This window comes from Calonectris borealis, chromosome 3 (genome assembly GCF_964195595.1).
Source record: "Calonectris borealis chromosome 3, bCalBor7.hap1.2, whole genome shotgun sequence".
Taxonomy (NCBI): domain Eukaryota; kingdom Metazoa; phylum Chordata; class Aves; order Procellariiformes; family Procellariidae; genus Calonectris; species Calonectris borealis.
In genome coordinates, this window is record NC_134314.1 from 34,256,508 (window position 1) to 34,317,455 (window position 60,948).

General features: G+C 41.7%; 1 long non-coding RNA gene across 1 annotated transcript; it reads right to left on the bottom strand.

The window, feature by feature from the left end:
• Positions 1-18,978: 18,978 nt before the first annotated feature.
• On the bottom strand, positions 18,979-51,100 carry LOC142080234 (uncharacterized). The gene is made up of 2 exons (XR_012672904.1): positions 50,989-51,100; positions 18,979-21,554 (listed from the first exon to the last, which is right to left on the bottom strand). It is a non-coding gene; the product is annotated as an uncharacterized LOC142080234 (long non-coding RNA).
• Positions 51,101-60,948: the final 9,848 nt, after the last annotated feature.

Consider the following 60,948-nt stretch of genomic DNA (forward strand, 5'->3'; position numbering starts at 1 on the left):
CAGAAGGCCTGCGTGGATGAACAAGGAGCTCCTGGACAAACTCAAACACAAAAAGGAAGCCTACAGAGGGAGGAAGCAAGGACAGGTAGCCTGGGAGGAAGACAGAGAAATTATCCGAGCAGCCAGGGATCAGGTTAGGAAAGCTAAAGCCCTGATAGAATTAAATCTGGCCAGGGACATCAAGGGCAACAAGAAAAGCTTCTATAGGTACATCAGGGATAAAAGGAAGACCAGGGAAAATGAGGGCCCTCTCTGGAAGGAACAGGAGACCTGGTTACCCAGGATATGGAGATGGCTGAAGTACTCAATGACTTTTTTGCCTCAGTCTTCACCGGCAACTGCTCAAGCCTCACTGCCCAAGTCGCAGAAGGCAAAGGCAGGGACTGGGAGAATGAAGAGCCGCCCACTGTAGAAGATGATCAGGTTCGAGACCATCTAAGAAACCTGAAGGTGCACAAGTCCATGGGACCTGATGAGATCCATCCGCGGGGCCTGAGGGAAGTGGCAGCTAAAGTTGCTAAGCCACGATCCATCGTATTTGAGAAGTTGTGGCAGTAAGGCTAAGTTCCCATTGACAGGAAAAGGGGAAACATAACGCCCATTTTTAAAAAGAAAACAAAGGAGAACCCGGGAAACTACAGGCCAGTCAGTCTCACCTCTGTGCCTGGAAAGATAATGGAGCAGATCCTCCTGGAAGCTATGCTAAGGCACATGGAGGACAAGGAGGTGATTCGAGACAGCCAGCATGGCTTCACCAAGGGCAAGTCCTGCCTGACCAACCTAGTGACCTTCTATGATGGAGTGACTACATCAGCAGACATGAAAAGAGCTACAGAGGTCATCTATCTGGACCTCTGTAAGGCCTTTGACACGGTCCCCCACAACATCCTTCTCTCTAAACTGGAGAGATATGGATTTGATGGGTGGACTGTCCGGTGGATGAGGAATTGGTTGGATGTTTGCATCCAGAGGGTAGTGGTCAATGGCTCAACGTCCAGATGGAGATCAGTGACCCCGCAGGGATCCGTATTGGGACCAGTACCGTTTAATCTCTTCATCAATGACATAGACAGTGGGATTGAGTGCACCCTCAGCAAGTTTGCAGATGACACCAAGCTGAGTGGTGTGGTTGACTTGCCTGAGGGATGGGATGCCATCCAGAGGGACCTGGACAAGCTCGAGAAGTGGGCCCATGTGAACCTCAGGAGGTTCAACAAGGCCAAGTGTAGGGTCCTGCACCTGGGTGGGGGCAACCCCCAGTATCAATACAGGCTGGGGGATGAAGGGATTGAGAGCAGCTCTGCCGAGAAGGACTTGGGGGTACTGATGGATGAAAAGCTGGACATGAGCCAGCAACGTGTGCTCGCAGCCCAGAAGGCCAACCGTATCCTGGGCTGCATCAAAAGAAGCGTGGCCAGCAGGTCGAGGGAGGTGATTCTGCCCCTCTACTCTGCTCTGGTGAGACCCCACCTGGAGTACTGCATCCAGCTCTGGAGTCCTCAGCACCAGAAAGACATGGACTTGTTGGAGTGGGTCCAGAGGAGGACCACAAAAATGATCAGGGGGATGGAACGCCTATCCTATGAAGAAAAGCTGAGAGAGTTGGCGTTGTTCAGCCTGGAGAAGAGAAGGCTTCGGGGAGACCTTATTGCAGCCTTTCAGTACTTAAAGGGGGCTTATAAGAAAGATGGGGACAAACTTTTTAGTAGGGTCTGTAGCGGTAGGACAAAGGGTAATGGTTTTAAACTAAAAGAGGGTGATTTAGACTAGATAGAAGGGAGAAATTTCTTACAACGAGGGTGGTGAGACACTGGACCCGGTTGCCCAGAGAGGTGGTAGATGCCCTATCCCTGCGAACACTCAAGATCAGGTTGGACGGGGCTCTGAGCAACCTGATCTAGTTGCAGATGTCCCTGCTGATTGCAGCAGGATTGGACTAGATGACCTTTAAAGGTCCCTTTCAATGCAAACTATTCTATGATTCTATAATACCACTGAGACACTGGACTATCTGAGATGTCCAGGCAGGGCTGGCAGATATGACACGAGACTTTTGTGAGACCGGCATCCTTTTGGAGCAGTAGCTGGGAACCAGGAGGACGGCATGAGGGCATCTTGGCTAGCACTGGACAACTAACCATGTCTACCTGAGAGCTGGGTGTGTGACTTACCTGTAAAGCAAAGGCAGACATAGTCAGAAGACCCTGGAGATTGATTCAGCTTGACCCACAAAAGACACTGTTGCAACCAGAACACCCACACAAGGTTGATAGGTAGGACATGGGATTTAACTGAAACTCACAGCCTTCTGGAGCAGCAGCTGGAGGCCTGGCAGGATATCTAGTAAATAACTGGACACCTGTGCTTAGGGATCTGAACTGAGCCCATAGATTCTTGTTGCTTCTCTGGGCTGTTACTGGAAAGTCAAAGCATTTTACAAGAAATTAAACTAAAACCTGTATCAGCTTTCACCCACCTGTTTCCAAGAAATGGCAGAATTTAGTCTTCTATTTTTTTCTTCTATAAAGACTTTATAGACATCAGAGGTGGTCTTCAGTGTAGTTACGTCAACACAGGGCTGGCTGGTGTGACGCTGCAGTCATGAGATACCACTGCCCCTTTGGACCAGAAGCAAGAAGCCAGACAGGCCTAGAGCAGCAGGTGCCTATGCGGGACAACCAAACCACATTTATCTCATGGGCAAGATGCACATAGTTTTAATATTTGTTTTAAAGACATAAGGCTTACATCGCTTTCATCTTGAAAATGAAGATAAAACAATATACATTTAGTTTTAGGGCAGTAGGTATTCACGGAAGGCTTCAGTTTTCTACCTTCTTTCAGCACGATCACAATTGTAATACAAACAAAATTATGGGAATTCAAACCCAATTTCTTTCCAACAATGAAAGGAATAAGGCTTCCTTTATTCAAACCAGTATACCAACCTCCTGCACTCATACAGAAAGGAAACTTTTTTCTATGCTATAAGTAATGTTAAATCAAACTGCAGATTTAAGAAAAGAATTCAGAGTAAAAAACAACACTACAGACTACTGGTAAGGAGTTTCATCTTAACCAACAGAGCCCAAGAAAAATGAATCACAGAAACTCTCTCATCTTGAGAAATTTATGCATCCTATAATCCCCAAAGGGAACAATCGCATCTGATAAAAATCTTTAGACCAAAATTAGAAAGTAACAATAAAGCTGACAGAACTGCCTGAAATACATATTTTAGCAGAGAGTTATTAGAAAGTCAGCATAAACTGCCTCTTAATCATACTCATCGTGTATCTACTGGCAATAAATCCAGGCAACCCTAGTTTTATATACCTCTGTAGACTTTATTTTATTGCTTACTTGCTTAGTAAATTTAAACTACGTATATTGGCAATGTGTCTAGGGTGTCACCTGGAAAAGGTAAATTTCTATCACTCATTATGAGCCTACTTTAAAATATGCAGTGCTTGGAGCCAAAGGCATGAGTTTGCAAAGCTCAAATTATTGGTCAAACCATGAAAAAGATCCATCTTCAGAATATTTTTTAGTCTTGGTGCAGTCATCTCAGTAACTCTGCCTTGAAGTGCACTCAGAAGTTTTAACCAGTGGTAGTCAAGATCTTAGAGAGGAAGCAGTGATAAACCTCCAATCCTCATCATTTCCACTTTTCATTTGAACAGAGTATCTATGAATCTGAGCTAATCAGAAGATCTATACATACTACCAGGTAATGACTTAGCAATGTGTGTAAAAATTATAGTGAACAAATCAAATAGGCAGTGAAGTGTCATTGAGCTAAGAGCTAATTTCTGTCAAATTCTAGCCATGACATCTTTGTTAACTTCTGCATGACTTTTCCAGGAGAGGGTGCCCACTAAAAAGCTTACTGCAGGATACCATTTGGTACACAAATTCTAAGTAAGAGGCTTTGCAGATATATTTAGTATATTAAACTTTTCAGTTACTAGCAATTCAAACAAATGCTTTAGAAGTCAGAATCTCTAAATCCCATAATCTCCTGGATCTTCCAGTTCTCCCAGGAAAAGACAGATAAACCTGGACTTCTTCCCAGTCTCACTTGCTAAAGAATGAATTAATATTGCCAGAGCAGGATGTGGGGAAACATGCAACACTTTCCAGCAGGCACCATGAAGACCCATGTCAAATGTCACAAGAGTTTCCAAGCTATTTCACAGTGTTTTAACAAGCAAAAGGAAAAATTAATTCAGTGTTTAAAAATTAAACATTCAAGTTCTCATTGTAATTAGTATTAAAACAGGATGGAGAATTTACGTAAAGTCTGACAATAGGCTTTTACATGCCAGTAAAAGTAAATTGTTTTAAAAAGACAGTTATTATTTCAAATGTTCAAAAACTTCTGACAAGGGACTAATCCATAATATTGGATTACTGGTCTTAGTAAAATGGACACTATTGTCTCCAAAAGCCTAAATTATTGTGAAATCTCAGAGGCATTATGTTGTCTGCTTTCAACTACATTTAACACTGCTTTATTATTTAAAAATACAACTTTGAAAGTAAGATGACAAGAACTAAATTTATTTGTCCTAAAGGGAGAAGAGTTAAAGGAAACAGCTAGATAACTATATAAATATTCACAGAAAAAATTAATGAAAGGAAGAAAAATATTTCCACTGGGGATTAGTTGTAATAGTGTAAAGGGCTAAAGCTGAAAAAAAATCAGTTTAAGCTCTGCTATCAGGAAAAAGTGGTTTTGAAGACGCTATGGTGGGCTGGACAGAAAGGAAACTTTGTGACTGCTTTTCAAGTGCATCAATTGATCCCCTTCCTTTCCTTCCTCCTAGGCAAGTAGAGGTGTTTTTCAGCCATTTCAGGCCTAATTTATTGGGTTTTGCTATGTGATTCTCAAAGTGAAAAGAAAAACGAAAGAGTTGGCACTTGTACCTTTTCACAGTCACTAAAACGATTTGAATTGTTGAAAGATTACAGGATTAGAAACTCTCAGAAGCTTCTCTCCTCCAATTCCACCCACTTCATGGATACCATTAACCAATGGAGAGGACATCTTGGCTTGTAGATAATCTGCAGGAAGTTATGCAGACAGATGAGGAAGATAATGAAAACACTCTGGTACCTACCAATGTACTTGGGCAGTGCAGGACTCTATGAACCTGCATGAGAGAAGGAATACAGTATCCTGCACATGAGAGGTGTTAGGGTACCACTGAGGAGGAGGTTTCGAGAAAACAAACACTGGACATGACTATCAACTCAGTCCCGAGGTGGTGGGGAGGTATATCATCAGATGGCATGATATTCTAAAGAATTATGCCTTAGTTTATAAGAAACATCTGCAGTTAAGTCCTCAGGGTATTTCTGTGCATTTTGTGAGATGAACAGGACTGTGCCTGCATATATGGCTGAAAATTAATAATTGGGTCATTCTCTCATAAAAACAACACAAGAAAATCTGTTGTTCTGTTATTAACCTCACAAAAAGCAATGTCATTCCCTTCCCCAACACATCTGCCACAAGAGTATACTGCCCCCTCCTTCCCCCTTCCACCAACAGGTTAGCATTTATGGATAAGTAATGCTGAAAAAGATGTCCTGGAATGAACTGCAAGCAAAAAAGCTTGGTTTCTCCGGTTAGACAAAGCTACAACATCCATTGACCTCCCTCCAAAATGTAAGAAGAGATCAGTACTGCCCTGTAAAAAACAGGGTGAGAGGCCCTGTGCACTTCTCATTGAAATGAATGAAAAAATTCTCAGACTTATGAAGGAAAACAAAAAACAGTTCACGTTTGCTGGAAAGAAATAAAACCTATATACATAAAAAAAGTAAAAATACATTAAGCTACAGAATAGTCACGGAGCTTTGAAGCATGCCAAACTGTTTCTGACATGGAAAAATTAATGTATCTGGTTTTGTCTGAATACTATACTACTAGAAGGCCCATGGAAAAAACAGAAAATACTGTTTACATAACTGTTCGATTTTTTCCCTCTTTTCTGAGAGTATCCTGATTTCAGGTTGCGAAGGTTTAAGTGAGAACAGAAGGAAAAGAGAAAGGGAAGGAGAAAGGGAAGGAGAAAGGGAAGGAGAAAGGGAAGGAGAAAGGGAAGGAGAAAGGGAAGGAGAAAGGAAAGGAGAAAGGAAAGGAGAAAGGAAGACAAAACTCCATGAAAACATTTCTTCTACCTTGCATCTTTTGGCATAATTTTGTTAAATTGATGTTAGCTCTTATGTAGACACTGTCCTCCTTTAAGTCTGGCTTCAGCTGTGGTCAGATGCCTGCTGCAGCACAGCTGGCACAGACTTTGTTGTTGTTGTTGGCATTGCTTGGGTTTTTTGGGTTGTTTTTTTGGTTTTTTTTGGGGTGTTTGTTTGTTGTTGGTGTTGGGGTTTTTTTTTTTGGGTGGGGGGTGTCTTTTTTTTTTTTAAATTTGTTAGGGTAACCCCCTGGCACCAGTGGCCTGGCAGCACACTTCTGGGAATGCCTTATCTTTGCACAGGCATCCAGATCTGTCGTAAATACCACTGAAGGCTGCTTGAAAGAGGAAGCCTTATAAAATCTGCTGTGCCGGCTGAGTGGCTGGCAGTGGTAACCTCCAGCAGCAGATTGGTAACAACCTACAAGTGGGCAAGCTGGATCTCAGCATCAGAGCAATTTCTATGCTGATTTGGATGACCAGAGTCCCTGTGTCCAAACAGAGGTCTGTATTAGTTTCAGAAATCAGACTTGGAGCCTCATGCAATTAATTAGTCAAGCTCCTGTACATGGACAGAGATCAAATCCACAGTGCGTGTCTGGGGATTTTATGCTCCTCTTCTCCTGCTTCCTTAACTAATCCAAGCATGATTTTTTGCTTGGGTTTTTTGTTTGTTTCTTAAAGAACTTGTGCTTGCCAGTAAGCAGAGATGAAGACTGTGCAGCAAATTGTTGCCTGTTCACAGGATGCAAAAGCAGGGCTCATTCAATAAAAAGTGAAATTAAACCCCAGTTCTGTTTCTCCATCTATGTTATTTAATAAAATATTTGTTATGAACTGTGACCTCTGTCAAAGGAGGAATAAAAATATCTTTCTTAATGGAGATAGCCAAAACACAGTTATATGGTGGTTGAGGTAAAGCAATAAACATATATTAAAGCAGTAAATCAGTTTGTATTAAAAATTCATCCCAGCTCTCTGTTCTGCCTTTTGTAACAGCTAGATCCCAACTGCACACTGAAATCAGTGCGCATTTTACGTATTCTCTGAAGACTTTGGAGGCCAAAAATCTAAGCATCACCAAGCTTCCTTCATAAGAATATGCTTTTTTGGGGCATGCTTGGAAACTCATTAGAACTAGCAGGAATTGACTAATTTCCATGGACTTTGGTTCAGGCCAAGACTACCGTGGCCAGGTTGCAACACCATACGACTTGGCTTCCAACACAATCTTACAGTAAGTACCAGCAACAAGGATTTGCATCTAAACCCACACAGATTTCTGTGGCACATGATGAGAATCGCTCCCACAGGAAGACACTACTTCCAAGTTGCGTTATCAAGAAATATTCCCTGTCTTTGGCATAATTGTTCAGTAATATGCATTTTGTGTATGGAATAAAACAGAAATGCTGACAGGCCAGCTTTTATGGCTGCTGACACAAACTTTCTGAGCATAGCTGTGTAAGATCTGCTGACACAAACCTTCTCCTTGAGAACAGCTGCAATTGCCTGCTGCTTTGGGGAGGGGATGGGGGGGTTTCTTTTCTTTCTTTTTCTGCCTCCTGCAGAGAACTCCAAAGTGCTGGCTGTGCTGTTAGGGCTGAAGTATCTACCAATGCCTGGTTATGCTACAGATGCGAACATATAAAAGACAAAGTCAGTTCCCCTTCTGACTTCATTCTCCATTTGTCTTTCAGATTATTTAATAATCCCACACTTAGCAGTATTTGGATAAAATGGGCAGTTATCGAAAGTGCTCCAGTTAAAGCTGAATACAGCATTATGCCTATTCTTCTAAACTGATAAGCACTTGGGATAGGCAAAATTCCCACAAAGAGTCAGATGTAAGGCACCATTTACTCGAAGGTTAGTGACCACATTCACAGAAGACAAGTGCAGCTAGAGGGTAAGGCATCAGCTTCTCGGGCTCTGCATTTCAGGGCACAGCTAGCATATAAGTGTTTTAAAAGATACGCAAGGAGCCTCCCAGCTCCCTGTACAGCACAGATAATTAAGAGCGTCTCCCCTTCATCAACAAAGTGCTTAAGGATATGCTTAAAAGTTTTTTGCTGATTTAGGGCCTCAGTAACTTGTCTGCAAGGATTTGAATGCCCACAACTCCCCCTTAAAAGGAAAAGACCATTTGGGTCTTGGAGGAATTGATGTGCATTGCAAAGTCGTTCCTAACAGCTGCCACAATAGAAACCTCATTGCTTTATTTAGATATCCTACAGCAATTACTGCCAAGTCGTGTCTGGGTTGATACAGTAGGCATTTTGAAATTCCAGATACTCCTGAGTTGCGAATGCTCATTTTATTGATTCTATAGTTGCCTCAACATAGTGCAAGGTTAATCTGACTTTTTAACCACCCTGTTACTTACGAGTGTCTCAAGCTCACAGATTTTGGCAGCAGAGCTGGCCATACTCAGTGCGAAGGCTTAAAGTGCACCACTCGCCAGAACAGTTTGATTGTTTATCCTGAGCAAAAGCTTGGAGCTCCTGAAAGAGCAACTAAAAAAAAGTCAAATTAACACCTTTGCACAATCACAAGTTACAATTAAAAAAAAAAAATCGGTACTTGTGCTGTTAAGATGCAATAAGACCAGGGTGCTAAGCCTGCATCAACCATGCTTTCCCACTGGTTGCAACAGAAGTTGTATGTCAGCAGACATCAGGCACAAACTCAGAATTGGCTTTTTTTTTTTTCCTGTTCATGTCATAAAGATGATTAGAATAACGTAATATCTGTCCAGTGAAACCCCCTGTGTTGCAGACAGAAATCAACACAGCCACATTGCTCAACTCAGTTGGATGCAGAGACAAAACCTGGCATACGGATGAAATACTGCAGTGACAGACAAGCCAGTACACTGGGCTTTCTTGTAATGCAAATTAACAAGCCTTGCCTGTTCCTGATCTTTTCTTGTAAGAACCGTAGAAAGTGAAGCCATCCACAGCTCCCCAGCATACTGACTTTATTGCCTAATTATATACCAAAATTTTGATAGAAAAATTTACCTTAAATTTCAGCAAAATGAAAACGTGAAATAAACTATCCCCCAAAGCTCCAGGGTTTAGAGATGTCTGCAGCCTGTCTTCAAATGAAAGACTTCCCTTTCCTGCACCAAAGGAATGATTTGGAGTCTCATACCATCCTTAAAAAGCCATCTAAGATCGTATAATGTTATCATCTTGTCCTTTGCTGTCTTTCCTCAAAGATTTCCTCTAGAATATAGTGGGACAGAGAAGAAGGTACTCGTGGGGTGACAAAAAAAATTGAAAAGAGCTAGCAAGATGCAAACATAGCTGGCCTCTGTCAACTGTGCAGCTTGGAGCTGGAGGTCTGTCTGAAAATGCTAACAAGAGTTTTGTGCTTCCGCTAGGTTGAAGGTCTTACCTCTCCCCACCCCCAAAACAGGGGACATGACAGGCAAAAAGAAATACAATAATGTTTCTGAAACCTGCAGACTGACTGGCAGTGAGACTGAGGTACCCAGATGCTGGCACATTTTACAAAAGCAAGTCCTGTCCTTTCTGCAAGCTGTTGTAAACATCTCTGCCTCAAAACCTTCCAAAAATAGGCGAAATCTGCTATAATTCATGAACTAGCTAGCTGCAAAAATATTTCAGACTGCCTTAACTATCTATTGCCTAAATCCTAAACGAGCAGGGAGGCAAAGCAGAGTGCAGCATTCACCTTGAATTAAAGCAGAAAAATCGCTTTTCCTGACCCAAAACAGAAAACGGCAGTCAGAAAACAGGAGTTACTAAGTCAGGCTATGTGCTCACTCATTAAGACTCGACCTTTATTACTAGATCATTACCTCAAATTATTCCCAGTTTCTCCCCGAGGCAGTTATCTCATGTGTTTGAGCGGCAGGCCGTGTCCCTCGGCAAAGCAAGGCGGCGCGGCCGGGTGGCAGCAGGCCAGGCCAGCCCGGGGGGCAGGCGGGCCCGACAGCCTCGTACCGCGTTAGTCCAGCCAACGGGCCCCGCAGAAGACCGAGGAAATAATTTTATTTCTTTTAATTCTGTGGGTAGGGATTTTAGATTGTTTTTTGGCTGGACGGAGAATAGAGTGCTAAGGGAGAATAGCAAATTTGCTATTTCGTTTGTACAAACCAGCAGCAGCGCTGAAGACGGTTTTATTATTATTATTTTTTAATGTTTCGGAGGCAGCAGGGGCAGCCCCCCGTGCCTGTCAGCCCCACAGTCTCCAGCGACAAAAAAATCCCCAAACATAAATCCACATTATCAAACTTATTTTCTACTCGCAGCCCTGCCTCTGGTCCCCTCGCACCAGCCACCACGGGGACCAGCAGGAGTTCAGGCAGCTCCCATTTTGTACCCCAGCACTTGATGAACCTTATGGACACTGCAGAGCTACCTCCAAAATGCTCCTCCAGAGAAGGACAACATTTAAAGGAGACCTTCCAAAATCGCTTGTTGATAGAAGACAAGTTCTTAGAGTAGCTTGATGTGATGCAGGTGGTTTGGGTAACATATTTGAATCCCTGGCTGCTTTATGTGTTGCTTTTTGTTCAGGATGCCTAAGAAGATAATTTTGTGATGCCTTAACTCTCCCTCTCAGAATCAGGCTGTATTCCCTACTGTCCCTGGCATCTTCCTTTGATGGTGCAGGGGTTTTGGCTATGGGTGACCAGAGCAAAAGCCTTCCCCTTTGTCATGGTTTAACCCGGCAGGCAGCCAAACACCATGCAGCTGCTTGCTCACTCCCCCCTCCCCCCCCCTCCACAGTGGGACAGGGAGAGTATTGGAAGGGTAAGAGTGAGAAAAACTCATGGGTTGAGATAAAGACAGTTTAATAGAACAGAAAAGGAAGGGGGAGGGGGAGGAATAATGATAGAATATACAAAATGAGTGATGCACAATGCAATTGCTCACCATCCGCGCTGACCGATAACCAAGTAGCGATCGCTACTTCCTGGACCACGCCTCTTATTTATATACTGAGCATGACGTCATATGGTATGGAACACCCCGTTGGCCAGCTGGGCCAGCTGTCCCGGCTATGCTCCCGCCCAGCCTCTGAAGAGTCCTTGATAGCAGGGTACTTAGCAACAATTAAAAACATCAGTGTGTTATCAACATTTTTCTCATACTAAATCCAAAACACAGCACTAGGATGAAATTTAACTCCACCCCAGCCGAAACCAGGACACCCTTTCAGAGGAACATGACACCACAGACCAGGCTCTTTGCAAGATGACCTTGCCCTCTCCAAACTGTGCGGTAGCAATAGCTGGTTGTCACTGGACTGATGTGAGAGGACCAGTCCTTCCTTCACCAAGGGAGAAGTCCATGCAATAGGACTTAGAATAGCTATAGATGGTCTCTTCCAGACAATTAAAAGTTCTGTTTCTGCCAGCTGGACACAAGACTGTTTCAAGCTGAAGATCTATCAAGTCCCATCTTCAAAAAAGGTTCACTGTGCTCTCCTGGTACAGTACTTCCAGTTTCTCTCTCACGAGCCCACACTGGCAGAGCAGTCTCACATTTTGCTGCCTTTTGATTATATACACACACATTGCCCACCTTTTGCATTTTATGCCCTCTTGTGCAGGATTTCATGCCATCTCCTCTCCTGTGAAATCAGCTGCTGAGGCTTTACATTAAGTAGCAAGCTCTGTCCTTACCCAGGTTTGCTCTTCTCTTTGTTTCCCAAGACTCCTCTCTACTCAAGTCGTCCTCAGGTTGCTTCTGCTAAGCCTTTCTGCAGCCCTGTTTCTAGGTCTCTCTCTGCTGGCAACCGTACCGACTTTAGCCCCTCTTGAACTTTACAGGGCAGCTACTTTCTTCTCAGCTCAGTTTCTCTCAGTCCCTTAGCTACAAAATGCAAGATGTGGGAGACAGATCATCTGAGAGTCGGTACTCAATTCCTCTTAGTGGGATCAGGCAAGCTCCATGGAGCAGACAGGCAAGCAAGAGGGACATGGAGCAGGAGCTGCCTGTGAAAGGCAAGGCACAATCTCAGAAGGGTATAGCCGTGTCTGCTGAATATTGATCTCCACAGGACTGTCAGCATCAGCAGGGATTAAGCTGGACCTTTTGGCCTTTTGAAAAATTCTCCTCTACTTTCTTCTCTGTGCATGATCAGCTCTTGATTGATTCTTTTTCCTCCACCTCCCTTCCCCACAAGAAAATTGTATCCCAAACACAACTGGATGCTTCTGTACTTAAGAAATGAGAGATTAAGATGACTTAATTTGGAAAATAAGCCACTCTCAAGCAGGTTATACGTCAAGATCTTCAGAATATAAAACAACTGTCTTTTCCATGAACAAACAGTGGCGTAAAGCTGGCCTAAATATGGGAACACAGGAAGTTGGGGGGCACACATGCAGGTTGGGGCACTGTTTCAGTTTTGTTAAAGTTGTCAAGATTTCAAAACTTGCTTTCATTTTTTAATTGAGCAGAAGAGAGATGCGTGTTTCAGTCTCCTGCATCCCTCTTGAGTCCCAGTGTCTGTGCTGCAGGTTTGCCCTCACTGTTCTTGCACAAGTCACAGTCTGGATCCAAGCACCTTTCTCAAAAGTTCATTCAAAGTAAAGAATATTTCCATAAAAAAGTTTTGTTTTCAACAAATTGTCAAGAACTTGTCTATGCCTAAAAATTGTCTATTATTATTAAAGCAGGGTATGCATTCCAAATGCAATGGATGATTTAAAAATCAAATTATTTTTGGAAGCTCCTGTTCTATTCACAGAAGCATCAGGGAGAGCTGTTCAGAACAAGTCTGTGTGTAGGCAAGTCCCAGGAGCCAGGTAACAAAAAAAGCATTGTTCCTGCTTGAAAAAGTGAAGCTTTCTCCCCCTTCCCTTATCTTTTGGTGTCTCAGTTCAAATTCTCTTCAGAAGAGCAGACATTAAAAAACACCTTACACTGCTAAGCCACGTGAACTAGCCCTACTGGTGACAACCATGTGCATTTGTCCTTCTTTCAGGTTAATCTCAAGAGAAATGAAACGGGACAGGCCTGTGAAGTTTCTTGAAAGTTCAGCAGGGCAGTAGCAGGGGAAGGGTCCAAGGACACAGAGGTCCAGCCTACTGCCCCTGCTAGGATCCTGCTCTTTACAAGCCTCAGAGCATACAGTGTCCGTGACTCACTCTCTCACATCCCCGCAGAACTAGAGGATGGTACTAAACGAGCAATATTAAAAAGCCTGTGAAGGCCTCACCAGAAATCTTTGCACAGCGTAGGAACCTTGACCCAAATGGACTGAAGCAAAATTCTTACTTCCCCCTGTTCACTAGATACAAATACAGCTTACAGAGAAAGGAATGGAGGGGAGTAAAACCAGCCTACCATCCTAACGATTCCAGCAACATCAAATAGACCAGAAGAACGGCATGATCTACTAAAAAAAAAAAAACCACCAACCAAAAAAACAACAGACCAAACCACCCACAGCAATCAAGAAATCATTGTGAACTTTTACGCACCTGAAATCCACATATATTTTTCTAACTGCTCACACTGGGCAATGATGACAGCATCAACTACCTTTCCTCTCATTTCAGGTTAAAATGTGAAATAGAAATTGCATTTTTGTTAAAATACTCAAAATAAGTCTTGCTTTTAAAATTAAGTGACAGACCACAATCTGAAGCAGGAACTTCTATATTCCTTTATAGGCAATTACCTTACTTGCTGTAAACAATGCATTTGCCATATGTTCAGACATCATTCCAGCCTGCAAAAATACTCAAAGAAACCAAATACAGGTATACATATTTTCAAGCCCTAACCAACATTTTTCATTTTCCCACCTCCGCATTTCCACAAATTTGTTCTATTGTACATATAAAAATCTTACATTTGCCCCTGAAAGACCTTAAATCAACTAAGTTCAAGTCTTTGAGCCGGACCTCTTTCTTTTTCTGCCAAGAATCTGGAGTTTCTTTTCTGGCTGCCAATAATTATTCCGTTCCTGTAGACAAAGACGTAAATCCGTGCTGTTCTCCATTTAGATTTGTCTTTAAAAATTTCATGGGGACTTCAGGGGAAAACTTTCCATTCGGTTTGTCTCTGGAGTTTCCTGAACTGACAGTTCAGACATCAATTTGTCTTTAATATTCTTCATTTTTGATCCTTCTTCTCCCCGCCTTGGAAAAGCTTAGCAGTTCATAGAAAAATCTTACCAGATATTTTCCATTGAACTTCTTTTGTCCTCCGAGTTTCAGTCCTGCTCCCTTCCTATCCTAACCAAGCCATACTACACAGTGAGTTCACATAGCTCTAACCAGATCTCCGAGCTAAAGAGCAGCAAAGCCTCACTGAAGAGCATTTGGGCTAACACACACACATCTCTGCAGGAGAGAAAAACATTAAGTATAGGTGAAAACACACTGTCAGAATAAAGTTTGTCCCTGGAAGTATTAGAAAATAGATCTTTGTTAGCAGTAGAGCTTGTGTCCCAAGCTGTAGTATCACCAAGCACCCCTCAGTTTGGGTACTTGCTGAGACTTTTAGAGCATGCAAACTTCAGCAAGGCTGATCACAAAAGGCAGCTGACACTTTTCACTTTTAACAGGGAAAGTAGGTGATAAATACTCTAAGGAGAGCCCTTTCCTGGGGTCGGAGGGGAGGCACTGCAATGGTCATCAGAAGGGCTAGGATCTTCAGAAGTCAACATGACAGACTTCTAGCCATGAACAGGAGTGGCTGTGGGATTTTTCATGAGCGTCAGGACTTTTCAGTGAAGCGCAGACAAGTTTGGTCACTCCTGTTTTTGCAAACCTATACGCTGTGACACACACCTACTCTGAGTGGCAACAGAGACAACTGGTTTTGTCACTTTTGATTTCAAAGGCTGTATGCTACGCACCATTACCCCAAGGCAATAAAACATGATCTATTTCAATCTAGATTTGATCTGCTCTTCCATGCAGGCAGCACAAAGCATATTGTAGTATTTCATCAATTAAAATCATAGAATCATTGAATCATTTAGGTTAGAAAAGACCTTTAAGATCATCAAGTCCAACCGTAAATATTACACTGTCCACCACTAAACTATGTCCCTAAGTGCCACATCTACACGTCTTTTAAATACCTCACATTAAATTGCACATAGTCAAGCTGCAAGATCTTAATTAGCAGCTCCATTAATATCAATGCAGTATGGTCACTGCTAAGAAAAAAAAAAATCTACCACTGTGTATATTTCATCTATACTTTGTGAACTAAGCATAATCTAGTGGCATCTTAACGTCCTTACAAAACTGTTTGCAAGCCATGCAAGTTGCACAAAGTTCAACTATTTACAAAGTTCACAGCTATAGAGAGCCATTTATTTATAGGCAAGGAACAGAACATGAATTTCACAGAGCCTGGATTATTTCATTTGTCAACATCAACCTATCCTTGCCCATCAGAGCTGAGTTATTTTAGCAATGCTTTTTCAGAACACCTGAGCCAGCAGGTGCTTTAGGCTATACAGAAACAACTGGAGAAAGGCAGCCTTCAAATGATGCAAAGCCCAGAAGTCCTTAGTTGGTGGCAATGCTCAGTGTATTTCTGCTGAACTAAGTAATGAAACAGAGTCAGCTGGACCCTCTCGTAGCCTAAGAATATACCCAGGGTCTCAGCAAGTGGGGCGAGGCTGGCTTGGAGCTGACTTCTGTGCTGCCATAGCTAGGCAGCTCTCAATATGCTGGCTGCCTGGGTATGACTGTAAAACTGTGGGCTGCCCTGTAAGCACACACTTAAAACCTGCTGTATGCCCGCTTGGCTGCCGTGGGAGGACGGCATCACAACAGAGGCACAAGAAGGAGCTCTTAGCAGCCTTTAAGATAACCCTGCATTAGGTCTTGTAATAAGCACATCCCTTCCGCTTCCCCAGCGGTACAGCCGAGCAGTGCAATCTAAATCATAGTGAAAGACCGGAACGCAATGAGACAAACTAGCTTGTGATGGTGTGATCTCTCACTGCAAAGTGAGAGACTCCTAAACAACAAGGGGTTCCACATTTACACAGGAAGCGTCATCTTCTTTCACACAGAAGAAAATGAAGCGCAGAGAATCTGTCCAAAGCCAGGATTAGAGCCCATCTTTCTGCAGTATTATTTTAACAGCTTAGTAACAGGACCAAGGCAGCAACAGAAATCCCCTATTAACTGTAGGAGGTACAAAACTGGATCCTCTTGTGGAGTGGAGTCAGTGTTGCAAACGTAAGGCTTACGCGACACAGCCTCACTCTACTCTCCCTTTTGGAGAGTTAAATAAGGTGTAATTTAGCTATCATATTACGCTATTTAAAATAAGCAAGCTCTCAGCTTCTCTTCTGAGGTACTTTGTAGTTATAGACTGCAATGCTTAGTTGAAGTTTGCTTATTATATAAAGTGGTTGCTACAAAAGCGTATTTCCATTTAATTCACACTAACATCCTTAAAACCAAAGGTTGAAAATAAGGAAACAAAAGCCTAACTGTAGCTAAGTAGGTCTTGGATGGAGCCCAAGCTGACAAGAACCAGAAGTTTCACAGAAGAAAAGAAGCTTCAGCTTTTGCATTCTGTTTAATTAAATGTGCTGTGAGACCCAGTTTACAAAAAACGGTTTTTAAAAAACAGAACCTAATTTTGAAGAAAATCTGAATCAAACAAAAAAAAAGTTTGCTCAGATTTTAAGTTAACGTATTTTTAAGCTTTAAAAATCTTCATTTCCATATGAATGCATATTTGTATTGCAGATGTTCCACACCTGTTTGCATTTTGCAGGACAGTTGCTTTTACATGTTTTTATCTCAATCATAGCACAGAGAAAATTCAAATCTAGAATCCTGTCTCTCATTTCAGGGGCAGTTATGACTAAAGTCCACATAATGTGTTTTTCTTCTCCTCTTTCATTCAAAGCAGACTCTTTTTTTATCTTCTTCAATTTAGATATAGGTCTTCAAAGTAGAATAGCTTGTCATATACCTTTAAATTCTCCTGCACTGAATTAGAATCAGTTACAGTGAGATTAACTGCATAAAAAAGAACTTGACTTTTGTATAAGCATCAAGGACAACTGCTGCTCTCTTTCACTGTATCATCAACATTACCCCATGCAACGCTACAGGCTTGGGGAAGAGTGGCTGGAAAGCTGCCCAGAGGAGAAGGACCTGGGGCTGTTGGTCGACAGCCGGCTGAACATGAGCCGGCAGTGTGCCCAGGTGGCCAAGAAGGCCAATGGCATCTGGGCTTGTATCAGAAATAGCAGGAGTAGGGAAGTGATTGTCCCCCTGTACTCGGCACCAGTGAGGCTGCACCTCAAATACTGTGTTCAGTTTTGGGCCCCTCACTACAAGAAAGACGTTGCCCCTAAAGAGCAGCGAAGCTGGTGAAGGGCCTGGAGCACAAGTCCTGTGAGGAACGGCTGAGGGAACTGGGGTTGTTTAGTCTGGAGAAGAGGAGGCTGAGGGGAGACCTTATCACTCTCTACAACTACCTGAAAGGAGGTTGTAGTGAGGTGGGTGTCAGTCTGTTCTCCCAAGTAACTAGTGATAAGATGAGAGGAAATGGCCTCAAGTTGTGTGAGGGGAGATTTAGATTGGATATTAGGAAAAAATTTCTTCACCAAAAGGGTTGTCAAGCATTGGAACAGGCTGCCCAGGGCAGTGGTTGAGTCACCATCCCTGGAGGTATTTCAAAGATGTGTAGATGTGGTGCTTAGGGACATGGTTTAGTGGTGGACTTGGCAGTTAGGTTAACAGTTGGACTTGATGATCTTAAAGGTCTTTTCCAACCTAAATGATTCTATGATTCTATCAAGGAAGTCTTTACACTTAAAATCAACAGTATATTTTTTTCCCCCTTTGGATGACAAATCAGTCACCTCTCTTCCCCCTTCACCTCTCCTTTCCCTCACTAGCAGCTCTTTGAAACTTTTAATACTATGTTTTTCTAGTATTTCACCTGTAAACCTCAAGGTCAGGTTGCAATCTCCAAGCATGCAACAGCTCTGCCCAAGGACTTCCACATATTCTTTTCTCCCACAATCACTTCCTATATTACCAAAACTGGATGTTAGGCAATTACCTAGCAGGACTATGTAATCAAAAATGTACCTTTAAAAAAAAAAGGAAAAAGAAATTCTGCTTCACCTGTGTTAAGAGTTTAGAGGGAGAAAATTACAATACCTAAACTTAAGTTTAGAAATAAGGAAACATGATAATAAGAACTATCCTCCTCTTCCTCATAAAAAAAAAAATAAAAACATAATCAACGCAGCATGTTGAGCTTAACATGCAAGATACTGTCCCGGGTGTGCCAAAAATCACTTGGAGCAAGTCACTTTTGCATCTTGGCAGAAACACCCTTCAAGAAAAAAAAAAGCCCATGCCTACAGTCAGCAATTTCCCACAGATGACTTGCTGTGGTAGCTATCCAGATTACCTCTCCATGGACCCAGTCCAAAGCTCATTACTGGCAACAGGCTTTTGAAGCAGCCCTGTATGTTTTTTCACAATGGGAAAGCTCTATATTTAATTGATAGACTGGAAAGAATCTTAAACTCTTTGAAGTCTGAGATTAACAAAAGAAAAGGACACAACATTTGCCTTTGGTTTGGCAAGTGATACCTGGGGGGAAAAAACACTCTGTGATCTAGAAATAATGCAATTTATACAGTGTTCAGTATGGTGCAAGTACATCAAAGGATACTTTTACAATTAAAGGTATGGAGGTAGCAAAATTACTGGTTGCTCCCTATTACCAACACAATTTAGTTATTAGACTTCACAAACAAATCTTTCAAAGAGAAGCATGAATGGCGTTCAAAAAATGAAAAATTTTAATTAAACAATTTTATCTCAATTTATTTTAGCACCATGCTTGCAATTGCGTTCAAACAGCATTAACAGAAGAATTTAATATCAAATAAAATACAAAATCCTGTAATGTCACCATTTTACTGTTTTAGGATTTTAATCTATTTAGAATAAACTCTGTTCTAGCTCTTCAGAAAAGTGGCCATATTTGAAGAATTAGCATTTTCAGTAGCATTTTAGGCCACAGCACAGTGGTGGAGTAAGCCATTACTCAGCTGATCCACATAAAAGCTGTTTTGCTTATTTAGTTTTCAGTGGGGTCAAGCCACTGAATTAGCTCACAGTTTAAACAAGTATTACTGTCAGCACAAGTAAAAGGGCAAGAAAGCGTGGCCAAGGAAGAATGTACGAGAAAGACTCCAACAGTCCCAACTTACACTGACAAAACTGAAGCTGGAACTTCATTATTAAATGCATAAATAGGTAATGCTAAATATAGAGAAGTTTTTCCAATAGACACAAAATAACGATTCCAAACCTAAAGCAAATCTAAATAAGAATAATATAAAAAACCACACCCCACAAATTCAGGATGTTATCTCCTTTCACGAAGTTGTCTTTCCTCAACAACATAGCCTACAATCAGTATTGTCATGCAGTGGAGGATGTAACTGTCTGCTCCATCACCCTCAAAAATATCTCTCTGCCAAGGGAACCATGTGTATTAGGAAATGCTACCCTCTATCGTTTGACTAGTCTGAACAGCTAATATCTCCTTAAACCGATCATTTTAGGAGGCTAACTCTGCTTTTCTTAGAAATTACTACACAAATCGTGAGTTAAAAAACCCCGTAAATCTGAAGTGCTGGTGTTTGTTACTGCACAGCCAGACCTCAACCTTCTTTTCGCTCATCAACTTACTCGTTGGCTACAGCTCTCTAACGGGCCCTGTGACTCTGGCTTCCCCTCCAATTCCTTTTTCCAAAAGGAAGACAAGCCAGAGCCTGAAAAATAATTATTGCTTCAAATAACTGACTTTTTTTTTTTTAGCTCTGCCTAACAGTCTGAATTCTTTTGTCCATTTTGTAGAAGTACTACTTCAAATCCTTACATGATCTTTTTTTTATTCTCCTGTTGTCTTCCCACTCCCATCACTTTCCGAACCCTGATATTTAAACTCTTAGAACAGCCCTTATTTCAAAGATTTTATATTTAAATGCCTTTGCTAAAAAGCTGAAGCAGCAGGATCTGAAGATGTTTGCTATTGCAAATAGAGCTAGAAGGTGATCTTTGAATTCAACTGTATTATGAAAAATTTCTTAAAAGAGCACAAAGGGTGTCCCCTCCCACATATAAGAAAAAAAAGAGGGGAACAATATTCTTTCTGCCAAAGTCACTGCTTAAGAAGAGCTGCAAAACTACACTTCATGAGGATTTAGACCTCATGCCAGCAGGATAACAGATTTAAAAGGAAAAATTTTTTTTTCAGCTTATTCTGTATTTAAAATGAGAAGCTCTACTTGGCTAACAGCAAATAGAATGAAAGAAACACAAGGAGGAAGAGGAAGATTGCCAAGACAAAGTACAAAGAATAATACAGTCTGGGGGGCAAGTGGCAGGGAACAGCAAGTGGAAAACATAAGGTTTTCCATAACCTTTGTATCTTTAATTCAGTTAATTTAGAGATGGAGTTAATCAGTGTTGACACCTCTGAATTTCTTAAAAAATAAACTGAAATTTGAAGTCCCCTAGAACCTTTTTGCCTTCTGACCTCTGTTTCTAGCCCTTTTGGGTAGGAAACGAGAATTGAGTGAATCTTAGAAAACAAGAACCAAACATTTAAGGATGATTTTGATTAAATACACTACTGATGTGTTAACCTGAGGATGTCTACACTGTAACTTGTAAGTACCACCACCTATAAACAAACAATGCGACAGGTCTGTTTTAATCGATGCTTAAGGATGAAAGTATTGTAATGTATTATTGCTACTCTTTAAGTTTCTCTCAAGCCAGCAGTGCAGCTAAAGCATATTGTAAGGCCCTTCGGACCTCGGTCAGAACACGAGACACTGATTACCTCATATAATGCTACTGTTTATTTTCTGACACCATAACGTAAAATATGAAATACAGGTTGTCAGAAATACAATCAACACAGAGATCACAATATTCCATCCTTGTCCTCCGGACGATTTCCAAGGCAGGGAGAGTAAACAGCCTTCTCCCAGCTTTATTAGTTTCCACAGCTGAGAGTGTAGGATGTTTACAGTACCTGTCACTCAGAGCTCTCGAAAACAGACCAAGTGTCAGCAGACCTCATCACTGATGGCCGGAAACATGCAGATGTCAAGTAAAGGAAAAAAAAAAAAACCATACCCATGACTATCTTATACCATGTGAATCCCAATCAATGTTAAGTCCTTTGTGCACAAGTTGGGAGGTGTAGAAAAGAAGTTCAAAATAAAGCTGAGCTTCAGCATCTCCAGAGGACAGCCACTGTTATTGCCACCGTGGTATTGCAAGGCTTCCTGTCAGTTCACTCCAAAGTACTCGTGAACGTCTTGAAGTTGTGCCTGCAGAAAAGAGAGGATTCACCATTTTAATGAGTGCCCATAAATACACTAACAAACGAACAGTCAAGCAGAAAAATTGTATTTGCATTCCACAAGTAAAAGCCGTCATGTAATTTTTCCAAAGGACTGGAAGCTTTTAACACAATTTAAAAGCAATATTCTAGAGTGCTGGCTTAGAGGAATGCCTACAATATCTGGCTTATTTTTAATTATCAAAGGAATGATGGTTCTGGGACACCTTTGAATACTGTGAGGGAAAGGATACTTTTAAAGACACAGCTTAGTAAATTTAAGAGTTCAGTTATACAACAAGAGATGACTTAAAAGCATTCTAGGTATGTTTGAGATTATATTTTCCTCTCAGAAACAGATTAAGTATTCAGTTTCCTTAAATATATCACCTCTAAGGGAAAAGGAAAAAAACAAAATAAAAAATGAGAATCTAATCATAAATAACAAAAAGGTTTTCTCATGAAGAACAAAAGCCAAAATCCTCAGAAGAGAAAAAGTTCCAGTTAAACAGGTTTTAGTACAAGAAACACTTTGGGACAAGATTATTAATAGTTTCTACTTTAAAAAACAATGTATGTGCAAAAAAACATGTGCAAGTGACTGGGGACCTGAATCGTCTTAGAGAATCACAGCAACCTACTTTAAGAAAAGTTAATTTGCTATTGAAAAGGCAGAGGAGCGTTATCGGAGAGCTTAACCCATAGAAGGGTTGCCCCAGTACTGGTACTGTTCTCACCATTATATGAACTTCGGGCATAAAGTACGTTTCAGTTGGACCAAAGTAACTGTACAATTTTCTCCTCTACCATTACCTGCATCTCATTCCACTACTTCTGAAAAATCAGGCCACATATCTAAAAGCCCAGTTCTTGCAGTCACAAAAATCCCCGGTGGGAATCCCTTTGGTCAAGACAGCAGCAGGAGAGGGAAAGAGGGGGACTATGTAATAGTATGTCCCACTTTACCATTCATAAGAAGGCCTCGAGATTTGCAGGAGCCTGAAAAGTTGGATTAAATCTGAAGATACAGATCACCTTCACCTTACAGTCTGCTGCAAAATAATATGAACTGCAAGGGCAAAGGAGGCAAAAATTGGAAGAATGAAAAGGTTTTCTTCTCAAGCTGTCTGCCCTGAATAAATCAGCTTTCTGGTCAGCAGCTAAACAACTTACGCTAGTTCTGTGCTCAGAAGATGCATTTCTCCTAAAAAAACTCCACCAATTTTACATGTTGACTGGGGCCATGGGTTGGATCTCTCTAAGACACACAGTGGAAGAGGGAAATCCCTGTCCTTTAATCAAGCAGCCAAGCCAGTAGAGTGACAGGTAACCCTGCAAGAAACAGAATAGCCTGGTGTTGGCTCAACAATGAATTCAGCAGCAGAAACAAAAGCATAAAGTGCAGAAAGAAAATCACGGAGCTGCACCCTCAGAGCAAGAAAAAGGAGTAAATCTCAGAATAATCCAGGTGTGAACACATCTCAGGAGGTCACCTACTCCCAGCCCCTGCTGGAGCCATGGCCAGCTTCAAAGTCCCATGTGAACAGCTGGTAGAGACCTTGTATTTCTCATTCAATGTTTTCGAGATTAAGTATGATTTGCAGAAGGCACTTCAACCCTTTACAAGAGAGAGCAGAAAAATAATATTGTGATAGTCGCTGACTGAATTTACCACAGTATTCTCAACCTTTGGCAGACAGGCGTCTGATATTTCTATTGTTAACAGATCCTACTTTGATCCTTTAAGGGCTATGATGAAGTTTTTTTTATACTCAAGTGATCAATCATGATATCATCTTGATTTGCATCTTTTACTACTGTTGGTTAGAACTTCTATTTACTATTATTTTATTTTCCCTGTACAAGTCAAACTTCAGGGCTTCAAATCAGACAGTTGACTTTGAAAATGTTAACCTATGTTAGGCCCTCTAACATTAAAACAGTTTTCCCAAGTTTAATACATGGAAACTAAATGCAAACAAAAAAATTACCTCCCCCCAATAATCCAGTATGTCCCTAAGGCAAAAAAAACCCCAAACTATGTAAATTCAGAGAGCATGGATATTGTATTTGCTAAAAAGAAAGTAGCAGGAAAAACCCCAAAATGTCTGCTTTGGCTTTTTTCAATAGCAACAAAGAATTCCGCTTTCAAAATAAGCCAATGAACTATTGGAGCTGTTGGCCTCATATCTAAGACAATTTATGAGAGCCAGTGCAATAACAGGCAACATACTGTCAGCATACACACGAAGAAAACTTGTCAAGGCAAATGATGCAGTGACAAGGAAATACTCAGATGAAGGACAAACAATCCAGAAATTCAGAACAAGAAAAATCAGAATAAAAACTAAGCAATGTATTATTGTCTCATACTATTATGGAATCCCAAACACTTCTGAGACTTACTATATGTTCTTCGGTGTCAGCATTTAAATGAATGATACCAGTGATTTAGGACTTTAAAAGTCAGTTTTGCATATATATTTCAGATATGCTTCCCACCAGACAGTCATAACAACTTCAAACAATTTAAGGAAATCTTCTGGTAAGAATTGCATTTATACTCAACACAGTAATTCTTATTCTGAAGGGCCTACATTCAAAACAAGTGACAGGAGAACATGACAGCAATGAAATGATTACATTAAGCACAGGTCCAGTATGTTTCTACTACTTCTCTATTGACTGCCTTTGACTTCCAAATCAATTCAGGTGACTATTTTATTTTAACCAATATTTACAAAGTCTGAATGATGCTTCTAAGGTGAGATACTTGGGGAAGTTACATACATCACATCCCTTGGTAGGGCCAAAATAGATGCCTACCACTTGCTAGACACAGTTCCTCATCTATGTCTAGGTACTCAGATACCAGAAAAAAAAACCCAACCAAACCCACCAGCTTTCATTGCAAAGCATGTTCTTCTATAGTGTCTGAGAAGAAATAAAGCTGGTGATTTGCCAGCAAGTCCTGCACAAAGCTAGGCTAAAATTCTGCAGCTGAGGGAGTTAATGGAAGTCGCTACCTGTACAGATAGCCACATGGGTGATCATGGTCTCAGCAAAGCTATCACAACAGTAAGGATAAACTATAATACAGAGGAAGGAAGGAATGAAGGAAGCAGCTGCTAAAAGAATGTATCGCAACAACAAAAACCAACAACCCCAAAACCCAACTGAAGCACTGCCCTGCCGTCATCTGGAAGGAAAAGATCCTGAATTGCACGATACAGGCCACACGATAAAGAGACTGCAGTCATTCATTTTTCATTTCACAACGAAGCACCAAAGGGAAGGACTGAAAAGAAAACCTATTCTCTTCCCTTTTTAGCAAGTCAGATATTTGATTTCTTATGATGACAAGAAGTTGGGTGCCAACATACACAAATTACTCACTGCTCACTTTATAGAATATTTGTTGTAATCAAGAACCACTCAATTATATCACCCAACAGTAGATGACTGGAAAATAAAGAAACTTTATTTTATTATATTGTAAACAGGGAGAAAATTATATATAGTGTGAGGTATAACACTTTTATAACCTTGTCAGATTAGCTGATATCCTGCTACTTTTCATGTACTTGTAGCCCTCTGAAAAAGCTCATCTTTCTGCTACCTCTGATCAGACACGCCATTAAAATGGGGGAAAGTATCACTGAACATTATGGATATTATGGCATTAGCAAAACTAATGAGGCACTATTTACATGGTAAGCCCTCTTATACTGCTTTTTACAAATGAAAAAAGTTCAAAACAGTCTCCAAAACCTTCCTCAAAATTCATGTATAATGCACACAGGGAAGGCTAATCTGCCTACAAAGAGGCTAACTGATCCACCTGCAGTGACCCACCTGAGGGGCAAAATACTTGTGCTGTATCCCTCTCCTGGACACACACAGCTTAAAAAACAGCAGGCCCAGGGAAGACTTCAAGGTATTTAAAACTCTTCCTTCCTTGCCAGGTAGACTCCTGGAGTAAAGACTGTGTGGTCTTTACGTTTGGAGATATATCCCAAATTACCTCTTTCACTGACCTGCCACCCCTCAAAAAGCAACATCTAAAGTTCAACAGCCATGTCAATTTGAAGTAAGAATTGAGATTTGGACTTGGGAAGGAGCAGGCAAAGTGGTAGGCATTCTTAGAGTTTAGCTAGAGTCTGGTGGGTCCCCCTTCATATGTCTCCATCCTTACATGGTAGCTGTGAAGACCACAATCCTCTCACTTCTGCTGTTTTCCCACTACACGAAGCAGCATTTCCCTCAAAATTGCCAAGTTTTTCTTCTCACCTGCCTGCTCCTGGAAGGGGGCACAGCTTCAGTGAACAATTTCTGGTCCTGGTAACAATGATTTGTTATCGACTTTCTCCAAAAACCCTGGCATAGTTAAGATTACTTCAAGCCTATGCCAATGAATTCTATGTTTTCTCCTGTCCTGATCATTCTGTGTTACATTTTGGATACATGCACTGATATATCTGGCTATGTAAGGAGGAACCCCAGGGTCTCTGTCTGATGGGGAAGACCTAAAAATGGAGGTGGATCTCAGGGCTCTGCTTTAGCAACTGCATGTGCCGTCGGCTTCAAAGAAAGAAAACTATCCCATTCATTTCCTTCATAAGCCTTGCAGCTCTTTGAAGGGACGGGAAAAAACATAAAATAATAAAAATGTTTCCTTTCCCATGTAACTGCTATAAGACACACACAGAATTAAAAAAAAAAATCTGAAATTAAAGTCCTTAGTACATTTTTAAACTAGCTAAGAAACATAAGTTTCAGCAATTTAAAACTTTTTTCCCCCCAGGAGTCAGAAGCAAGATAGTGGGAGAAGAACAGCCACCACATAGAAGCCACAAAATACAGTGGAACAGCCCAAAATCCAAAAGCAAGCAGACTGTAGAAAGGTAATTGCCCGGTCTTTGAATGAAAAACATTTTGAATACTACAAAATATATAAACTGCCACCAGATGTCAGTACAGCCTAGAGAATTGCTAGTTCAACCCTCCACTCCAGGCTGGTAAGTATATTTATTTAACACCCCCCCAACTGTCCGGGTACACAAATCCAGCCCTGCCATCAGTCCTGAATGGAAAGTGTCACACAAAATAGAAAGTCTCACTTTCATAGGGAGAAGCAGCCCCTGGGGCCTGCCACATGATCCATTTGCATGTTACCAACATGCAAAAAAATGAAATACAAAGCCGTAAGAATAGGCATCAGTTTCTACTGCTGCAGGACATCAAGAGCCAGCTTGATATTAAATAATCTCTAATTAAGGTTCAATGCCCTCCTTCCTCACGCTCATCAGACTCTCTAGCTATCGCATGTGTCTTTGCCCCACACGTTCATATTCCCTCTGTTCCTAAATAGCTTTAGTCTCCTTAGATTATGCTGCAAAGTGTTGGGGAATATTTAGCAAGAAGGTTGCTAAGCCAAATACAGCATTTCTGCAAAACAAGCATTAGCATGACTGTCCTTGTGCTACAGCAGAGGATCTGTCCCTCCACCTTCTCCCCGTCTCTTTGATTTTTGACAAGAGTTGTAAGGAAAGTGTCTCCAGAGCATCTCCAGCTGAGGTGATTTTACTTAGAAAATTCGAACAGCAGCATTTATCTCATTTCTTCACACAAATAAATATAAAAATTTACAATTTCTCGATGGTAGAAATTACTTTCAGCAAGACAGACATGGCACAAAAACATTTTTGCTGCTCAACATCCAAATTCAGTTACAGTTTGCTACTAAAGCTATTAACTAGAAAAGTTTCACAGGCTACTTAAATAAAGGGCATGACTTACTTTAGACCATCAGTGCATAGACTAAAAACAATCAAAAAAAGGAATGACACCACTCCCCCATCCCAAACATAACCTATATTATTTAGTCTTAGCAAGACTTTTCAGCTTTGCTAGTTTATAGATTGAGCTTTCTGTCCTACCACAATCAACAAGTGTTACTCTAAAGCAAAAACATGTATTAAGAGAACACCAGAATTTGTAGAAACCAAGAAAATAATTGTCAAGTGATTAAGGAATCTAACTAATGTCATTTTTGCTTGGCATAGAACCACTGGATGTTGGTGACATCCTGATTGCTATTTTGCGAGAAATATGCAGGTAAGCAAAGCAACAAACATACACTGACCTATGGAATTTTACATTAGGAGAACTTTGTTTTTAATTCATTTCTTGGGTACAAGAGTAATATAAGAAACCAGGTTTATGGTTTTAATACTGGTTTATTGCACGACCTTACAAAAACCTCTTCAATTTTCTTACCAAATGCAGTCAACGCAGTGCACATATATTCTTACAGTCCAATGTAAAGAACTTTGAAAATGATATAATTAAAGGAAACTTTAAGTTAAAAACACGTAAACAGAAAATGAACTTTTTAGGCTGATGGCTAGGAAGAGAATTTACTGAAACATCTCTGTCATGCCTTATAGGGTGGTTTTAGCACAGCTCCGAGGTTTCAACTTAAGTTTTAAGCCTACCACACTCTTAGATTTCCTTTGCATTGTTTCATATCTCAAGTTGAGTAAAATTGGTAGAGCAGCAAAAACATAGATAAATAGAGGCTTTTTTGGACCATTTATGCGTTCTTAATATAGATGCTGGACAAGCTGGATATTAAAATGGAAAAGAGAAATAAAAAGCAGAGAGGCAGACAGCATCCTAGAAGATTTACCTCATATAATTCTGAAGGGGAGATGGAGTACAAACTACCTAGTAGTTGAGCAGCAGCACCTGCAAAAAATGAATCTGAAGTAATCGTTTCACAGGAAACCCCCAAACCACTGAACATGGTATCAAAATTATGTCCAAAGGAAGAGCGCCTCTAATTTCGTATCTAAACTAAGCCCTAGAACCTCCCTCTAATTCAGGTGAACTACGTAGTCTCAGAAGTTTCTCTTGGAGGAGTCTGATCATGGACTCAAGAGGGAAGGCAAGTTTTGTTGCAAACCTGACTAAGTGCTTAATTAAATATAAAACCTACAAGCATGTTTCACCTTGCTTTTCAGTTTCATCAGGAAACCTTTGCACAATTCCTATTTTGTTCCATACAACTGCAAGTCTTTGTCAGGTTAAAACAAGAGGTAATTTATGTGCACTTTCTAAACTGGAATTTTTAATTCATGAGTGTTGGCTCTAATTGTAACAAAGACCCTTGAGGCTCATAGTTTCTCTCTGTTAACTTCTCTCCCTCAAATTCTCTACACGTAAACACTTGTTTCTACAACAGCTTTTCTGCAAGTCATTTTCCCCCCCCTTTTTGCACATTCAAAACATGCAAAAACCAACCCCAAGTGCCTCAGTTTTACACGTGCCATTTGCTCAGTCCGAGTTCGATATGCCCAAGTGACAAGTACTATTCCAGTCACTCTCTCTTCAGGAAATCTCAAGAACATTACTAGCATCAAGAGTACATGACTCAACAGCCAGCTTGCACACTATGCCAGAATAATAGAATAGCTGGCCCCTTTTCCCCAGGAAACCTAACTTCTTTAAGAAGGTAAAGAAGAATTTCAGCTTCTGCAGGAGCAAAACTGCAAAGCTGCACTTAAAAGTTACTTAAGATTTCACATCAGCAGCAAAATTCGAGTAGAAAGGAGCTTATAGTCAGTTACTATTTAGCGCAACTACATTTCCTAAAAATCTTTAAATTAAAAGTTCACCCTTGAGCATCAAAGGGGTTTTTGCGTCCTTCTCTAAATTACCTAAACTATGTTCAGCTAGCCTCTAACATTTCCTCTACACTCACCAGGCAGCTCTGCTGCTGAATGAACTGCAGCAAATGGCATTCAAGCTGTGAGACTTTTGATAGAGGCCGGCATTTCAGTAGTTACAAGGCAATATTTGCATGACTGAGCAGATGGAGTATGGCAGATGCATCTTTTTTCCTCTACTGAAAAAAGTTCTAGGTAAAGATGCTTTTAAGAAAGGGCAAGTGCCAACCTAAAATGTTGTCATTTTTACGTGGACAAGTAGGAATGAGGTTTGGAACAATGCTTGAAAGACTTGTACAGTCAGTTTTTCTTGCCGCTGTTGGTTTAAGAGTGCTATTAAATTCACAGAGCAAGAATTAAGCAATGCAGGAAGCATTTCCTATTGCTAACGGTTATGGTTACTATAACCATGTTAAGATAGTTTTGTTGGTTCATTTGTTTTTAACTATATCCCTTTTTTAAGGATTTACAAATAAGTTTTATGGAAAAGTATGCATTATTAGGGAATTTCCATCCTTTAGCTATTTTCCCCATCTTAGATCCTTCAATCTCCTCACCTCTTCATTCACTACCCAGATTTTCATTTAATCTCTAAGCACAGGAGTTGCCTCAAGTTTCACTTTTGTATTTCCATCCTAGACCTTCTTCAGGTTAATTTAGCTAACAGCGTTCTTGCCAAAGTCCAAAGATATTTACACGATTCCATCCCCATGCATTTTGAGTTGTCAATCATCTTTTCTGTGACAGTCCAGACCTAGCTCTCTTATTCAGCTACTTTTTTTTTTTCTCCCCCCCCCCCCCCCCCCATCAGAAGATCCTCCATTTGTTTTTAAAGTGGAGAGCCTGAAAAGCTCTTCTGGACATCCAGTCTCTGGGAGATCTACTTTGCAATTTTTAAAAAAATTGCCACCTTTGTGAACATGGTCCGGAAAACTGCCTCTACTCCAAATCTATGTCCAATGATACATATGAAATCTTTCTTCATCTCTCCATCACTTCAAGAAAAATACGCCTGCCAACTCAAACACATCATTAATACTTCCAACTCCACAGACCCAGCCAAACACCCAGTCTTGCAGATTCTTTATGCATAAAATCTAAATTGCAGCCCTTTCAACTGATCCTTACATTCGTGTCCCATCCAGTGATTCTTCCTCTTCCAGGTTCACTTTTACACAATGTTCTCCAATGAAGGAAAGGCAAAAATCTTGCTGGAACTGTAACACATTCAGAAAACTACTGCCAGAAAGAATAGTTTAAGAAGTCATCCCTTTACATACTCTTATGGCTACCCCATCTCAGCTGAATCAAAGAGTAGCTACTGTCATGGTTTAGGTCTATCAAGGTCTACAATCATCTTTCCCCCCTATTAACTGGAGGTAGAGAAGATGGTTTAGCACACGATGTCAGCCTCTGCCCCCCAACGTTACAGTTTCTATTAAGCCTCATTTGTGCTTTCCTCTACGTTTGCATCTTAACAGAAATACAATTTCCAACTCCATAGCCTCCCTCACAGTCCTCCTTCCTCCTCTCCTGCTACAAAAAACATTTAAGCAACGAACTGGTGTTACTGGCTTACCAGCCCCACCAGTGCTGCCTTGCCCCATGCTCCCTCCAGTGCATCAACCTGTTGTAATCCAGAACTACATCAGGGCTCTCACAGAAACCACGGTGCTCAGCACCACCACGTGCTGCAGTAACATTGAACATCTGACTAACAACTTATAAAGTCATTTAACCCATTTTAGGCTCAGGCAGCTAAATTAGCAACACCAAAGAAAATATTGAGAGCAGTAATAGGTATTACTTGAAGCAGCAACCCTGAAACTGAAAAAAGGATTTAAAACTCACCACTTGAACATAAAGATAGTAACAAAACTCACCTGAACATACTTTATTTTCTCCTAAATAGGCAGTAAACTTAAAACTTCTTTATTAGTATTTCAGTGAGGCTCATCACTATGGTATGTGAGCAATCCAAGAAGATCAAGTTGCTCATCTGTATTAAACAACAGTTGCTCCGGGATGAAAACAAGCAGGGCTTCAGTTTTACAGAAACTCAGCTGAGGTTTCTGTTTGGCAAAGATGTATTTGAAACAAGGCATGGATCCAGATCCTAGTTGATCTGGTTCTTCCTGATGTATAGATTTCAGGTAAATTCAATAGCTCCTCTCCCTCCCCTCCATGCAACACAAAGCTTTTCCCTCTGTGTGCTAACAGGATTAAGTGTCACATTTAAATTTCATCAAACTCCACTTTGTTTTCCTCACTCCTTCCCTGAATTAGCAGATTACTGCTGAAGCAGGCAAGGAACACACAGCTTCTCCCACTCGTTAACATCACGGACACGCCATGGCACGAATCCAAGCTCTGTTTTCCTGCAGAGGATATAGCTTCTGTGGATGTGAACAATCTCCAGCGAGAGCTTAACGCATCGGCCCATTTCCTCCGTTGGAAGGGAGTCTCCCCACTCATGCTCTGAACAAACAGAGTCCCGGAGCCAGCCTATGGACAGTGTTTACAGAAACAGCAATGTCACTGATAGGAGAGTTTCAGATACTTTGGAACAAAAATAGTTTGAAGGAAGAAAAAAAAAGGCAGTATTTTTTTTCCATGAAAAGGTAGTAAATTAAGCATTAGTCAACCGTTGATACTTTTTTTAGTTATTTTATATGGAGGCTTCTTTAAAAACCACATCTATTTTACTGTGGTTAAAGTAACTCTTATGCTGAACAAAGGAACTGAAAGGTACCAATTTAGCAACAGTTCTGTATTTCCATCTCCACCTCTCCTCTTGCTGCCCAATTTATACACGTACAAATGAGGGGCCCAAGTAGTGCCAATACAAAATAAGGAACACTTTTTTGTTGTGTTTTGGTTGGTTTTTTGTTGGTGTTTTTTTTTTTTTTAAATGCACTGAAAAACTTTATATTTTCACAAAGTTTGGGCAGTCTAAAGGCAGGGGTAGCTGAAGCATTTACAAAGGTTTTGCACGATCTGTAATTCTTCATACATGCACTTTGACAACCCTATTTAATTAGCATCAACCTTTCACCACTTAGCATGCTGCTAAGTATTAGTCTATTTTTATTTTATTTATTTTAAGGAAGTGGAACAATACAGTGATCATCAAAAATAGTACATCAAAATAGTACATGCTGTACCGCATACTTAAACAAATAAATACAGACAACTATAATCCAAGAGTAGGATATTCAAATATAAACTCTAAGCTTCATGAAGTTCATGAGAATTATAACTTTTGGAAAACCCAGTCCATCTGGTGATTGAAGTGTTTTCGATCTCTCAGTTACTAACACAGGAATGAAGCAGAAAGCTGCTCTCAGCATGCATTTTGCCTACGAATCAAACTTGTAATATCATATGCTCAATGTATAAGACAAGGCAAGCAGGCGTAAGAGAAAAATGCATCACGGTTTTTTCTTGTTTCTACCTCACTTCCAGCCCTACAATCCGTCTGATGACTATGACAGACATGGCTGGTAGGAAGCAGGAGGCAAAGAAGCGTCAGTCAGAGGCAACGTAGATATCCAGGCTCCATCCGAGAAGCAGGAAGGAAGAAACTCGAGGGTCAGCAGCAGAAGATAAGGGCAGAGACAGGCTCCAGCATAAGAATTTTCGTAAGTAAATGGCCTGGCAATGGAAATAATATTTTTAAAAGTTTCCATGCCTCCTCCCCCATCAAGGCTGCTAAATTGCATCCTGTTGCCCTGCTCAGGGCTGTGAATCATTGTGCTAACCTGGAATGCTGCCACTCACCTCCAGAGCTTCTCTCTGCTACAAAAATTAACAGGCTACTACTCACAAAAAGTAATTTGCAAGAAACCTCTTCTAAACCCAACCATCAAACAGTGGAGAGAGGCTTCATTTTCTTTCCCAAGTCTTACAACACCAGGAAATCTTAGAAGCAGCATAGGAAAGAAAAACAAAAAAAAAATTAAAAAATCAAGTGACTGCCTACAGTTCTACCTGTGCCCTTCCTGGCTAAAGATGAGAGCAGGCAGCTAGTATTTCAGATTGCTCGATGCAAGTGACCTCTCCAGCTACCACTCCATATTAACTTCCTGACCAAGCTAAGTGAAAGCCTGCCAAGTATTAAAGAGAAAAGATAAGGGATGTAAGCAGCTCGGGTACTTCCTTTCTGCAAGTATTTTTGACCAGCGCTGCAATTCTACGGGTCTTATCTGAAGACCTGACATGTTAGACAGGGTTCAGCAACATCCCAATTTTACCTTCCGCGCTAAACACAAACCCGAAGAAAGGGCTGATGGCAAGTGCCACGCAGGCTATTTGTTAGGAGGCTATGCAAAATAATCAGAGCGCCTTGTGATGAGATGAAAAAGCCGCCTGTCCTAACTGAAGAGGAAGTTGAAAGTTGAGTTAGGTTCAGATTGTAACTTTTAAAACAATGAAATCCTCCATTCTGAAATGATAAATGTGGAAGTGAAGATTGAATGATGTTCAGTTTTACATTATGTGTCTTCAGATTCTTTAGAAAGATAGAGAGTTGACACAGATTTTCTGCAGCAGAATTTACTGCAACAATAGTAATTTCTCTGACCAGATTTGAAAGCATACAACTTGTTTTCTAAAATGCAAATATTTTACTTTTATTAAGTTTAAAGTGACTGGAAACTTAAAATGAGATGCGACACAAATCAAAGTAGAAAAATATATACTAGCCTACAAGAATTACTGCATTCAAGGTACATTAGTCACTTTTTTGGTAAACTCAAAGAAACTTTTGTCCCACCAGCTGATAGTTTTTCTCCTAAGAGGAGAAAACTGGTTCCAGCAAATCAATTAAAGCAGAATATTGGCAACATAAGGCAAAATGTTGGCAAAATGCAATCAAATCAGAGAGATGATTTATTGCTTACAATGAAAACTAGAGGATTTATACCTTCAGACGTCCTTTTCAGTAAGCACTGAAATTCAATGCAAACTATTTCTCAATATATGATGTATGTCACAACATGTGATTTAGTTCATGATGTAATTTTTAGCACATGCTGTTTCTACTCACATACTTCACACAACAGAACAGATTTGCTGCAGCCGTGGAAACATCTTTAGAAAGTTAAAAACTACTTACTTTTAAAGCAAAAATGCTCTATCTGTACATTAGAAGTTGAACTGTACAAGTTTTATTAGGAGCTACTGAATCTCTAGGAACAAAGATACTTCACCAGTAACTAAAACAGACAGCAGACACGCTACAGATGCCATTAGGAGCATTTGCTTGGTCTACAGCTCATGGAGGAGAACACATATCTGCGTATAACACTATCTTGTAACTCAATACACCTAGCAGGCATAGTCTGCCACTGGTTGAGAAAACTTCTCTGCAAGAGAAGCGCTGATAACGATATGACCAAGTCTAGTCACCCATGTCCCAAGACATCAGACAGCAAGTGCCAGAAGTTTGAGGGACTTAAAGCACCAGATACCCTTCCTAGAAACATTTTAAATCTATTTTAGCTATGATGAATGAGTACACTTAGATAGCCAAGAGAAGTTGTAGACAATAAGCACTTCTGAACACAATGCACACAGTGTGCACCTCAAGGTGAGTACCCAGGGAGGAATACATAAGCTTCAACCCCGCTGTGCAAGCACCCTCACTAACATCAAACAGTCAGTTGGCAGTGGGGGGGGAAAAAAAAAACCAACAACCATGAATAATCACAGAAAAGTAGTAGACAGGCTTAGAACTGGGTCCAGCTGACACTACGGCAAGAAAGATGCTTTCCATACCTTTATTTTATGCTTGCAGCTTTTTGTCTGTGTCCTAATGAGAAACAGTTGCCCCTTCTTCCCCTCAACATATGTCCACTCGGCAGTATAAGGGCTAAACCAGTCTTAACTCAGCAATACTGACAAAAGAGCCAAATCATTCCGAAATAACACTGTCGTCATAAGCAACAACTGCAAATGCCCGAGGCGAAAATGTGTTCAGTTCCAAATTTTCATTATTCAAACTCTGTACCGAAACACTCACATTCTCCCTTTCCTAAAGCTACCAATTTCATTCCATTTAACTAACATGTGGAAAACCTGCAGATGATCTTGTTGAGGAGGAGAAATGCTCAGATTAGAAAACTTGCATGTTATTTTTCAGTATGCGTTTACAGCTCCTTCTCAACTCAGCACGCTGACATGGAAGGAAGCGTAACAGAAAAATAAAATCTTTTAACAAAGCTGGTATCTGCAGTCAGTTCCTCCCAGGAATGAAACACCCAGCTTTCCAGAACAGCACCAGATATGTTCATATAACATATCTTTGTGATAGAAAAGAACAAAAGAACAACAAGGCTTCTCTACAGATTTCCTCATACAAGACATGAAATCCTTCTATGTAGATAGTTGCTATGGTGCAGACTTAAGGGGAAAAAAGAGAGGGGATCAGACTTCTTGTTTACAGGTTTCCAATATGCTCCACTTGATCCATCTTGAAATTGAAACCCTTTAGCTTCCCGTCTTTAGGCTGTCAGATGGTAGAGAACAAACACAGCGTTAGCAACTTTACAAAGCTCCCACGTGTTCTGCATAGATCTAGAGAAAAACATCCACGTGGATTAGATGACAGACAGGAGGGACAATATAATTTCAAAAAGAGTAAAAGCCATACTAAATCCTGAGAGACTTACTCAAGGGAAGAGAGACTTACTCTGGGAATGAAATGCCAGATTATTTTTGAACACTGTCAACACTTCACCACAATGTAACACTGCATGGACCTATAATAAATATGCTGTTTCGACATTCTCAGGCGAAATCATAATTCTTCCGAGAACTTCTTACACAGGTTTTATCCAAACAGGTATGCCTGGCTATTTACAGATTCAAAAAGAATAAGACAAAGACGTTTAGGGTAGGATTCAACTCTCAAGATGGCACCTAAACTATATAAAGACACATAAACTTCCCCTACAGTCAAAAAAGCCTACAGAAAGATTCAGCTTATACTACAGCAGACACTTTGGGTGTAATTCAGGTATATAGACATAGGTATCTGCTGTCAGTTTCAACGTCCTGGGAGTTCCACTTCACTTCCAGTTGCCTCTGTTGTAAACCCTGCAGGTCCCAGGTTGTATCCATCAGCATTATGCAATTTTTACCAATGCTGTAGAGATCCTAATTGGCACCAGGTTTAGGCAGGTGACCAGAGGGCTGCTATGCAGGCCCCACTGACTCTACCAACTAAATCTTCACCGACTATGAAGAGAGACAGAAAGCACAGAAACTTGGTGCAGAAGTACAAAACTTAAATGTTTTTCATCAGTCATGAACAGAATGCATCCTTTATTTCTTCACCAATTGACAAGAAGATAGCTATCACTTGTAGGATAGTCTTAGGCTATTCACTATTGGGGGTTTGGTGCTATGTAAGAGATTTGGCCTTTGCAGTCACTTCTTTAGGGTCCCATCTTCTAAAGCAGCGGCCAAATGTAAATTCTTGCCTAGATCCATTACTCACTTGCAGGAAGATTAGACTAGAAGTTTTTGCCAAAGTCTTCTATATAACCTGCCTGCATGAACTGCCTTCATCAACTTTTCTTTGGTATGGTACATAAAACCCACTCATACAGAACAGGTTAGTTCTCCCATTCAGTCAGTGACCAGTCTGGTTTTGCCATATATTGTGTTTTTACTGAACATGCAGGGTGGGGTAGAAGCAATTAGAGTATCCAGGATAATTCCAAGGTTTAGGAACTTAACAATGCATCTTCCTAAAATAAGTACAAAGTACCCTGCACAGACAGAGATGCCTTTAAAGACCTCCAGAGGGAGACGCTGTCTAATTTTTGGCATCTAAATTGCTTCGAACATCCATCTTAGGCATCATTACTGGCCACACCAGCATCTTGCTACAGCCTGAATATTCTATACTCTGTCAGGTCAGGAATACAAAATTAAAAAATAAATAGGAGAGGAAACAAGACCTATGACAGCTTTGAAATTCCATGGCAGTCTTCTTGCTCTCTTTAGACTGCAATTTATTCATCCCCCACCCCAATGCTATTGCTTACCATGATCTATTTCTCTTTCTTTACCTGCTCACTGTTTGAACAAAGTGTAAAAATACTGTTTTCCATAATGTCACACATACTTGGAAAGCTTAACTAATGCCCCAAACCATTTGCTCCCTACTGCTAGCAAACAGCCTAAACTGAAACAGTAGCATCCGATCTGTATTTGTGCTACTACCAGCACCAAAAGAAATTTGAAGGAAAGAAAAAAAAAATACACTGGAGGGTATTAGTGTAGACTTCTTTCCATTATTCTTTGGTTTTTCCATCTTCTGGGATTTGTTTCCAGGAGAAGATAATTATCTCCTGGCTGTTAACCCAGAAGCCCTCCTGACTGCGTTCCTTCTACAGAAATCAGACCTTCATCAAGGCCAGACTTGGACAGAACAACTACTAACGTTTAAACACTGGAGAAAGTATTGTCCCTTCACTGTAACGTTTACAAGCACACATGGTTCTTCTTTCCCATTTATTTAACAAGCATCTGAATGATTCCGCTAATGTAGCTATAAGCCCATTCTCACAGCTCAGAGACAAGGGATGCTGTGCAAGGAAACCACCCTGCACTCAGTTTCTACAGCAATACTCATTACACACAATTCACCCAGTAGTAGGAGTATTTAATAGAGTCACAAGGTTCCCATGGAGAGAGAGCTTAGATCTTGTCTGATTTCATTCCAAATCTACTGAAAACAGAGAAAAGCTTTTGCCAAGGCAATTTTGGCAAGTATTTTCAGCAGCATCCTGGCTTGCCAAATTGCATTTGGATTTTGCTGGACTTATTTACTTGTTCAGTATGCTCGGAGAAGTAGAAACATTTGTTGCTGTAGAGAATTTGGCTTACTTTGAAGACCTGGAACAACACTTAAAAGATGAATCAGAGACTGACTGACTTAGGAATTTGATCTATTAACCTCAGCTCATAGGGGTGTTGTATCCTGAAGTGCTAGAAGTAATCCATAGCTCAGCTACTTCAGGTCTGAAACCAGACAACTCTCTGAACTCTCAGACGACACTTTTAACATGTTATTTTTATATAGCCAAGTTCTACTCCTTTCAAAAATACCATCCAACACAAGCTGTAAGATGACCCTGAAGATCCTCTTTAGGAGTCAAAAGAGCACAACTTCGTTTTATGACAAAACCGGTATTCTTTGCTGACTGCATGGAGATAAATCCTTAACGCCTGATTTTCAGAAGACATTAAGCATCCAGTTTCTCAAAAAAATAAAGTTACAGCCCTTTAAGACACCTTTAGTTAAAGGCTGATCCCTCCCACACTGTTGTCCCCACCCTCACTCACCACAGGGCTGGTCAGTGCTCTACTTCCACCCTGTCACTGGGGCATGCAGGAATGCTTTTGATCAGATGTGTCAGAGGTTACACTGGTGACATATTTTGCCTGACAGAGTCATGCTCGACTGCTCGACTCAAAACCCGGAGTGAAAAAATCAAAGTATTTCAAAAGCATTATCTGTAGTGCTTGTTTTCAAGGTTTTGGCACTGTCTCTCCCATGTTTGTCCATTCCGCATTTCCAGCTTTACTACTTGCTCATTTTCCTTTTTTTTTTTGCTGAGCAAGACATTCCTTCTTCACGCCTCCCTCTATTCCCCTATCTCCTAACACTGCCCACTACCTTGCAACAGGCCAGCAAACCTTGCCTTCCCTTTTCAAACACAAAAGCTACGTACTAGGTCATAGCCACGGTCCCACTACCCTCAAAGCATATACTGCTAGAGAAAAGTACAGAATACCACCCAGGCTTACATAGTGTCATTTTTCTAACTCCTCACTTTATGTGATGTTATATGTGATATGTTATGTTATAACCTAAATTCCTCCCGGAGGCATAGCATTTCATATAATTCTTTCTTTTGCCTTTTAAAAGCACATATTCTTAAAACTCCTTCAGCCCATTATCCAGTAGGCACCTACAATGCATTTTTCACAAACAGAAAAATCAAGTATAAACATACTCTAAATTTCTGATTTCTAAATGTGTGTATATATATATTTTGGTTGCATTCAAGAAGAACAATACCAACTTGATTCCTAAGAGATACAAGTAGACTGCTATATGACCCATCTTCACTGTACCTTTCCAATATTTAATTAACTTGTAAAGTGAACTTGTAAAGGAATAGCTCTGGTTGGTTTCCTCTAGATGAACCAACAACAAAAAAATAAACCAAGAGAAGATAAAGAATCAATGCCTACCTCTCTCCACCCCAGGGAAACATACCACTAAATTATGATTCTCCATTAATAATTATAGTTTTATATTTGTTCAACAATTTTTAATCCCTCTGATACATGGTATCCAGACCTTTTACTACGTTAAATTTTTTTCCATCAGGATGTTTGGGTTGCCAAATCAAATATCCTGAAACACATCATAAAGGCCAGCATTTGTATGAGGCTACTAATCTGCCTGACTTAAAAATAAAAAAAAAAACATGACACAGTAGATGAGTTGCATTTCACAGTATGATTTAGTCCACTTACCTACTTTGGTCCAAGTCCTACTTCAGCACTTCTTTCCAAAACTATGTCAAGCTGACAGCCTATGAGCAGTCGTACACTCTAGTTACCCAGTTAAGCCCCGACACAAATTAGTTTCCATCTGTAATCTGGAGTACTCTAATTTTAGATTAGCAGTCCACAGAGTTTCTCATATTACTCCTCTCTAACTCCTTGATACAAGTTATTGGCATCTTCTAAGTTATGTCACATTTTAATAGCTGTTTTTAAACATCCTCCTGGCTGGCTAAAGTGGAAAGAATGCCATCAACATTTGTAGCTGACTAAAATCTAGCTTTTTAACCACATACCTGACAAACATTGAGTATTTTTGTCTTTAAGCGCTGCTCTATGACTTCTACCTGGTCACAGAGCACCAACATTAAAGTTACTTTTGTTTCTAACAAAATCTTTCTTTCTCTAACTGTCTGGCTGTCCTCCCTCCATCCATGCCATTTTCTTACTAATTTTATACATTGCTTCATTATCTGCTAATATATATTCATGGAATAAAAGCTGACAGCTATCTATTTAGGGATTTCTGGTGGCAGGAAGAAGGGCAAGAGTATTTTTAATAGCCGCTTCCACCTCTATTCTCAGCCATTTTATCTTTGACCATCTCCCTTGATTGTGGATTCTCCCACAACTAGCAAGATTTTTGTAAGCCATTCCAAAGCACTCTGATTTTTCTGTTCATATTTCATCTTTCACCTCATTTTATTCAAAAGCTTTCTACCTTTTGAACTTCCTCCTTTGAGAGCAAAAGACTGTATTCATCTGACCACATATGGACTTCTATCACCCAAGATACCCACACCTGAGCTAGTTATCCTAGACTGGCTTTGAAGATAAAGGAGGGAAATATGCATGGCAACTGGGGACAAGTAATCCCATTCCCAAATACATATCTAAAATAAATCATATAAATTGTCTCATAAAGGGGCCTCTCCTCCTTCATTAAGGTAAGCCTAAAACAGTCCTGCCCAGACATAGTCCCCCACAATATCCTTCTCTCTAAATTGGAGAGATACGGATTTGATGGGTGGACTATTTGGTAGGTAAGGAATTAGCTGGACGATTGCATCTAGAGGGTAGTGGTCAACAGCTCAAAGTCCAGATGGAGATTGGTGACAAGTGGTGTCCCCTCAGGGGTCTGTATGGGGACCAGTACTGTTTAATCTCTTCATCAATGACACAGACAGTGGGAGGGAGTGCACCCTCAGCAAGTTTGCAGATGACACCAAGCTGAGTGGTGCGGTTGACATGCCTGAGGGACGGGATGCCATCCAGAGGGACCTGGACAAGCTCGAGAAGTGGGCCCATGTGAACCTCAGGAGGTTCAACAAGGCCAAGTGTAGGGTCCTGAACATGGGACGGGGCAATCCCCAGTATCAATACAGGCTGGGGGATGAAGGGATTGAGAGCAGCTCTGCCGAGAAGGACTTGAGCTGACAATGTGCACTCGCAGCCCAGAAAGCCAACCGTATCCTGGGCTGCATCAAAAGAAGTGTGGCCAGCAGGTCGAAGGAGGTGATTTGCCCCTCTACTCTGCTCTGGTGAGACCCCACCTGGAGTACTGCATCCTCAGCACAGGAAAGACATGGACCTGTTGGAGCGGGTCCAGAGGAGGGCCACAAAAATGATCAGGGGTGTGGAACGCCTCCCCTATGAGGACAGGCTGAGAGAGTTGGCATCATTCAGCCTGGAGAAGAGAAGGCTTTGGGGAGACCTTATTGCAGCCTTTCAGTACTTAAAGGGGGCTTATAAGAAAGATGGGGACAGACTTTTTAGTACGGCCTTAGCGATAGGACAAAGGGTAATGGTTTTAAACTAAAAGAGAGTGATTTAGACTAGATAGAAGGGAGAAATTTCTTACAACGAGGGTGGTGAGACACTGGACCCGGTTGCCCAGAGAGGTGGTAGATGCCCTATCCCTGGAAACATTCAAGGTCAGGTTGGACAGGGCTCTGAGCAACCTGATCTAGTTGAAGATGTCCCTGCCCACAGCAGGGGGCTTAGACTAGATAACATTTAATGGTCCCTTCCAATCCAAACCACATTCAATGATATTTAACTACACCACAGCTGTAGTAAGTTCAGCAAGGTGAATCCTTTCCATAGGTATTTCTTACCAACTTTCATGAACAATTAGATCTTCACAGAGTATTCAAAGGTAATGATAACAATACAAACCCACTGTGGGACAGAGAAAATGCATTTCTAGTGGTTTTCCACATTAAGGCACCATCATATTTACTTTCAGAATGTAATTCCTATTTGTTTCTTTGTAAAGAAGCTTAATTGCTGAAGTTACCATTTTTGAGGTACTTAGCTGATTCACAGATATCTGTATTTATGTGACCTGCCAAATAGCTTCTATACCATTTCCAGGGCCACCTTTGGTCAAAGAGCTATACATCTGCAGGGTCATCTACAGCCCTGGGCCTCATCTAACAAGCTCTGCAGAGCTGTTTGAGTGTTGCTTTATACCCTTTTTCCCCACTGCTCCTAGTTGAGTCTTGCCCTAAAAGTCTAGGACCTAAGCCAGTTTCCTTCCTTTCACTGCTTTCCATGCATTCCATAGAAGCTCCAATTGCCACTCGAAGGACATCACTATTCATACAAAAGACCAAAAACCCTCATAGCAGGTACCATTTCAAGGAGATAATAAGTACTTTTGTAAATGTGTCTCACATACGCTTTCCGTTATTTCATCACTGTTTAGTTTAAGCTGTTAAAAACCCCTCCATATGTTTTGAAAACATTTCAGGATGTTGATGACGAGCATTTATAGCTATAGAATTAATCACTGCTATGAATCCCAGAATTGCATCAGGTATGCAGAAAGGCTTTAAGGTTACATAGCCTTCAACAATCAAAATAGAGGAACTTGGCGATTCATTCTAGCCTCCATACATTAAATTGCTGACACACTAATAAGACCTTTGCTCTAAATGAACAGCAGCATTTGTTCTTAATGTAAATAGACTAAATATTCAGCTGCTTCTTTTTTATACCAGTCATTTTAGAGCAAGAGCTTCAGATGAGCATATACTCCATGGAATAATGTTGTAAATAAAACACAGCTAGAGTGCTTGAAACTAATTGTATTAAGAAATTCTAGAACACAAGGCTGGTTTACTCTGCTTAGCATGCAAAGCTAGGCAACGGGTGGAAAAAACCTAAGCCACTTGCACAGCTTCCTTTGCCTCCTTCTTCCCTTCTTCATACCGTATTACCTCTGGCTTTGCTGATATATGTTTGTGTGTACGTATACATATGTACACACACCACACAAAATACACGGCAGAGTATAGCAGCCTTGTATTGTACAATTTCTTAATACAATTAGTTTCAAGCATATATAAAAATATATATAAAGGAACATAAAGGATATACACATTGTTATGCAGAATGGTGAAAACCTTTCTGGAGAAAATAAAATGTTTTCACCATTCTGCACAGGACACAGCAGACAGTTTCCCTAGAAATGGCAGCACACATCAGAACTGCAGCTATCAACTCTGCAAAATCAACACTGCAATAAGAAAATATTAATCATACTCTCAAAGTATACAGAAGGTGATGAGGGCAAGGGAAAAAAAGTACTATAAACATTATTGTAAGAAGATCTCTTAACAGCCTATGGCCTTCAGAAGAGTGCACAAACTCTTCCCAAAGCTTTTATTACAACAAAGTAGTTAGAAAGGTTGTTGACTGATTAGCCTTTTATTTCTGAAATTGAGAAAAAAAGTTTGAAAAGTTTGAGAAAGATAGAAAAAGTTCAAGCCAGTAATAGAGAACAGCATTACAGGACAACTGGATGTGGGAGTTAATACATGTATAAGCCGTGATGGCCTTGAAGACAAAAGAAAGAAATTTAAGTTGCATCTAATGAATAAAGATGAGTCAGGGGAGGAAGGCAGAGAGATGACTGATCTGGTGAAAGCAAAGAGACAAGAGACCTCTGCACAACATCCTGGAGTGCTAAAAGCAAATCCTCTGTCCTTACACAAGACAAGGATAAAAAAAAAAAGGAGTGCAATGAAGAGGACAGAACCACTCACAACTTCTCCAGGCAGATGCTGAAAGACCAACTATTGTCTGAAATACACCTGAATGCCCAGAAGAGACTGCAAAAAAAACAGTGAGCAATATCCCTCTCTTCTACTGATATTCTTGCCTTGTTATAGGCAGAAGCTCTGGAGTTAATTTTCTATGCTCTGCATTATCAAAGGAGGTATGTACTTAATCAAAGGGTATACAAGGGAGGAGGGAAGAAAAATAATCTTCAGCAACACAAGACAAAGCTACTGAAAATATCTCCAATTTACCCACAAGAAAAAAAATCAAGTGCCAATGACAGGAAGGCTGAATCGGAGCAAAATGCTGGCTATCCATATTAAATCAAGAGAAGTATTGTTAAATAAAAGAAGCTACGTTTACATCCACAGCTAAAAAGATGCCTCAAGCCATGATCTGGAAAAACACTATGTCACTGCACAGCACATGGCTTTCTTCTCATATCCTTTGTTTGTTTATTTGTTTCATAATAACTGTTTGAAGCTTTAGGAAAAAACCAGAACATTCTGTATGTATCAGTACAAAAAAAAGGAGTGATTTCATGCATCTTAGTCGATAAATTACTGCTTAAAGGGAAAAAAAGTGATATGCCCAATTCAACTCAAAAGAGTCATCCTTTCCAATTCAGATTTGTTGTAGAGCTACAGGATTAGCTCATCTTCTTCTACCGTGTTTTTACACAAAACAAGCACATTGTATAACGCCTATTTCACATACCATTAACAAAGAAAACTCCCCAAGAAGTATGGCTATTTAACACTGTCACTTTTCAAGCAAAGAGTTAAAGCATGTATCTGAACAATTTACGGTTTTGAGCGTGGCTTGAGTAGGAACAGCAGCTCAGTACTGAAAGCTTTCCATTCACATCATCAACTGTATTCTCTTCATAACAAGTGCATATGTAGGCAGATGGATTGTGCCTTTTCCAACAGCTGCCCCGTCACTTTAAAGACGATTTCCATAAACAGCATGCACGGGTAAGTAGCACTGGTTGACTTTCCCCTTTTTGTTCCCTTCTTCCTGGCCAGCAGGCAGAACTTCTGCAGAGTCAAAACCAGGACCCCTCAGACGAGAATTGCTCTTCCCTTTCAAACAGGGCCGGGAGGGAAGCAGCTTTTTTAAGAATACATCCATTAATTCAGCAGAGGGGTGAAGAGGGGCTTGACTTGACCTACCAAATCGGGAAGTCAGAGCCTGAAAGCAAGACCCTGCCTTCCAAGTAGGACAATGACCTCAATAAGTACCAGCTACGACAACATATACGAGCATTTAGGGTAACACAAAACTAGCAGCCACCTTCCACCGCAGACAGAAATTAAGGACCACTGCTCTAACGTTATTCTGAAGTTTAGCCCTAGCAGGTTTTATGAGGTAGCTGGCAGAAGAGCAGGTTACATGTCTGAAGCTGTTTTTCTGGAAGAAAACTCCTTGCGTGCATGTAGTGAGATTAGAGGCTGAAGCAAACAGTCCCAACATACTACTACATTTTCCAAGAGGAAACACGCTGAACTTTGAGACGGTACGTAATTCAGGAAGAAGAGTAATAGAATGGGTATTGAAAGAATTTCCTGCCAAAGCACAAGTATTATCAATATGTAAATCTTCACAGGAGGTACTTAATGCTTTTGATATTAAATACTCTGCTTGTGCAAGTTCTCTCCTATTGCTCAATCCTCTTCTTCAAATATATAGCGACGCTTTCCAGATGATGAGACTATGTCAAGAATCCTCTGCCTCGATAGTGTTTCTCAAGTGCGTCCAACTTCCATGAATTTCATTACAAGGTCATTTAGGAAATTCTCTGGGTTGTCAATAAAGCCAGTTTTAAGCCCAGAAAGGCTGCAAAAGCACTTGCCTAAAAACTTGGTTTTTGTTGAACCACATCTCTTAACTACTGTCCTACTTTGTCAACAGTAACATCCGTCTCTGTCATTCACAAATATAATCTGACTGTTTTCAGTAATTCCCATTTTGCTTTTGCTGTAGATACTCACAGAAAATTCAGCTACTTCTACAATGAATGTATGCCCTATCTCTGACATCTGCCTTGGCCCTGAACTCAGTATGTTGCTAAGTTTGCAATACTTGTAAGTCAAATGTTGTGTTCACACTGACTTTCCTTGCTCTGAGTTCACTACAAGCTTTTCAGAGTTTCTTAGATTTGCAAGAAAAGGTTTTTGGAAACCTCTGCCCATTTCAGCTGCTCCCTCTGCTGTACTTACAAAAAAGATCAACCTAAAAACACAGCCTCATCAGCGTCTATCCTAACTTCAAATCCACATACCATCCAACCAAACCATCATCTTTCAAGATATTTATAGCCAGGCAAATAACTGGCTAAGAAGATATGTCTTCTGTCTTCCTCCATTTTAATTAAGCAAACAACTCAAAGCCACCTACACAGACAATTGCTCCTAAGCCCATCCCTCTGTCCCCCTGGTTTTCCTCTCACTCTTCCCGTTTGTCCCCTGCCCACATCATCTGGATGCCACTTTGATGCCACTAGTCTTGAATTAGATAGTGATCCCTTGATGGGAGAACTCATATCTTACTACAGATGGCAAAGCGTGCAAGATGATGTACAGTGCTAATCCTAACAGGAGCCTTCAAGCACTACTGAAATACAATGTAATCTGAATCTATGGCAAGTGTATAAATCTACACAAAAACCTGTTTGCAAAGCATGGATTAGTGAAGTTTCCTCAAATACAGAGCATGCTTTCTTGACATTGCAGATACCACTTCAGCTACCTACATGTCAATAATATTTTGTAAGAACTCTGACCAGGCCATTAGCTCCTTTAAAAAAAAAAATTCAGAAACTTCAGAGAGTTTTAGGTTACCTGTATCTTATGTGAAATGTAAAGGGACAGATTAATGTTTAGATTATGTCCCCTCATATTTTTATATGAGCACGCATACACATTTGAGAAAGAAGGACACTGACAACAAGAAAAAACAAGTTAACAAAACCCTCTTTACCACAGGCGTAGATATTTAACATACATATCAACACGATGCATATCTTCCCTCAAGAGTGAATCCACAAGTGCTTTCAGTATCAACTTAAATCACTTACTGCTACAACCTCGCTGCTCTTTTTCTGGTATGATAGCAATCATTGTTAAATATCGTCCCAATCACATACACTGTTCTCTCTGTCCTGGGGTCATATTTAAGCACAGCAGTCCACCCACACATAAAACTAGCTGGCAGGACTGGAGTCTTGAAATTGTCTCAACTGACTTCTAGAAAAGTATGAATCAGCTTTCAGCATTTCCTCCTCTTTTTTTGAAAGGGAGGAGGGAAGGAGAATGAAAGGAAAGGGAGGAGGGGCAGGATCACTGAACCTCAAACAGCTGAGATGCTGTGATACGTCAGAGGTGAACCCAGTTGCATGAAATCTCCCTGACCTCCCTATCGTTTTGCAGAGTTGGGCCTCTTCCAGGAAAAATTATTTTAAAATTTTTTTCCACGGTTGCTATAATTGGTGCATTTCTAGTTTCCAGAACTCCTGTAAGTGATTGCTTCCTACAAGGCTTAGGATTTCAAACTCTAAATGAACCATTGCAGAGATGCTAAATGTGCGTAATAATCTTGTAAAAACTTCAGCGGAGTCTAGAAACGAAGCCAAGCAACCTGTAGAGCCAAGCAAGCTGCATGGAAACTCACCTCTGAAAACTTAGAATTGACTTTGTATTTAAAAATACAACCTAATTGATTCCATTTTTGCTTTTTTTCCTACCAGAGACTGGATATTCAGACACAGACATCACAAGAAAAATTAAGCAGTACATAGAAAAGTTTGGCCTAAATTCATATGTCTGTGATAAACCAAATAGAATAGAAGTTTTAAACAGACAACTATGCTTTAGGTGTCAAACATTTCTTGACGTCTGTGGCAGTTGGCAGCTGCAAACATCCGACTGAAAGCCCCATCTGCTGCTTCACAGCTTCCAGTCGAGGATGTTTACAGTCGCTCACTGTCAACAGCAATACACATTCCTCAGCTGTTTACTTTATATTATTAACATGCAGAGGCCTCCGAGCAGGTTAGTTAAGATCGCTACAACTTCTGTTGCTGTGTTGCTGCCTGCAGATGTACACGGGACTGTTTCCATAAGTATTTACAAATGAAAGAAAGTATGACTTCCAGAGGGACATTTGCAAACAGTCAGGCATATCTTCTGTTTAAGCATTACACTTCTAGAATTATGTTGCCTATTTTACATCCAGTAAGAATTGAAATAAAAACAGGAAAAGAGCAACCTGCTTCCACTGTTGCATTTGTTTTGTTCTCCAAGAGAGTAGAGCGATCCTATCACATTCACTACAAAAACTGCACTACTCCGCCACTCAGTTCGCCTATCAGCTCAGTGACTAAAGATAGCAACCGGCATGAAAATAGAACCAAACCCTTTCTAAGGATATTTCACTACAGTGTCTGGTATGGCTTCCTTCCCCACAGAAAAGTGGATGCGAGGGAATTATGCGATATTACAAGTTAGTTTATGCAACATTTGCTTCCAAATAAAACTATGGAAAAAAAACCACCCAATCCACAGGGGACTGTGGGGAAGAGGAAGTCATGTAGCAAGCTCTGCAAAGGCTTCAATAAAGTTCAAACCTGTTAGAAGATTTCTACAAATTATCTGAGCTAACCAGTTGCTGCTACACTTCACGTAGCTGGCAGAATGGCATTTCTCACCAAATGAAAAAGCCAAAAAGATTTGGCATAATAATGTCCCGGTTGTACAGTTCTGCTGTTTGTTTTTCATTCTATCTCCCGGTTCCTTATTAAGTTAATGATGGGGAAAATTAAAGATTAATCACTCAACTATTTTTCTGAAGTCATACGAAACCGCAGCAGGCAAGCAGAGTGATTATATCACTCTAATTAGAAGGTGTTTTTTCCTTGAAACTTTCTTGCCCCCAAATGAAATTACTGCACTGTAAACCGAGTAGGTTATGAAAAGACCGTAGCTGGAACGCAGAAGCCTGCGGCGTATTTACTCAAACTGATAAGTGTGAAGGATCTCTATAAATCACTTTCAAAACTCAGGGTTATATTTTCTATACTAAGGTTAAGAAAATTAATCTTTCAGGCAGCAGGTGAAAACAAGCAGAATTATGTTGGGGCCTTTCCCTTTATTCAATACCAACTTTGAGCTATTAAAGCTTCCTAGGGAACCACATTTTCTCAATGGGTCAAGTCACTAAGGAAACAAAGCAAACTTTATCAGTGCTGCACAACTCTACATTCCAGAAATTCCTAGCACTTGGCATCTATATACCACGCCAGAGCCATGGGATCCACTCGCCCTCTCCTTAGCAGAGCTACCATGACAAGCTATGAAACTCTCAGTAAGGTGCCCAGCTTCACAACGTTGCCAATACGAGGAGGTACCGACATCCCCACGTGAGGTCTACCGCCGGACAGGAGGGTAAGAAAATGTATTTCCTATAACGACAGTTTTGAAAAAAGGAAAAAAAGAATTCCTCTTCTGGCAAGTTCCATCTTGTTTATCACAAGCCAGCTAGGAAAAATAGTCACCTTGCAAGCCAATCTATGTGGACTGTAAAAAAAAAAAAAGGCAACAAAAAATTCTTAGATGCAAATCACTGATTGCAGAATGAAAATATTTCAGCTTAATTACACCTGGTCATGAAACAGAGGTTAGCCTTTCATTTGTAAATGTACTGGCCTAATATCTACAACTTAAAGGGGGAAAAAGTAGCGAGACTACAAAATCCTACTACTTTGAATTAATTAGATGAAGGACATTATGTCAGCAACAATGTGCAATTCTACTCCATGTATGGCTTCCTTTCTGCTTCTAAAAGACATCAAACAGATTTTATCTGTATGAAAGTCAAGGCAAGGTCAATCTAAAACTGTGAGGCATTTTATCACACAGTATGGACCGTTAGGCAAGAGAATGCAATCAGTTATCTTTACTGCTCTGTTTTTAAATTTGTACGGTATTCTTATAGAGGTATTTAGGCAGAAAGTGTCCAAGACTCGAATATCAATCAACAGGGCTTGATACATTCTGGTCTTGACAAGGTTTTGAACAAATACAGGTAAGAAAAAAGGAACAATACTCTAACTTTTCAATGTCTTCATGAATTTACAGTTCATGTCACAGAAGGAGAAAGGGTCAAACTGGTGGCACTTAAGCGCCGTTCAGTTAAAAAAAAAAAATTTCAACTGTTTTTCTCTCACTCTCCTGAAATTTCCAAGCCAGATGAATGGATTATGGGCGATAGAGAAAAGGAAAAAAAAACCACAAACAAACAAAAAAAAGCAACTAAACCAAAATTTTCCAAGTGCTGCTAGAACTCAAACACCTCTACGTTTTCCACGACCTTCCATACAGATGAGGTGATATCCAAACTCAGACAGGTAAATTAGTTTTTAATCATATTAGAATAACACTGGAATACCAACAGATAAAAATGCAAATTCAAAGCTGCACAGAACTTGAAAAAAACTTGACTCGTGGCAATTGTTTCCTAACTTGCTTTGTAATATATATTTTCAAATTTGCTTGTCAAAACCCTTAAGATCATCATTAAATACGGGAAAAAATTATTCCTCCTCTTCCTGTCACTGACAACACAGGAAGATTAAGCACACATTACTTATATGAACTCAAGTTCACAGTTGTTGTGATACAGCATGAGTATCTCCAACTGTTGCCAATGAATCCGCTTCTCCCAACTGCATTTGAACTCACTCTAAAATGCCTGAAGAAGCAGGCTCCCTCTGCGCTGAGCAGGCAGTTGCAGTCAAGCAGTTGAAAGTATGCACCAAATGAGATACGGAAAATTCAAACCTTTGGGAACAAGATGTCAAAACTATTGGTAAAAGTATGAATAACATGTAGTGCATTTTCTTGAGCCTCTTCCCAAAAGTCTCTCCCCAATGTCTAATCATTGGGGAATTTAAACAGCTTTTAATCCATCTAGGTGAGTGAATACTACAGTGCACCTCAGTAGAAATATATCTGGAGAAAAAAACCAAGAACTTACTTCTTGGATACCAGCTGATCCTACTTCAGTCCCCTTCATGCGAAATACCCACACCTCCGGGGAGAATTGCATTCTTCGGCCGCCAAAGACTGCTCCTCAGATTTCCAGGAATCTGTATCACACACATGAACAGAAGTTATTGTAATTCCAGAAGTTCAGTAGTTCAGATCACATAGTTCTCATTATTAGGACTGTCTGCAAGAAGTCAGATAGCTTTTAACAACCATTATTAAAACCGTGTCCTTTTCTGGTACAGTCATTTAAAACTTAGAATGTGTTTAAAGTGACACACTACTCCAGAATGCAGCTGTCTCTCAATTAGAGGAGATAAAGGTTAACTGCTAAGGCAGCATTCAGTATAATATTCTGTATAATATTCAGTATTCTGAACATAAGTATTCAGAACCTATATTGAAGTAGTAAAATTTCCCACCAGAGATAGGCATAACAACTTCTCTTATTTATTATCTTAAGAAACGTACAGAGTACACAACCAAAACCAACCATACAATAAATCTGAGATTGAGCATCACTTCAGAAAAGCAAAATCCCCAGAGTTCTCCTAGTTAAGCCTTTAATACGGAGAAGGAATTTATCTATGCAATCATTTTGGAGGAAATGGGACATAGAGAACCCTCTTGCAGATGGATGGACGGACAGACACATAAGACAGAACTAGATTATTAGGATAAAACCAAAGAAATTGAGAAATAGAGATTGAGAAGAGAGTGGAAACAACACAATAAGGGGAACTAAAGTAAACCGATCTGTAGAAGAAGAAGAATACACACATGACAGTTCTGAAATCTCAGTTATGAGCACACAACAAAAGCAAAAGAAATGCAGTAAGTAGGGTTTATTAACTGAAATGTATATATTCAAAATGTATTATTTATCCATTTGCACTCCTGACACCTTTTAAGGTACGTGAACCAGTTCTGTATGTGACCGCATGAAATGAGGATGCCTTTGAAAAACACATCTTCTCTGTCAACCAGCTCCCGCAACAAGTGAAGGCTAAGGAGGAATATCAGTGATATTTATGCTCTGCTATAGAACGAGTGAACAATACAGTGGTGTTTACTACTCTACATTTCAGTGTCACGAGGGCATCACTGTGAAGCCCGCAAACCTTGAGTACTGGCCAGAAAGGAAGGTGCAATAGGCCCAACTGTCCTTTCCTATCAGCCGGCAGAAGTGGGTGACCCCCAGGTGGTTCAGAGCATTATTGTACTTGCTGGCAGAGCCAAGGACCGTGCCAGTTGCTGTTCCACTGTGGAGCGGAGCAGGTGACCGGCCTGACGCTGTGCATAAGTATGCATCGCTGTGTCAGTTCCTAAGGCAGAACGCTTAAGTCGGTGGTTTTCTATTTCAGATAAATACAAAGACCATGTACTGGGTCAACACAAGAATAAAGAGCGCATATTGGACAAGAAAACAGCCCCCAATGGCAATAACTCCTTCTCATGGTTATTTGGGAGAAGCATTACCCAACAGAGCGTAACATACCAGATCCCAAGCTTAGCAAAGAACATTTACCTAGATTTAACAGGGTGAACAAACTACCTGTAGTACACAACTTATTCAGCCTTACTGTCCATATTCAAAGGGAAGGCAAAGTACAGCTGCAGTGAGAACAAGCCTCTGGCACAGGGGACATGCTACAGGCAGCAGGTGGTCCATATCCGAGATCCCCGCACACAGGAGCAAACTATGTTTGGGCTGATCAGAATCATCTTCCAACACAAAATTCTGCCCCAACATCCCCCAAGACTTTCTAGGACGCTTTTGTCCTGTATTTTGCAAACTGTCTCCTAATTCACATTTCTTATGTCCTTTATTCAGGACATGTAATTTGCTCTGAAGTCACATCTCTAGGGAATGTATTTTATACCCTGCTGTACTCCTGAAGAAAAGCAGGGACTTGAACTATGATCCTTGCGTTGGTCCAGTGACCCACACCTCACATCCTACAAGTCTACCCTCTTATTTCTGATTCCAGGGCCAGGTAATCAGTGCAGGAATCAGTTCTGCTTGCCCATAGCTAGGACACAGCACCTATCCCAACTCCCTTGCAAATTCAGGGAAGGCCATTTTTTCTTCCCATCACTCCTTCTCTTGTACAGAGCTGAAACACACAATTGGGACATAAAGACTCTTAATAATTAGCACAATCATAATGTTTGTCCTTCATCTCCAGTAGATCAAAACAAATACAGCCTCTGACCGCAAGACTATTTTTACTTAGCGTGCTCCATAGTGAACTGCACAAGCCCCAGATGCTGCAGAAGAGTCTGCAAGGCTTCAGCTTACACTTTTTTACCCATGAGGTTGTGCAATGCATTGACTACTCTTGTCCCAGAGGTACTTGAACATTGCCAGAAATTAGTGCTAGATGCAAGAGAACTTCTGAGTACTATGTTAAGCAACACATCCACTAAAAGTGTGCAGAAAGCAACTTTGTTAACAACACCACATGCTCAAGTAATTTAGAAAACGCTTGTTTCTTCATAGCACTACGCAAGTAAAACCTAACTGCAATATTTAAAGAACAAAACTAGAGTTCATGTGCACCAAATGCATTAACCTTTGCACACATACAGACCGGGGCAATACACCTACTCAAGTCCCGTTCTTCATTTATTTCCAACAGCCTCCCCTTTCCCTGGGTATGACCAGGCTTATGGCATGAACATCAGCCTCAAGGTAGTTAAACGCTTGCTTGTTCCCACAGTTTGTAATTAAATACTCTGACCTATTGGATGAAATGCTGACATCATACTGACAGGGCCATGAACCTGAATCCTGTTAATGTTACACTTTCAAATTTCTCTTAACCTGTATTCTCATCAGCGTGAAAAGGTCTTTCCTCCCAGCTTTCCAGAAGCAGAAGCTACAAGAAACTAATATGCACATGGAAAAAACATCCACCAAGTTAAAGAGAGAAACAACTCAGTCCTACAAAGAGAGGAGAAAGAATTAGACTGACCACCTAAGGAAGGGAAGAGGGCTTACCAGCATAAGTGTCCTAGCGAAGCCGCTGTGGAAGCACCAGACTGCTCAAGAAACTACTACACAGAAATCAACATTGACGTGCCGAAGGGCGCACACACTAGGAAAGTCCTGTGAGCCAAAAAAGCGGAGCGAGCCCCAGTTCGGAACGGCTAAAACACAGCCGCATGCGAGAGACCAGAGAGAGGTAGGAAGAGGGCACAAAGAGAGAAGAAACCCTACCGTTAGCTTCAAGCACTGCGAACTCAAAATTATCCTCCTTCCTCACCTTCACCCCAAAATTTCCAGTATAAGTCATAAAGAGTTACCCTAAATGCTACCCCCACACAGCCTTCTACAGACGCAAACAGGCGGTGTAACTGCATTTTGCTCCTGATCAGCAGAAATAATTGCCCAGAAGTTACAGAAAAGGAACAGAAAAGGGGACAGGAGGACACCTATGAAATGGTTTCCTATCCAAAAAACTTCCCTGATGTTTATTAGCAAAGAAAATCCCCTGTGGATAAATACAGCTTTCGTAGTCAGCTAAAAATTAGAGCTATTAGAATGTATCTTGACAGCTCCAAGAACAGCTCTCAGTTGCTTAGACTCATGGAAAGTTTATAATCAACTTGCCACAAAAGCTTTAATTTTGAACATGTGTCACTGAAGAAAAACTCTGAAGCAAGACCAGACTTTATTTTTCAAATGTATTAATAACTAATCCCCTTCGGATTATGTCAAGCATGTCACATTAGGACGGCTTGGGCTCACCTTGACCGGCGAGTATGTTAAAATGCAACTAAACCCGTCTACGTTTGCACTCCAACTCGTGCTTCTTTTAAATTTCAAATGGTTACAGAAGAAAGGCATCTGTTGGACTAATGCTGATCAGGACCACGGTATAGTCCTGTTTTATTCAACATGAAGTATTACAGGCAAAAATAGTGTTAGAGAATAATGTATAACTTCTTTTCTACACCTGAATTCTACCTGAATTTAAAAGAGAACGGGGAACTTCTCTTTGCAAAATGTACTCGCTGAGGTAGGTTCTGTTATTATATAGGGTTATATATGCAAATAGTTGAGTTGAGAATGAGCTTTTGCTGTTTCTGTTAATTTACGGCCCGATGTTACATTCCTTTCATGCAATGCCATAATCTTCAGTGAATGACTTCACATTATCCTCCTCAGAGTAATCTAGGAATGCAGATACAAAGAACATGAACCATCACCTTCATAAGATTCTCCCTCTTAACCCTCAGGGGTTTAGTTGCCTGGTAAGAGTTTTAGATATGAATAAAACTTTAAACATCTGTGCTCAGCTGCTACTACCCTTCAAGCACACAACTTTCTGCCAGTGGGTATGTGCACTAACATTGAAGCCTTCATAACATTGCTTGAACCAGTATCGCACGTCCAAACCTCCATGTGGTTCTCAAATCCCCTGCTCACCCTGTCACACCTCAACCGCCTAAATGCAGGAATGTGCTTTTGAAAATGCAACTTCCAGAGCTGTCCTTCATCCCAACAATAAAATCGGGAGTCTGGGAATGGATCGGCTGCTCCAGAAACCTTTTTGTACAATACAAACACTAGGACAAGAAGCATTCAGGTTTAAAGCCCCCCTAGGTCTGTCTCGGGCCACAAACCAAAACTTGGCTTTCATTACCTCAATTGAATGCCTATGCCCTTGTTGTGATGCCATCCATGCTTTGTCCAGCGATTTCAACGGGAGAGGCTCAGCCCAGGAGCTCCTGCCACCCGGAAAGCAACACATTCAAATCACTCCTCCAAATCAGCATGATGACCTAAAGAAAGGGGGACTCTGCTCAGGCATCTCATTCCAGGACAGTGTTTGCAGCTACGAATAATACGAATGGATCGACAGGTCACCCAGCTAGATCCAAGACCTCAGCCTCTGTAAAAGCTGACCTGCACAGCAGATCTCTCTCTACATGTCCCACTGGTCAGCTGAGGCACTCTGCTCGTTGTCCTCTGAGGTGGCCAGAGGACACCTTGCATGACCTTTCCCTGCAGGTCATACAGACGGAGCAGGTGCCAACTCTGGGCTACTGGGCATCAAAGGAGCCACAGGTCAGGCATCTGCACCCTCCAGCCCTTAAACTACCTTGGGTTTTTTGCCTCCTCCTTCTGTCAACTGTACAGAAAGTACAGACATGCTGTTGGTATATTTATCTTCACTCAGCTTTCTAAAGATTCAGTGAAACGAATCACATGCAGCATTTATATCTATTGTACCAAAATAAACAAAACTCAACCACAGGATCTCTTTTTAGTATTCAAAGCACTCGCACGTTGGTGGACGCAGCCCTGATGAAAATGCTCCCTCAGATGACCCCCCCCAGGGTTTAACAGCTCCTAACCCTAGGGAGCTGCAGGGCAGTTACGTGACTGCAAACATAGCTTGAACTTCACCTCTGACTTCACGGTTAGGGAAGGGGATTCCAGCTACAAAAGCAGCATCGAGAAAATAGTTTAGAAAAATACAGCAGCTCTGTCAGAGCTCTAACTTTATAAGTAGATTTATAATTAAGAGTAAGAGCTATTAATTAGTTTTCAATGGTAACAGCAAAGAGCTAATGATCTATTAGGAATCACAGACACCGCATTTAACATTTAGTATTTCCCTCACTTCACAGGAGGAAACAGATAGACTTATAAATTCAACATAGACACAAGAGGTCTCAACACACAAAAAATACTGCTGGCAGTATTAACCTCACCAGGAAACCTATCTTTCAGAAAGCGAACATAATAGAAATTAATCTTTACCCAGATTTTTCGATTGCAGCCTCATACGTAACACTTCCATTCTTGGTTATTTATATGAGTTTTGGTTACAACAAAGCTATGGACAACAGCCATAAAGCAGGTAGTATGCGTTTTAACACAGGTGTATTAGATTTGACTTTAAGAGCCAAGTTGGGGTTTTTTTGGAAGTGGTTGTTACCTTCTGCAATCAACGTCTTTAAACTCAATCTTCTCCATCCAAATAGCTGGAGTTTAGAAGAGCTTAAAAGAAAAAAGAAAAGTAAGCCATTGTGTTTTGACTCGCACTAGACACAAAAGTAACTTCAAGGTTACCTTGCCCTATTTGCAGCCTCAGGAAGGAGAAAAACACGGTTTCAGCAAAGGAATTTCTTGCCTGGCTGGAGGCCACACCCGCCACAACAACTGATGGCAGGAAAGCATTTGGATTCACAACTCTACCCGTAGCACCCAGCCGGAGGCGAAGCAAAACTTTCTCATTTTCAGAGAAGAAAAGAAACTCTTGCTCAATAAGTAGCAATTATGCTGCAGAATTTATATGCTGAGCACGGCTGAATGTACGAACACCAGATCAGTCAACCATAGCTTTAGCGCTTTGAGTATGATTAACAGAATGAACTTTCAAAGGTCAATTAAATGTCAACACATTTTAAAGAGATATTCTTCTTAAGTTGGGGCGATGTGTAACAGTACCTTCCAAAGCTACTGTGCCGCTTTCACCTTAAAATTCTACTCATCCTATATTTACAGGTGCAGATATAAAGATGATAACTAATTAACCTTTGATAGAAAATAATGGCTATTTACGCGCCTGGCTTCCCTATCACTAAGCTGTCTTTTATCACTTGTGTCTAACCGAGTATACGGAGACACTCTTCTCCCTCTCCCCAAAATTTCATTTCGGCTGTTCAGGGTGTGAGTGAAGGGAGAAGAAAAGGAGCAAGAACAGTTTGAAAGTATAATAATTTACTACATGAAAATGAGAAGAGGCTTTTGATATGCAATTGAGCTGCCTGGATGTAAAACTGGAGAAGGAAGGGACTCGGGGGGGGGGGGGGGGGAACTGTAGCAGAATTAATTATGAACACATTAATCATTATTTTAGTCAGACCAGTGACATATCTTTTCACTTCTAAACATTTCTGGAAATCCAAATTTCAGGTAACTAGCTCAAGACACCTTAAAACTGATGCTGAAAAGCTGAACACTCAGTACAGATCCACTTAAATCACCTCTCGAACTGGATGCTCAAATCATTACTTAGTTTAAAAAAAAAAAAGTCTCCATCTCAGTAGGAAGCGAAAGGATCAAACTCCTGACCAAGGCCTCACAACACTACTATAACCATTCTGACATAAGCACTACTTATTCAAGAGCAGAACTGAAAAACAATTTGAGGGCTGAGAAAGGCCAGCAGAGAGTCCCACTCTGTGCAGCTGCAAGAAGAAAACGGGCTGGAGAGTTTTCCCTCCGCAAGGGCAGCGGTCCCAGCACCTCTCCACAGGTAGGTCTGTAACTCCACGCAATTTTAGGAAGGGTATTTCAGGAGGTAGCCGTTCCGGCACCGTCCCCGCCGGGTTTCACTCAGGGGCACGGCGGCGGTTCTCCCACAGACAGGGGCCAGGGCGGGCAATGCTCAAAGTTTCTAAAAAGTTCCCCGACCCGGGGGACTCCTAGCCCCCACCCCGGCTCCCCGGGGCCCGCCGGGCACGGCCGCCCGCCCAGCGGCTCCCGGAGCTGCGTCCCGCCCGTCCCGTCCCGTCCCGTCCCGCCGCACCTGCGGCCCCGGCTGGCGCCCGCCTGGCAGCGGCGGGCGGAGCGGGCAGCCCGGCCCGGCTCCCGCAGGTGCCCCAGCCCGCCCGCGCTCCCCCCGCCACACGCGGGGGGCCGGCCCCGGGGCCCGCCGGCCGCCGCGCCCGCTCCTTACCTGGCCGGGTCCCGCCGGGCCGCGCCGCCGCGCCCAACTTTCCCACTCCGGGCGAAACTTGCGGCAGGCAGCGGGCCCGCTGCCGGCCGCCGCCGCCTCCAGCGCGTCCCGTCCCGCGGGGCGGGGGCCGGGCCCAGCCCCCCGCCGGGCCCTGCCACAGGGGCGGGGAAAGGGGGCGGGGGGAGGCGAGCCGCCCCCAGGCGCCGCCGCGGCCGGGGCGGGCCGGGCCGGGCATTGTCCGCCCCCGGAGCGCCCTTCCCGCCGGGGGAGGGGGCGCAGGCTCCTCCTCCCCTCGCCATGTTCTTTGTTTCTCCGGCTTTCACCGGCCGTTCCCCCTGACGGCCGCGGGCCCCCGGCGCCGCCTCCCCCCCGCGTCCCCCCTCCCGCCGCGGCGGGGCCGGAGGAGCGGGGCCGCCCCGGCCGCAGGTGACCGGCCGGCCGCCCCCGCCCGGCGCCCGAGCACCGCCCCCCCGCCGGAGGGGATCCCGTCCCGCTCCGCCAATTAGCTCAGGGGGAAAGGGGCAGCCCCGGCCAATGAGGCGCCGGGGAGCTCGGAGAGTCCCCCAGGGTGAGCCAATGGGGCGGGGAGCGGCGGGCAGGCCCGCCTCCCTGCCGCGCGGCGCGGAGAGCCGAGGCGGCCGCCGGCCGGCAGCGCCAGCGGGGTCAGCGCTGCCGCGGGCCCGGCTCGGGGCGCCGGCGCTACGAGGGCGGTGTCGGCTCACAGAGCTCCGACGTGCTAAGCGGGAAGGAGCGGAGGACCTCCGCGGCGCGTCCCTGCCAGGCCCTGCCGCGCCTTGGCCGATGTCCCCTCAGCGGCGTGGCCGGCCGGTGGGCACCCGGGCCCGCGGGGCCTGCTGGCCCCCGTCAGCGCCCCGGCTCTGCAGCCCTGCCTCGCATGCCTCCCCAGATACCTGTTTGGTGGGGTGGGAGGGGTAGAAGGCAAAAAGGGCTTGTGGAAAAGCAGAGTGACATCGCTGCTGGGACCTGGAGAGAAGAAGTTGGTAGCGGCCAGAGCAGCCTCATGCGCTGAGAAGCGTTGTCTCTAGTGGTTGTCTCTGCCACGGGCAAAAGCCTCCTCTGATTAGCCCTTCCGTCAGTTTTGGAGTGTAAAGAACACAAAGTCCCTTACACACTGAAAGAGTGAGCGGAAGAAATAACAAAAATAATAAATCAGAGAGGAAAGCCACCATCGTGGGATCTCACTGCCTTTCCCATGACTGTGTTCTGCTCATTTGGTGACCCGTAAGTATACTCCACTCGGTCCTACCCGACAAGTCACAGTTATACACTTCAAAATTGGGTATTTATTGTTTAATTTCAAAATATATAACTTTGTCGCTCATTGCTTGAACTTCCGTCAAGTTATTCTAGTCCTCAAGTTCAGGCAAATCTTTTTTTAGGCTATTCTCATCCTTCTTTCTCCTGGCTTTCCTTCCCAGCCCCGCCAGCAGGAAATTTCACCAGTACACTCCATAATTTAGTGCCAAGATCATGGATGAAGCTGTTAAACTTTAGGTCAGTGTAATGCCTGATCCTTGTGGAGCTTCCTTCTGCGGGGGGGGGGGGGGTGTTCCCTCTGTGGCATCTCCCTTTAGCCAGTTTCTTACCCCCCTGCAGCACGTCACCAACCCCTGTAACAGCTTTCCGTGAAATCATATACCAAAAGCTGACCGAGGCAATATTACAAGTAACAAAAATAGATTTGGCTGAACTTGGATTTTTCTCCTGTACGTGGTGGCATGGGGGTCCTTCTTTCTCAGCCTTTTCTCCAGAGAGATGAGTATCAGTGCATAAGCACATTGGTGCCAGCATCCTCTCCTGTGTGTCTCAAAAGACAGCCTTAGCTTAGATTTTTTGCTGCATTTCTGTTTCTCAACAAGATTTGACCTGCTGAGCAGACTTGGTACCTTTCTGGTGTCTGGGGGTTTTAGCCCAGAAGTTCAGGCATTATTACTGTCTGTAAGGCTTGTATTTCTGTCACAGCCGGGCACAAGTCCAGGGACAGAGCCTGGGCATGCCATTGTGGTACAAACGTCTAGCCAAGGACAGTCCTGCCCCCAACAACCCACAGCCCAAGTTGGGCAGGATACAAGAGATGCTGAAGGAACAATGACATCTAGTATTTATACGTGGAATAGTTACCTAAGGATTCAGCCAAATCTCAACAGCAGAGCAAAAATTTTGGAGTCGCTCAGATCCATAGTCCACAAATCCATCCTGCAATAGCCATGTCCAACTTCCCCATATGT